At 46.6% G+C, this 72,089-nt stretch overlaps 3 protein-coding genes across 3 annotated transcripts; 1 reads left to right on the forward strand and 2 right to left on the reverse strand.

The window, feature by feature from the left end:
• The first annotated feature begins 17,409 nt into the window (after positions 1-17,409).
• On the forward strand, positions 17,410-18,853 carry LOC127321245 (uncharacterized). The gene is made up of 4 exons (XM_051350283.2): positions 17,410-17,982; positions 18,104-18,220; positions 18,352-18,432; positions 18,531-18,853. Exons 1-4 carry the CDS (start codon positions 17,479-17,481, stop codon positions 18,687-18,689), a joined length of 861 nt encoding a protein of 286 aa, XP_051206243.1. The 5' UTR covers positions 17,410-17,478; the 3' UTR covers positions 18,690-18,853.
• A 178-nt stretch (positions 18,854-19,031) lies between these two features.
• On the reverse strand, positions 19,032-29,633 carry LOC127321235 (alkaline ceramidase TOD1). The gene is made up of 4 exons (XM_051350274.1): positions 29,335-29,633; positions 28,707-28,922; positions 19,629-20,210; positions 19,032-19,522 (listed from the first exon to the last, which is right to left on the reverse strand). Exons 1-4 carry the CDS (start codon positions 29,600-29,602, stop codon positions 19,179-19,181), a joined length of 1,410 nt encoding a protein of 469 aa, XP_051206234.1. The 5' UTR covers positions 29,603-29,633; the 3' UTR covers positions 19,032-19,178.
• Positions 29,634-67,212: 37,579 nt separating this feature from the next.
• On the reverse strand, positions 67,213-68,274 carry LOC127321253 (uncharacterized). The gene is made up of 2 exons (XM_051350290.2): positions 67,975-68,274; positions 67,213-67,823 (listed from the first exon to the last, which is right to left on the reverse strand). The coding sequence occupies exons 1-2, from the start codon at positions 68,202-68,204 to the stop codon at positions 67,385-67,387; spliced, it is 669 nt and encodes a 222-aa protein (XP_051206250.1). The 5' UTR covers positions 68,205-68,274; the 3' UTR covers positions 67,213-67,384.
• Positions 68,275-72,089: the final 3,815 nt, after the last annotated feature.

Raw genomic sequence — 72,089 nt, forward strand, 5'->3', positions numbered from 1 at the left:
CATCACGTGATGATCGGGTGTTATAGATTCTACGTGTGCATACAACGGGTGCAAGCCAGATTTGCACATACGAATACTAAGGTTAAACTTTATGAGCCTAGCAAGTACAGACATGGTCTCAGAAAGACGTCATGAATTGATGGATAAAATTATGAGTGAAATTGTTCATCATATTACAAAGTTACTAATAGTGAAATCTAGAACACTTATCATATGATGATCAACTTCAAAGTAAGAACCTCAAGATTATTGGTATTTGACCAACAAACTTAGAAGTTATTAAAGATGAAGTGTTTTTTCTGAATAATGAGGAAAGCTAACAGAGAAACTACAAAAGATTATTGGCAGAAAGAAAGAAAAGACTAGAAAGTCTAGCTCAGGTGTATATAAATGATATACATGTTATGGTTTTATTCCTAGTTAGGTCACACAATGAAATTCTTGGGTATTAGTACCATATTGGTTGGTATGAAGTGTCATACAAAACAACGCAATACAAGAATACAATGGCCTAAGTGACTGACAAGGAATATGATAGGAATGCACGTTTGGAACAAAAATAAAGTGTTATTATGTTCGTCGTTGGCATTCTATCTAGCCCTTAGAATTTATAATAAAGAACTTAATAATTGTTATTTTGCTCTGGTCAAATGAAAACAATGAGTTGTTCAAATTATGACCTTACTCCATGTACGATGGATAAGTTATTATAAATCTTAATGGTGAAACACACATACATAACACTGACGCTAATATGCCGTAAGGCAAATGATTTGAATTCCACTTATTTGTGGAACCGCCATTTAGGTCATGTTGGAAAGGAACGCATGAAGAAACTCCATGAAAATGGATTATTGGAGTCATTTGATTTTTGAATCATTTGGCGCTTGCAAATCTCTTCTAAAAGGAATGACTGAGATACCGTTCATAGGCAAAGATTTGAACGGGCAACTAACTTAGTGGAAACATACATGATGATGTATATGGTTCACTGGGCATAATTGTGTGCGGGAGATTCTTCCACTACATGAAAACTTCCAACAATGAATTGAGTATATATATGTGGATATATTCGATAAGGAAGTAGTTTGAAACATTTGAATAGATTCAAATAAATTTCAGCATGAAGTGGAAATCATCGTAATAGAAAAGTCAAATATCTATGATTGGATCATAGTGGAAATATTTGAATTACTAGTTTTAGCGAACATCTAAGAGAGTTATGAAATTGTTCTACAACTTACGTTTCTTGGAGTATCATAGTGATGATGAAGTATCCAAGAGATGTATCCAAACCTTGTTGGGTCAATGATGAGATAAAATATTAAATGTCATTATATTTTTGTGGATTATGCTTTAGAGACTACCTCTTTTACACTAAATAGAGTATCATCATGATCCGTTGAAATGACACCATACAAGTTATGGCATGGGTATAAACCCTAATAGTCCTTTCTTTAAATTTTGGTCTAAAAATTTATAACCAAAATCGGATGATTGTCTTTGTTGGTTATCCCAAAGAATTGATAGGGAATTCTTTCCACTATGAAGTAAAAGACAAAAGTGTTTGTTAAATGTTACTTGCTTATTTCCAATAAAAAAAATTCTAGCGAAGTATTTGAGTGGGAGGACAATAGAACTTGATAAGGTTTATGAACCTGAGCATAATGATCAGAGTAGCGCAGCATCGGAAATTGGTTCCGGAAGCGGTCACGACGATCATGGCTTCCATGACTACAAAGTGTTTTAGCCATGAAGATCGAAGTACATATTGAACCTTGTAGGTATGGTTTACTTTGTAATCAAATAAATGATTTATGGACAAAGGATTGATTTTGAACAATGATAAAACCAACTACAAACAAAGAAGTTATGATGGGCCCTGACTCCGTTAAAATGGCTATACGTGCCTTCTCCTGTCCGCGCCGCCCCAAACCCTAGCCGCCGCCTTCCCACGTGCCCGCGACGGCGCCGCCTCTCTTCCTCTCGCTCGCAGCACTTCCACCCCTACAATCAACGCCCCCGTCCTGGTAGAACCCTAGATTCTACCAATTTGGTATCAGAGACCTCAGTTACGATCATGTCTTCGAGCCAGCCCACCGCCACCACCGCCGCCGCCTCCGAGACGCCGCCGGCCTCCTCCGCCGCTGCGCACCTGCCGCCGCCCTCCACGGGCGACACGGCGCCACGGCGGATGCCGCCGGCGCCGCCCCCTCCTCTCGCAGCAAGGCCATCCGCGACCTCGCCACCGCCGTCCAGGGCATCCGCATGTACCTCATTGGTACGCAGGGGATGACCACGCCGCCCCTGCCGCTGCCCCTCGCCGCCTACCCGGCCGCGCCGGCAGCCCTAACCGGCCAGGGCGCGCCTGTTTCGCCCCCGGCCTCGCCGCCGCCGCCGTGGGCATCATGGCAGCCGGCCCCCAGCGCGGGCCCCGCCTCGCTGCCCCAGGGCGTGCCCATCCAGCGGGTACAGATTCCGCCGTCACCCTCCCGACTTCCGGCGTGGGTGACCGCGACGGAGCCCCCGCCCGTCTACTCGGCCGCACCGGCGCCTTCCCCCCGTCTACACCGCCGCCGGGGACCCTCCGCGCCCGTCCTTTCCGGACCCGCCGCACGCACGCTTCGCCGAGCCCTCCGCTGGTCGCGCGGAGTACCCCGCCCAGGGCGCCACCGGCCTCGCTCCCCCACGCTACGCCAAGCTGGAATTCGCCACGTATGATGGCGTCGAGGACCCCCTCAACTGGCTCAACCAGTGCGAGCAGTTCTTTCGGGGACATCGTACCCTGGCTTCGGACCGGACGTGGCTCGCCTCGTACCACCTCCGCGGCGCCGCCCAGACGTGGTACTATTCCCTGGAGCAGGACGAGGGTGGCATGCCTCCATGGGACCGGTTCCGTGAGCTCTGCCTTCTCCGCTTCGGCCTTCCGATCCGCGGCAGCCGCTTGGCGGAACTTGGGCGTTTGGCGTTCACAACCACGGTGCAGGACTTCGCCGACCGCTTCCAGGCCCTCGCATGCCATGCGCCCGGCGTGATGGGCCAACAGCGCGCCGAGCTCTTCATTGGCGGCCTCCCGGACCACATCCGCGTGGATGTCGAGCTACAGGCCCCGCAGGACCTCCAGACGGCGATGCACTACGCGCGCACTTATGAGCGTCGCGCCCAGGCGGTTCAGCAGGCGCCCCTGCCCCGCGGCACCCACGCTGCCCGGCCTCCTCCTACGGCCGCGGCTGCCACCCGCCCCGCCCCACCTGGACCGACCGGGCCCACCCCCGCGGCTACGCGCACGTTCCGCCACCTCACCCCGGCGGAGCAGCTCGAACGCCGCCGCCTGGGACTCTGCTTCAACTGCGACGACCCATATACGCCCGGTCACGTGTGCCCTCGCCTCTTCTACCTGGAGACAGTCGACGTGGAGGAGGGCGACCCGATGACCGGGCCGGTTGCCGCGGCGTCCGAGACGACCGGGCCAACCGACGCGGCTGCCACGGCCTTCGTCGTTTCTCTACACGCGCTCGCCGGCATCCACCACGAGCGGAAGATGCTGCTTGCGGTCACTATCCAGGGCGAGCCTTTGGTGGCGCTACTGGACACGGGGTCTACGCATAACTTTCTCCCCGCCGCCACTATGCGCCGCCTCGCACTACAGCCGACGGGTGGGGATACCCTCCGCGTGACCGTGGCCAACGGTGACCGCCTTCACTGCCATGGGGTGGTCCAGCACGTCCCCCTCACCATCGGGGACGAGCACTTTGTCATCACGTGCGCCGGCATCGACTTGGGCTGCTTCGACTTCATCCTTGGCGTCGACTTTCTGCGGACGCTCGGTCCCATCCTTTGGGACTTCGACGCCCTGACGATGACCTTCTGGCGCCAGGGACGCCACATTCACTGGGAGGGCCTCGGGGGTACCTCCCCCGCACCGCAGCTGCAGCTCGTCTCCGGGGCCGACGACGCCGAGCACCCCCTCCTGACGCACCTCCTGCAGCAGCACGGCGACATCTTCGAGGAGCTGCAGGGCCTGCCGCCCCCACGAGCGTGTGACCATCGCATCCACCTGCTCCCGGGGTCGGCGCCAGTGGCGGTACGCCCATACCGCTACCCCCAGCTGCAGAAGGACGAGCTGGAGCGCCAGTGCGCACTCATGTTGGCGGCGGGCATCATCAGGATCTCCACGTCCCCGTTCTCCGCGCCGGTGCTGTTGGTGCGCAAGTCGGATGGCACGTGGCGCTTCTGCATCGACTACCGCGCCCTCAACGCCCTCACGCTCAAGGACAAGTTCCCGATTCCGGTGATCGACGAGCTGTTTGACGAGCTCCACGGCGCGCGGTTCTTCACCAAGCTCGACCTCCGCTCACGCTATCATCAGGTGCGCATGCACCCGGAGGACATCGCCAAGACGTCATTCCGGACACACCATGGCCACTTCGAGTTCGTGGTGATGCCTTTCGGCCTCACCAACGCGCCCGCGACCTTCCAGGCCCTGATGAATGATGTCCTTCGCCCATACTTACGCTGTTTTGTGCTGGTTTTTTTCGATGATATATTGATCTACAACGCATCATGGGCGGAGCACCTGCAGCATGTCGCCATCGTCTTCAACGAGCTTCGAGCGCATCGACTTCACCTCAAGCGCTCGAAGTGCTCGTTTGCGACGACCTCGGTGGCCTATCTCGGTCACGTCATCTCCACCGATGGGGTGGCGATGGATGCGGACAAGGTGGCGGCTGTCGCCGCCTGGCCGACGCCGCGTTCACCACGCGCCCTCCGCGGGTTCCTGGGCCTCGTCGGCTACTACCGGAAGTTCATCCGGGATTTTGGCCTCATCGCGTCGCCACTCACGCGCCTGCTGCGGCACGAGGCCTTCGCTTGGGATGATGAGGCTACCGCTGCTTTCGAGGCCCTCAAGGGGGCCCTGACGACGGGCCCCGTCCTCCAGATGCCGGACTTCGACAAGCCGTTCATCGTCGACTGCGACGCCTCCGGGGCGGGGTTCGGCGCCGTCCTTCACCAGGGTGACGGGCCGCTCGCCTACTTCAGCCGGCCGTTTGCTGCACGCCACCTCAAGCTTGCGGCGTACGAGCAGGAACTCATTGGCTTGGTTCAGGCCGTCCGCCACTGGCGTCCCTACCTATGGGGGCGCTCGTTCCGCGTACGTACGGACCACTACAACCTTAAGTTCCTCTTGGACCAGCGGCTGTCGACGGTGCCCCAGCACCAGTGGATCAGCAAGCTGTTTGGCTTCGACTTCACGGTGGAGTACCGTCCGGGGCGCCTCAACACTGTGGCCGACGCCTTGTCTCGCCGCGACGCCTATCCCGACGCTACTGAGGGAGTCTCGGACGGACGCCTGCTATGCATCCGCTCGGGGCCCTCCTTCGCCCTCTTCGACCGCATCCGCCAGGCAACTGTGTCCGCCCCGGACGCCCAGCGTCTGCAGCAGCAGCTCGACGCGGGCGAGCTGGACGACCCCTGGCGCGGCATCGACGGTCTTCTCCTCCACGGGCGCTGCGTGTTCGTTCCCGACCACGATGACCTACGCCACCAGGTGCTGCTCTTGGCGCATTCCGCGGGTCATGAGGGTGTCCAGAAGACCCTCCACCGTCTGCGCGCGGACTTCTACATCCCTGGCGATCGAGCCATGGTCCATGATTGGGTGCGTTCGTGTGAGACGTGCCAGCGCAACAAGACGGAGACTTTGCGCCCAGCTGGCGTCTTGCAGCCGCTTGACGTTCCTTCGCAGGTGTGGGCCGACATCTCCATGGACTTCATCGAGGGACTTCCGAAGGTGGGCGGCAAGTCTGTCATCCTCACGGTGGTTGACCGCTTCTCCAAGTACGCCCACTTCATCGCGCTTGGCCATCCCTACACGGCATCGTCCGTGGCCCGCGCCTTCTTCGACGGTACCGTCCGCCTACACGGGTTTCCCTCGTCCATCGTATGTGACCGGGATCCGGTGTTCACGGGGCACGTGTGGCGGGACCTCTTCCGCATGGCCGGGGTCCAACTCCGGTTCAGCACGGTGTTCCACCCTCAGAAGGACGGCCAGTCCGAGGTGGTCAATAAGGTGATCGCCATGTATTTGCGCTGTGTTACAGGCGATCGTCCTCGCGCTTGGGTGGATTGGCTTGCATGTGCGGAGTACTGCTACAACACCTCCTACCACTCCGCCCTGCGCGCTACGCCATTCGAGGTGGTCTACGGTCGACCACCACCACCTATTCTACCGGTGGATCCAGCGACGGCGCGGACGGAGGCAGCTGGCGAGCTCATCCGCGCCCGCGACGAGATGTTGGCCGAGGTGCGGCAGCGTCTTGTCCAAGCTCAGCAGGTCGCCAAGCACTACTATGACGGGCGTCACCGCGAGGTTGAGTACGCAGTGGGTGACTGGGTGTGGCTTCGCCTGTTGCACCGCTCTCACCAGTCCCTTGACCCGCGTGCCAAGCGCAAACTTGGTCCGCGCTATGCGGGACCCTTCGTCATCGTCGAGCGGATTGGGACCATGGCGTACAGACTTCAATTGCCTGAGGGGGCCCGCATTCACGCATCTTCCACGTGGGACTTCTGAAGCCCTATCGCGGTGCTCAGCCGGTGGCCACTCCACCACTTCCGCCGATGGCCGAGGGTCGTCTGCTGCCCAGCCCGGCCAAGGTGCTCCGCGCTCAGCAACGTCGTGATGTTTGGCACTTGTTGGTGCAGTGGGAGGGCCTGTCCGAGGAAGAGGCGACATGGGAACCGCGCGAGGCGTTCCAGCAGCATTATCCAGACTACCAGCTCGAGGACGAGCTGTTTGCGCAGGCGGGGAGAGATGTTATGACCGGCCTGGTCTACCGCCGGAGGGGGCCCACTGGACCAACCGGCCAGGCTTAGTTAGGGGCTTATCCCAGTTAGCAGATTAGGGTTTTGTAGTTCTCTTATAAATACAAGTTGTAATAGACTATATCGATCAAGCAATAATCAATATCATTATTGCCGACTCCCAGAGGAGTCGGCCTTCTCCTGTCCGCGCCGCCCCAAACCCTAGCTGCCGCCTTCCCACGCGCCCGCGACGGCGCCCTGCCGCCGACGCCGCCTCTCTTCCTCTCGCTCGCAGCACTTCCACCCCTACAATCTACGCCCCCGTCCTGGTAGAACCCTAGATTCTACCACTTGCATTTGCAAGAAACTAAGTGGGAGCGCTGAGACATATTTATAATACTTTATGTAGATGACATATAGTTGGTTATAAATAATGTAATTATATACTTGATTATAAAAAGTTTCATTGAGAAATTAACTTCAATGAAAGAATATGGACTTAAACATATTTAGTGTCAAGATCTATGAAGATAGATTGGAATACATAATAAGTTTAAGTCAAAGTACATAGAATGGATATTGAAGTAGTTCAATATAGAAATATTAAGAAGGTGTTCTTTTCATGTGAAGGTTTAACAAGACTTGAGTGTATTTGACACTCTATGAGTAAAAACACATGAGTGATTATGGATCACGGATAATATGTACACAATCAGATGTCCTGTGCCCTAAAAAATTAGGAGCATATACCAGAATGATTCATGTGATGATCATTGGACAAACAGTAAGAATATCCCTGTGTGCTTTAGAAGAACCAAGGATACATATATAGTTTTATATGGGGTAATGACAAACAAATCGCTGTAAGGTGTTGCACCAATATTTGTTTGGTCACATATAAAAATGAAACTCAAATTTTAATTAGACTAAGTGTTGTTTAAAAGGTAGCACAATGAGCTAGAAGTTGTCTATGCTAGATTTAGAAGAGTTCTAAATATTGTGACGGATTCTACAGAAGAAGGCAGAGTATGTCATTGTTTTGACAATGATTAAGAATGTTAAGTCGAGAAGTTCTTTGAGAACTTGGTGTAGTTCCGATAGTGTCAGAACTTTGAAGCTATATTGTGTGTGACAATATTAGTGACATATTTCAGACCGCGGAATTAAGGTTCCACCAGAAGATCAAACATATTTAATGCCGACTCATTTGGAAATGAGTAATGCGTTGAGACGCAAATGAATTACAAAATACATACGTTTCTGAGCACGTCAGATCCGTTGACTAAAACCTTTCCCGTGAGCAAAACATGATAAAGCACCAGAAGGCCAAGGTGTTATATCTTTACAAATGTAAACTAGATTATTAACTCTAGTGCAAGTGGAAGACTGTTGGAGATATGCCCAAGAGGCAATAATAAAAGTGGTTATTATATATCTTTATGTTTATGATAAATGTTTATATACCATGCTATAATTGTATTAACCGAAACATTGATACATGTGTGATATCTTCTATCTCTAAATAGGAGACCCCCACTACATTATTTCTCTCTACATGCAGGCTATACACATCAGCAAGCCTCTAATTGGTCCATGTCATTTATACACATCAGCAGCTCAAGTGTTTGTCTATGGACCGTGGTCTCCAGCGCTTCTTCACTTCACTCTTCATCTTCTCCACTTACACTAAGCATTGATGTATTGGAAACTGAAACACTCCCACCATTGATTTTAAAAACTGAACAATTAATAGTCTCGTCCATTCTTCTACCCGGTGTCCTATTCTCTGCTAATCTCTTTGCGCTCGAATTCTTCTACCCCTCTCTATATATATGACTGCTCAATCTCCATTAGCCAGTGTGCTGCCATCGTTTCTTGCTCCAAGATATACCATGATGCATGTCCAGCCATGAGCAATCCTCTCTACATTCTAGACAGTGCTGCCTTCAGCAAATAGGCATTTCATTTGCATATGTACTACCAACACAAGTATGACTGGATTGCATTGATGTGCCGGTTTGTCTTTGCCTCTTGGGAAGGTCAGAGGAAATGGTTTGCTCCCGGAGGATTATTCAATCAGTTGATAGGATTCAGCACAAATTGCCAAGGTGTGAGTTTGGTTATGCAAATGGCATTCTTTACAATTTTGTAGACTCAGCACTAATTGTCATTTTTAAGCATATTCCTCTAAAGATTCATTTATTATAATATTCACGTGCAAATCAAAAAACTTTCTTCACTCGTAGTTACTTCTCATTGTGTTTTACATGGTGGTAACTCTTCTGTTAACTTTTTCCAGGAAAGGGCAAAATAGATGTGTATCTTGCTACGATTTCCCTCGAACTCACATCGTATCGCAAGAAAAGAAACCACCCCCAAGGAAAATACCACACGTTCTGGTATTGTTAATTAATGTCCTTATATCCATCTTAGACTATGGATGCATGGAATTTGTATCCGTCAAGAAGCGTACAGTGTAATCATGTATAGCAGATTACGTATGTGTTCTGCAAAGGAGATGTATACCTATACAAATTATCGCTTTTGGCATTCACATTTATAAATTACACTCAGTTCTGCTACATGTAATGGTTTGATATGAATTATTGCTCAAGCAAAAACGTGTCGAAACAAATGAGTATGGCGATTTCATTGTCCAGGAATAAAGCATACTACAACGACACAAATCATTCTGTAGTAAATATCAGATGTTCTTTCAATTTTGTGCAAGCTGACTGGAAATTACGGTTCAGAGAGAACTAAAAAACGCATTTTTACGTTGATATATTATAAGTTATGTATAGTTGAAATAGTTGTTTCGCTAAACTTCCCGCAGCAACGCGCGGGGTATCATCTAGTGTAAACAACAAAGAGTCCCTAGTAAGCCTCTTAACTAGCTTGTTGATAATAGATGATTAGTTTCATAATCATGAATATTGGATGTTATTAATAACAAGGTTATATCATTATATGAATGATATGATGGACACACCCAATTAAGCGTAGCATATGATCACGTCATTAAGTTATTTGCTATAAGCTTTCGATACATAGTTACCTAGTCCTTATGACCATGAGATCATGTAAATCACTTATATCGGAAAGGTACTTTGATTACATCAAACGCCACAGCGTAAATGGGTGGTTATAAAGGTGAGATTAAGTATCCGGAAAGTATGAGTTGAGGCATATGGATCAACGGTGGGATTTGTCCATCCCGATGACGGATAGATATACACTGGGCCCTCTCGGTGGAATGTCGTCTAATGTCTTGCAAGCATATGAATAAGTTCATAAGAGACCACATACCACGGTACGAGTAAAGAGTACTTGTCAGGAGACGAGGTTGAACAAGGTATAGAGTCATACCGATGATCAAACCTCGGACAAGTAAAATATCGCGTGACAAAGGGAATTGGTATCGTATGTGAATGGTTCATTCGATCACTAAGTCATCGTTGAATATGTGGGAGCCATTATGGATCTCCAGATCCCGCTATTGGTTATTGGTCGGAGAGAGTACTCAACCATGTCCACATAGTTCGCGAACCGTAGGGTGACACACTTAAGGTTTGATGTTGAAATGGTAGAACTTGAATATGGAATGGAGTTCGAAGTATTGTTCGAAGTCTCGGATGGGATCCTGGACATCACGAGGAGTTCCGGAATGGTCCGGAGAATAAGATTCATATATAGGAAGTCATTTTATAAGTTTGAAAATGATCCGGTAATTTTACGGAAGGTTCTAGAAGGTTCTAGAAAAGTCCGGAAGGAATCACTAAGGAAGGAGGAGTCCCGGAGGGACTCCACCTCCCCATGGCCAGCCAACCCTAGAGGGGGGAGTCCAAGGTGGACTCCACCTAAGGAGGCCGGCCACCCTCCCACATGTAAGGGGGAATCCCACTTGAGGTGGGAGTCCCACCTTGGGTAGGTTTCCCTACTACATGGAAGGTTCTTGTGTTGGGGTCTTATCGAAGACTTGTAGTCCAACACTTGGGGATCCACCTATATAATGAGGGGCATAGGGGAGGGGGCCGGCCACCACAAGCCATAGCTTGGCCGCACCCCCTTAGTGGCCGGCCACCCCTCTCCCAAACCCTAGCCGCCCCCCTCTCCTCCACCTCTCCCGCACGCTTAGCGAAGCTCCGCCGGAGTTCTCCATCGCCACCGCCACCACGCCGTCGTGCTGCCGGATTCAAGGAGAAGCTACTACTTCCGCTGCACGCTGGAACGGGGATAAGGACGTTGTCTTCATCAACACCGAACGTGTGACCGAGTACGGAGGTGCTGCCCGATCGTGGCACCGTGATCAAGATCTTCTACGCGCTTTTGCAAGCGGCAAGTGATCGTCTACCGCAGCAATAAGAGCCTACTCTTATAGGCTTTGGAAATCTTCAAGGGTGAGTCTCGATCATCCCCTCGTTGCTCCCGTCTTTTAGATTGCATCTTGGCTTGGATTGCGTTCTCGCGGTAGGAAAGTTTTTGTTTTCTATGCAACGAATCCCTACAGAAACTGTCAATGGGCCTGGCCCATTAGTTCGATATTTACAAAATTTCCAGATTCGAAAATTTGCTTAGATTTCAAATTTGTCCAGATTCGAAATTTGCTTAGATTTAAAAATTGCCTAGATTCGAAATTTGCTCAGATTTGAAATTTGCTAAGATTAAAAATTTACTTACTTTGAAATTGTTCAAATTTGAAATCTGCTTAACTTTAAATTTTGCTCCACTTTAGAATTTGTTAAAAAAGAAAAAACAAAAGAAAAAAATTCAAAAAAAAACCGAACAAATACCGAAAGAAAACCGAACCCCAAGAAAAACCAAGAAAAAAACTCGAGGAAAACCGGAAAAAATCGAGGCCTACAGGGTCCTGCATGTTAATGGGCCGCGGCCCAAACACTCCCGCGGATCAAACCACGTGAGTGATGAATAGGAAAAGCCGCTGGCTTTGACGTCGCGCGCCGCTCGCTTTGCTCCCTCCAGCGCTGCTGCTGGGCCGCCGCCGCTCCCCACGTCTGGCCCATCTCCATCTCCCTCAGCCCAAGTCCCTCCAGGCTTGTTTCCTGTTCTGATTTACTGTTGATTTTACATGGGCGGTAGTACCGGCCCATAGGACGGTAGTAACGGCCCAAAAGTTGTTTTTCGCATATTTTCTATCTGTCTTTTCCGTGCAAACGGTAGTAGCGGTTCAACAAGCGGAAGTACAGGTTTTGCGCGTTTCTGGCCGCTTTTCCAGCCCCCAACAGCTATATTTCTGGGCCCCTATTTATACCTCTCTTCCACCTTCGTCCAAGCTAGTTCTTTCCATCTATTCTCTCTCCTCCATTCCTGACCTTGAAGAGCTTGATCCCCCTCCTGATCCCCCCACTATTTGTTGCATCTTTTGGGGGGAAAGGAGAATGGAGATCTAGATCTAGTGCTCCACCAAGTGAATCCCTCTCCAAGTGAGGGGATCTTGCTAGATCTAGATCTTGGAATAATTTGATGTTCCTCCTCCTATTTGTTATTCCTCCCTTATTCCCACAATAACTTTTATAGCTTTATTGGAATTTGGGAGAGAAGAACTTGGGCATCTTAGTGGTGTTCTTAGCCATTGCATTAGGTTCATTGGTTTGAGTTCTCTCTGGGGTTTCAGTCTCGTGTGAGTTCACGTGAGTTCCCTAGAGGGCTTATTGACCTTAGAGAATCTCTAGCAGAGACTGAAAAAACGCAAACTGAAGAGTGCGAGTTCAGTTCACCGAAAACGCAAGTTCTGTCCAATTTCGCTGTGCCGCAGAATAGAACTCGTAAAACGAAACTGAAAACTGGAATTCGAATTGGCGCGGGTAAGTTGAAGGCGATGATCATAGTTCATACATGAAATAGATGCGTCAATTGCGCATCGATACATACATACTGCGGGGAATTGACATTATACTAGTACACCGGCAACCTAAACCTAGCTAAAATGAGAAAAATGCGGCCTACTAGCTATGGCGCGCGCGGCGGTGCCGGTGCTGGCGGAGATGGTCGGCGGCGTGAAGTCTTCACGCCTCGTCCCTGTCAAGCTCGACTATTTCGAGCTTGACCTTGCGGACGCAGGCCTCCCGGCGGGCCGCCTCGTACGCCCGTACCTGGCGGACGGTGTCGGCTTCTTCACAGCGGAAGCGGGCCCTCGCCTCCGCCTCGCTGATGGCGATCGTCTGCGCCATCACCACGTCCTCCTCGTCGCTACCGTGGACGTAGTCCCCGGCCGACAAGGTTGGAGAGCGCGCCGGGACGAGGCCGTCCTCCTCGTCGCTCGGCGCCACGGGCAGCCGCGGAGCGCGGCTGGACTGCCCGGAGGAGGAGCTCTCCGCCTGGTTGCCGTAGCGGGCGAGCTTCCCTGGGGGCGTGAGCCCCCAGTTGGTCCACCGGCGAGCGCTACGCTTGCACGCGCCCTCGCTGCGGTTCCACTTCCGCCGCTCCGCCTCGCTGCGGAAGAACGGCGGACGCGGCGGCGAATCGCCGCCACCCAAACCTGCGGCTCCTCCACAGGAGGCCATCGCGCGGTGGTGGGTGGGTGATTGGTGGCTGTTCCGCCGTTGATTGCTCGTCGGAGCGGAGGTCTGGCGGCGACGGAGGGAGAGGAGACGGCGGAGGGGAGTAGGGTTTGCGAACCGAACCCCCCTCCGCGACCCCTTTTAATAGGGGCCGTGCGGGGAAAAGTTCGGGCCCCTGAACTCCGTATTCGGGCCGGCCCACTTTTTCGGGCGCTGTTCTGCGCCAGTTTCGGCCCGAACCCGTAAATCCGCCGGAAAAGTTCGGTTCCGGCGGGATTTACGGGCTCTGTTAGAGTTGCTCTTAGTGGTGTTGTTCCTTCGTGGTCTTATCGCCTTTGTGGCGTGGTAGCCTTTTGTGGCCTTGTTGCAATTGTGGCCTTATCGTCTTTGTGGCGTAGTAACCTTTGTAGCCTTGTTGCCTTTGTGGCGTGTTGTACCCTTTGTGGCGTGTTGTACCCTTTGTGGTTTTCAAATACAAATCTATTCAAATTTCAAATTTGTTTGATTTTAAAATTCTTTATTTTAAATTGAACATTTTTTTGAAAACCTACCAAATTTTAAATTTGAACATTTTAAGATCTGCACTATTTTAAAAATAAAACAATTTTTCTATTTGAAAATTTTGAAGATTTAAACGTTTTTTTAATTCGGAACAATTTTTAGTTTGAACATTTTTTGAAGTTGAACATTTTTTAAAATCTGAACATTTTGTCGTTTGAATATTTTTCAAATCTGAACAGTTTCTACTTTGAACTTTTTTTTGGATTTGAACTTTTTTTCAAAACTTAAACAGTTTTCAAATTCAAATATTTATTCAAAACGTGAATATTTTTCTAAATAAAAAACCACCAGAACTAGCGATGGTTCCATCCGAACGACGGAACGAGGTAGCTCGTACAAGCATGGGAGATACATGAGCCCGGCCGAGGTGGTGTGTCCTTAAGCGATGTTGTGCAGAACAATCGCTTAAAGCGATGTATAGGACCTCCCTGTGGTGGGTGCATTGATTGGTGTGTGTGGGCGGCAATGGGTGCAACGGCGGGTGGCTTGGGCGCATGGCAGTGCCTAGATCTGGAGTTGGATGTCTGCTCCTGTGCCCTTTGGCTCTCTTGGTGACACAGGGAGTTACCGAGTGAAAGCTTTGTGCTTCGGCACCGACGCGGCGACACTCGCGGGTGGCGCCTTCCGACGTCGTCGTGGTGCTCCTTTCTGTGTTAGGGTTACATGTGAAAACCAATGTCCTTTTGGACACAGCGGCGGCGACGCTTTCCGTCATTACCCTGATAAGGGCGTTGTCGTGGAGCTTACGTGCTCTAACGCTTCGGAGTTCAGACTTTCTTGTTTTTTTTTTTCTTCTTGGCATTTTCGGTGTGATTTCTATTGTCTGACTATCTCGAGATCTTCTTTGTAAGAGGGTTACTTCAACCTTTGTATCGTTCAGACGTGTTGGCTTTATTTATAAAGCGAAAGGCTGTTTCGAGGAGCAACAAAAACATGCAATGCGGCGGAAACTATGAAGTAGAAACAGTTGAGATCTGATTGAAAGTGGCAGAATGTATTAGGAAATGCGTTTTTTTTTTTTTTTTGAGAAACACAGTACAAACGCAGGCGCTCACATACACGCGCATACACTCACCCAAGAACGCACACACGCACACCCTACCCCTATGAGCACCTCCGGAAGACTGAACCCGCAGATTGGATCTTGAAATTGACGAAGTCACCACAGGCGCCTCGCTGTCGACGGGAACGTCGCCTCCCACTGAATGAATATTCCGCCTTTATGAGACACACAGATGTCAAACCTGGGATTTGAACTCTGGTGGGCTGGGGGTACAACCACCCTCCTAACCAACCAATCAGGTTGGGTTGGTTCTCAGGAAATGCGAATTGATATACTTGAGCGCTAGTTTAAGTCTTCCTCTAGGTTGAGAAGATATGTGCTAGAGCAGTTCCAGAGAGGGCTGAGCTTCTAACCTTGGCTGATGATCACTTTTGTAAGAGCATCTCTAACAGAGGCGCGAAACGGATGCGTCATTGCGTTTCAACCGTCTTTTGCCGTGCGCACCCTCCCGCGTGCCTCCAGTGGACGCGCCAAACCCGCGCGCGAAACAAAATTTATCCCGCTCGCTATCGCGGCATCCCGAGCGGCAAACTTGGCGCGTCGCTTCGCGTGCGCGCTATAACGCGCGCACCAACCGCCACAGAACGTTCCGCCTCGCCCCGCCGCTTCCCCGCGCCACGCGTCACCGCTGCTCTTCCTCGCCGCCGCCTCCGCTCGTCTGTCGCCAAGATGCCGCCGCGCCGCTGCGGATCGTTGGGCTTCCGCGGCGTCCGAGCGCGTCCTAATGGGACGTTCTAGGCGAAGATTTGCGGCGGCGGCTTCCGCGTCACCCTCGGCACCTTCACCACGCCGGAGCTGGCGGGGCGCGCAGGCCGCGTGGCGATTCCGGCGGCAGCGGCGCGACCTCAACATCCAGGACGTCGAGTCGCTGGTGGAGGCCAAGTTTCTGGCGCTCGCGCCGCGCCTCGTCAGCGAAGAGGATCGCCGCCGCCACCGCCAAGCGCAGCGCTGCATCGCCATCGCCGAGCGCGACGAGGAGCTGATGCGCCAGTGGAGGGAGCATTTCCCCAGCGACGTCGAGAACACGGAGGCGTTCTTCGCGGACCACAGGGCGCAGCGTAGGTCCGCCAGGCTCCGCCACCGCGCCATCGCCGAGTTCGAGCTCGAGAACCCGAACACGACCTGGGGCGAAAATAACCCGCGCTGGGACAACATTTGGACTGCGACGACGTCTGACCACGACGATGAGTAGACTGTTTTTATTTATCTATGTATTTTCAATGTTTTTCCGGCGCTGTAGATCTTCTATTTGTACTAGTTTGAATCAAAATGTGTTTCTAGCGCTGTATTTTCAGCGGACCACCCGCGCTGCGAAATAGCGCGTCCGGTGGAGGGGTTTTCGGTGCAGCGCGCGCTAAATGTTTACAGCGCGCGTGAAATTGGTTTTACAGCGCCCACATTATTGCGCCTCTATTGGAGATGCTCTGAGATCTCTCACGAATCCAAACTGGAACACAGGAACCGTCTCACGAATTCGGATACATGTTCTGAGAAGAGAGATGACATACAGAGAGAAAGGGGTTCAGAAGCAGAGTCATTCGATGATCGAACCGGATGTCGTGTCTCTCGTGTTGATAGCTTAAGTAGTACTTCCTCCATCGGGAGCGGGTGCCTGGGGTTTTGTCGTGCGATCAGATGCTGGGGAGTTTGTCGCAGCAGTCGCTAGACAATTAAAGATCCTACGAGATTCGCTACAAGCTGAAGCTGAAGCTTGTGTTGCGGCATCGGAAGGAGCGGCTGCTCTAGGTCTGAACCGTGTGATTTTTTAGTCTGATTCACAGACTTTGGTTTCAGCCCTGAAGAAGAAGACCTATGATCTATCACCCATCGGTGTTCTTTTGAAGGAAGTACAGAGTATATACATAAACTCTTTTGAGTCTTTTGAATTCAGTTTTGCTCCATGTAGTTGTAATACTGTTGCTCACTCTCTTGCCCAGTACGGCCTGCAAGCCGAGATTGATTGTATTGGATGGGAGGGTGTGGCACCAGACTTTGTCTCTGTTTTAGTTGCCAGCGATATTGCTGAGCAATCTGGTTAATGGGAATGCTATTTTCAAAAAACGAAAAAGATGTTTCAGTTTTTTTAGATACGGATATATCTGTAACTAAATATGTAGATACATTTGTATCTAGATAAAACTAAAACACCTATTTTTAAACAGAGGTAAATCATTTTCCCTACTGCGGGCCAACGAAACGTGGGTTGGGTTGCGCTGGATGGGCCTCCAGGGCTGGGCCGTCTTCCGCCCAGGTTGGTTCTCCCGCGCTGCTTCTTGTGCGAGTGTCAATCAGCTTCACGGTCAGGTACAGCAGGAGACCTGACACCTTCCGATTGTCAAAAGGAAGAGCGCACTGGATGCCTTGCTTGCGGTAGCAAAAGAGGTAAAGCGCCATGCATGCATGCAGAGACGATGGTGCTACAAACATTCGAATATAATCAAAAGAGAGACATGGACCGAACGGAACAAAGCCTAGATCACAATTCACAAGGCGACTGCAGAGAGTTCAGAGCGAGCAGAGAGATCCAACAACCGCATGGAATCCTCTCTCTTCACACCATCGCACGCCACGGTGAGCGGAGCGCATGCCGCCCTGCGCCGCCTCGTCATGGTCCGTGCCAGCACGTCGGCGTTGACGCAGGCGGCACGCTGGAGGGCTCTCGCCGTGCGCGCCCAGGCGAGCGCGCCGGAGCCGGAGCGCCTGTCACCGGCCAAAGGAGGAGTAGGGCAAGCGATGCTGCCCAGGGCCGCACTGAAGGTTGGTGCCGGCGTGGCGCTCGCCCTGGCACTGGGTCTGGGTGGCGCCTCCTGGTCAGCTCGCAGCGGTGGCGCCGGCGCCATCCTCGTGCAGCCGGTCATGGTGTGTACGCTCAACGCCGTCACGGACGGCGCGGAGCGTGGCAGCAGCACCCCGGCGGCGGCGGCAACGGTCATGAAGACCAGTGTGGACGCGCTCTCGGACTCGCTGTTCCGGCGCGAGGACGCGCCCAGGGACCGCGGCACACTCATGGACCTCGTCTTCGAGCAAGTCACCAAGGAGGTTCTCTTTCATCTTGTGCAATGTCATTGCTTTGTTCCACACCCTGATCCTTCAGTACATGAGCCATGAGTGCATGGCATGCCCATGATCGAGTTCGAGCTTGTGTTTATGACACGCGCAGCACATCGGCGACAGGGGAAAGCTGACGAGCCTGCTGCAGAAGGAGTGGTCGGCGTCCCGCGACTCAGAAAGAAAGCTAAACCTCGGCTTGCTGCTCACTGATGTGCTCATCAATCAGGTGAATTTTCATCGCACATTTTCCTTCTGTGCTTCACGCTTAACTACCAATTTCATATCGCAATGTTAAGCCAATACGCCGTGGTCTATTGGGACGAATTGACCATGCTGCCACGCTGTTTAATCATGTAGAGAGAATGGCAGAGGGCCAAAGAAGTTTGCCAGCAACTTACTGGCCGCTATCAGCGTGACTCGAGACCATACTTACACTTGGTAATGTTTTCTCACAATTATTAACTGCATGTGATGTGATAGATTTCCCAACTCATTGTGCTCACTTCTGATACATTCCTCAACTCTGTTTTGTCCAGGCTGTCATCAACATGATGATGGCAGTGGAGACCATGCTCTCTCCGGAGACAGCCACCGCGGACGACATAGAGAAGATGTCCAAGAACGCCATGGAGGCCTGGAAGGATTTCAAGAACAAGTACGAGCTTGCCAAGGGATCAACAGAGTCCAGCACCTGACGGACCTGATACAGCACTGACAATTCTTGGGAAGAATCTGTGTGCCTTGCCTAAGCCCTAAAGGCAGCACCTTGTGTTTGAGTGCTGACCACTCTTGTGGATTGTGATTGATCATTGGGCCTTCACAGCCTAGTTGCGTGTATCTCTGACAAAAAAGTTCTAATTGTGTATTTGTGCTTACAAAATTTCCCTCGCATTGGGCCTTGACAGCATAGTTGTGTGTATCTCTGACAAAAAAAAGTTCTATTTGTGTTTAACAAATTTCCTAGAGTGCAATCTTCAAATCCAATCTTCAGTATGAAAGTATATTTGCATAGACTTTCTATCACTAGTCTACCCACATTCTGTTTTGAAATTTATTTACCAACAAATAACTGGTTTGTGTACTAATGTTAACAAAAGTTTCTCTACTAGTCTACTGTATATTTTTTACAGTAATGAAATCTTCAGACCAAAAACCAAGAATGAGATGCTGCATTTTCATGGACCTTATTCAGAAGGCTCCCCCCACATCTTCATGAGGTACTTCTCACAGCTGCTCCCGGCGATGTCTCGCGAGGACGCCATCCTGGTGACCCCCTGCTTCGTCCCTCCTCCCCTGCCGCTGCCGGCGTTGTCGCGCTTCAGGTTGTGCCGGTACTCCACGGCGATGTGCTCCAACACCTCCACCTCGAACATGTTGATGCTCAGCTTGGGGCTCATCTGGTCCCGGACGTAGGCGAAGGCGAGCTGATCCCGTGGGTTGAACGCCTCCAGCTCGTTGAACAGCAGGCAGGAGAAGAGGTCGCTGGCCGAGCCGTGCCTCCGGATGATGATCGCCGTGTCCGGCACATCTGCACACCATGCCAAGATGTACAACATATTGTCAATATGTATTATGAAACTATACATAAATATGAAAGGAAATCAATTCTGTCTCTGGATCCACCACATACAAACCTGAAGGATATGGGAGCTTGCTGGAGGACCATGGCTGGAGCCCGTTGCTGCAGTACGTCTCCATCTGCGCCCTGACGCCGTCCACGTCGCCCCACTTGTGCCACCGCGCCGTCGCGATCGCCTCCTCCATGGCGTGGAGGTTGAACGGGTGCCTGGCGACGGCCATGTCCGCGCCCTCGCCGATGAGGAGCGAGTGCACCAGCAGCAGCGGGTCCACCGTGAGCTGCATCTTCCCGTCCACCCACACGCTGAACCGGGCGTTCGGGAACAGCCTGTGCAGCAGGTGCTTCGCCACCACGCCGTTCATGGCGGGGCTCTCGTAGGGAAGCTGCTGCTGACGAAGCCTCACCACGCGCCACGCGCCCACGGCCGTGCTGGCCGTCGCACCGTGCCCGTCGTCGTCTTTGAGGATTCCATGGCTTGCGAGGACACTGTGGGTACGGTCATCGACGAACATGAAGAAGCACGCCGCCGTCTTGAGCGTCTGTGATCCGAGCCCCTTGGGCTGCCGGATCTTGTCGTGGTCATTCAATATCGCCGAGGCGACCACCACGCCTCTGCAGCTCTCCATGGCCAATCTGTCTGAAACCATCCACGTTAGATAAGCCACAACTCCCTCTTGGAGGATCAAAGAATGGCGATATACTACTCTCTCTAATCAATAATAACTATCGTCATTAAAATCATGACACTGAGGCCTGTTTGGTAAGACAGTTGAAAAACTGAAGTATTACAAAACTATAGTATTGAAGCGTATGAGCAAGTAATAGTTCAATTTCTGAAAAAGAGATCCAGAGCTATTTTTTAATATAAAATTAGCACATTTTGGGAGATACTGAAGTATTAATACCACTAGACTTTTTGCCAGAATTCCTATGATATGTGAAAAAATAATAGCACTCGAATATTCAGGTTCATTCTTAAAAAGGTTATGATTCGGAGATTTGACTCGATTCTACGACTCAGAATCATGGGGGCTATTGACATGGGTATGCCTAATTGGATTTAAAGTTTGTGTCACCCTGATGCATATTGAAAAGAAACCCATGATGATGGAAGACGAAGCCCACAAGATGAAGCTTGTCGAATAAGGAAAGACCCAATACGGAGCCGACATATTTCTAGTTAGGCAAGTCATATATGTAAATCGACCCGAGCTGGACTCTGAGACATAGCATCTTATATAAAGGCTAGGAGGAGGCAGCGGGAGATCATATAATCTTTGTTGTAAACCCTAACTTGTTCTAGTTTATGATGCTTTAGCCTCATAATTAATGTGTCGGATAAGCCTTGTTTGTCTTACCAATCGACGAAACCGTCAACACACCACTTTTCCCCTAAAACCCTAAGTCCATGGACATTGTCGAGGAGACCCCTCGTCAAGCGGTGCAACACATTGATGTCATTGTTAGAACCCGCCATGCCAAAGAATAAATTCTAAATCCATAAATCTTACGATATCACTGCTTCAAGAATGAAAGTGCAACCATCTGCATGGCCGCTGTAATGACCCTGCCATCCAAATAGATGGTTCTTCCACTCCCAGTGCATGCAATCTATGCTGCCAATCATGCATGAGAATCCTCTATACTTATTGATAGACAAAAGCTATATTGTGTTCTCAACAGTTGACTCCCTAAAGTATTGTTCTCCGAAGACGACAATCACGGCTTGGGGAAGCCCGTTTATGTCGTCAAGGTAGGTGCTCTCACCCATTCACAGATACTCATCGAATATATGAGCAGTCATTCCATACGGTAGCATGTGAATAGCTGCAGAACATTTTTGGTAGGAGGTGAAATCTAGCGTGGCATCAGACTGCATTTGAAGTACGGGTCGTAGTCGCTGACGCCCCATAGAATAACCATGAATAGGTCCCTTGACATCATGTACCGCCACCAGAACAATTTTTCCGGCTACACCGGATGGGTGCGATCGAAGTAGTCCTTGTAAGAGCCGGATTGCCCACCCACTCTGTTGTGCGGATGGTTTTTTGAGCGGCCCTTCATCGAGCCCCGGTGCACCGGCATCTGGCTGACATTTTGTTTGTGGAGGATAGTGGCCGCAACAGAAGCCATGGTCAGTGTCGTGTGCTCGGACTCGTCGTCAGAAGAGAAGAGGAGTCAATGACCTCATTGCGGAACTTCTCGAGCGAATTCCACATGTCCATCCGCGTAGGTAGCAACTGTGGATCAATGGTGGCTCACAATAGCGCCCGAAAATGAATTAGGAAACCTACCGACGCAATAGACCGAACAGGTCCTGGGCGGCGAGGCCGGCTGGCGCAACCGGCAGATGTGTGTCCACCAAAGACGCGACAGATGGTTTCAAGAATCTACCCTACGATCATGTTCTCCGGTGACGAGGCCCGAACAATCGTTTCGTACTACGGCGGTGCGGCATGGTGGGGTTTGGGGTGGCGGCGTCACCCTAGGGCAGCAAAGAAGGGGAGGAGGAAGCTAATCTGCACGGTCGATTTCTCTGTCCCTGGCGTACGGGACCAGTTAGAATACGAGGACACATATAAGCTTATCACGTCCGCGCGGCATCCACCGTGACTCATCCGAGGCGCATATTTAGGTCGTATTTGCGTCTAGGCGGACAACCCACTCACTATGCATCGGGCCGTTGGGCCTGGGTAAAAGCGTATTTTTCGACCGTGTGGTCACAAACGGATGCTCCGCATCCCCCGTTGGAGATGCCCTAACATGAAATGAAAATTGCGTCTAGATTTTCCCTCGGTAGTACTAATTAATTAATTTGAACCCATACCTAATTAATTAATTTGATAGATTTAACTTCGCCTCTAATAACTTTTTGTTGCATACCTGTGATTAGTTAGGAAAACATAATTAATTTCCAATTACCGTGTATCAAATTCCTGATTTCTAGGGTTTGTGCCGTGATTTTTTTCGCACTTACCTTTTTGGTGGGTGGAACTTGTATTGACAAAAAGGGGCTCGGGGGCCTCTATCTGCGGTGGCACTAAGAAGTACTAATTGTTTCAAGTGGAGATTTTGTATCAGATCCACCCATGGAGAAATAAACAGCGAAGATGCCTCCAATGTTTGATGTCAAACATTTTTAAGGACGTACGGACTCTCATTTAATAGTAAGATAGTTTTTAGTCACAACCAAACATATCAAAGTATTTAAAACTGTGGTGTTCTGAAAAATTATAGTATTGCTGAAATACATCAAAGATACTTAGCTACCAAACAGACCCTTATTGTAGATCAGGTGGAGTAGGTAAAATGTTCATATTTGCATTTCCAACTATTGACCACATCTAATTTTATTCTTAAATTTTAGGTTATTTAATGATAACTGTTATGAACTAAATATATTTTGTCCATGTGCCCATTTCTGGGCCTTTTTGGATGAAGTGTAGTGGTTTCCCGCACATGACATTTTCTTTTAGATGGAACACTCCATTCCATTAACCTTCACCGGTAGAATTGTCTTAATAACACGAGTTATAGCATGGGGATGGTTATGAAGCAGTTCGATATGTAAGAAGCAATGTGATTAAGAATTGGTACTGTACCTTTTTCGTTGCTTAAGAGGCACAATTCATACGAGAACAAGATCGAGTATTGGCCGCTACAAGCTGGGCTATGAAGTAGGCCAAGAACATGACATGGATTTTTTATGAACAGTTGCGTTTGCCTCAGACAAACATCGTCTGTATGGTGGTCATGATGACATAAAGTAGCATGAGGACCTGAAGCTGGGTTGGGATGTTATTCTCGCTGCACAACCAGGAGGAAAGGTTTCCTGGTGGTTGTCTCGGGACGAAGCTGACATCAAGGGGGCCAGCGCCCCCGAGGAGGAGGGCTTGGGTGGAACAAAAATTGACTTTTCACCCGTAAGACACGATATTTTGTCGTTTGCAATTAAGCCATAAAGCTTATTTTAAACGAACGTAAAAGTTTTGTCTCATCCATTAATCAAGAGAGTACCCACTTTTTGAGAGAAAATTGGGGGAAAACCTATAACAACAGAGCGAAGCCCACGCCCACATCCATGTACACGCCACCGCGAGGGACACAACTAGCCATCCTAGATACCCACAAAAGCTGGATATGGCCAAAGCATATGATCGTGTCGAGTGGTGTTATTTACGGGCAATTATGACCAAGATGGGTTTTGCATCTGAATGGATAGAAAAAGTGATGGAGTGTGTTGAGACAGTGAGTTTCTCTGTGAGAGTCAATGGAAATCTGTCAGAAGTATTTAAACCAACAAGAGGGATTCGACAAGGTGACCCCATATCACCTTATCTTTTCTTGATATGTGCAGAAGGATTCTCATGTATGCTCAAATATTATGGCGCTGGTCACCTTTCGCGTGGAGTACGAGTAGGAATTCATTGCCCATGGATATCGCATTTTTTATTCGCGGATGATTGTCTCGTGTTTACTCAGGCAACTGCCGAGGGTGCCAACAGATTAAAGGAGATCCTGGAGAGGTATCGCAGGGTTCTGGACAAATGGTTAATAAACAGAAATTGGCAATTTTCTTTAGTGCAAATTCGGTTGATGATATGAAACTAGCTGTCACAGAAATTCCTACGGAGACACTGGTGGAGAAATACTTAGGGCTTCCTACAGCCTTAGGTAGATCAACGGATGATCAGTTCGAGCATATAGTGGCTTCGGTCAAGAAACTTGTGGCAGGATGGGCTCCAAGGCTATTAAATAGCGCTGGTAGAGAGGTTTTAATCAAGTCGATATTGTAGAACGATAGAGAGGGAGAGAGATTGGCGGAATATGTTGGGTGTATTATTGAGCCTCATGGGCGAGTATATATAGGCGTACAGGGATCATCTTGGAGTGCAAGGCAAGACACGAGAGTCCTATCTCTATCCTAGACTATCCGTGCGTACACGGAATATATCTCTAACACTCCCCATGTAGAACGATAGAGAGGGAGAGAGATTGGCGGAATATGTTGGGTGTATTATTGAGCCTCATGGGCGAGTATATATAGGCGTACAAGGATCATCTTGGAGTGCAAGGCAAGACACGAGATTCCTATCTCTATCCTAGACTATCCGTGAATACACGGAATATATCTCTAACAGATATGTCGAGCGATACCGACTTACTCGATGAGCTGCTTTAAGCTATCAAAGAAACTTTGTAAAAAGATTGCAGCTGTGGTGGCTAGGTTCTTTTGGGGCGGCGATGAAAAGAAGAGGAAAATGCATTGGGTTAAATGGCCCGACCTTGCTATTCCTAAATCTTGTGAAGGTATGGGTTTTAAGGATTTCATACTCTTCAATAAAGCTATGTTAGCGAAACAAGGGTGGCGACTGATATCTAACCCATAATCTCTTTGTGTGAGAGTATTGAAAGGGAAATATTATAATGATGGACAGTTCTTAACAGCCACAAACAAAAGGAATTCGTCTCATACATGGAGGGCGATCCTATATGGACGTGAGGCCTTGAATTTGGGCCTTGTTAGACGAATTGGTGATGGTTCGAATACGAGAATCTGGGAGGATCCTTGGATTCCTTCAAATCCAGGGAGGAGACCAATAGTGGTTAAACCCATGTCAGATGTTACAATGGTTCAACAGCTCATTGATCCTAATTCGGGTGAATGAATGGAGGAAGTTTTGAAAGCAAAATTAGAATCAATTGATGTACATGCAATCATGAAAGTCCAGACTGGTCGTCTTGAGGAGGATATATGGGCTTGGCACCTGGAGAAGCACGGTAATTTTACCGTACGGTTAGCATACAGGGCATTAATACAAGAAAGTGGGTGAATTAATCAGACTATGAGTTCGGGTGGGGGTGAACATGATTTCTGGAAGAAGCTCTGGAAATTCAAGGTGCCACCCAAGGTTCGCAACTTTTGGTGGCGTGTTATAAAAGGATATATTCCGTGCCGTGCAGTGTTGAAAGCCAGACATATTGAGAGGCTAGATCGATGTCTTGCTTGTGGAGAGATTGAATCCATTCATCATGCCTTATTTGAATGTACTTGGGCAAAACTGTTCTGGCAGGAAATTAGAGATGTGTTGTCTGTAAAGGTTCCGGCACTTCATCCTTCCAGTTGGGCCATCGATATTATAGACAGTAAGAAGGTGGATCCAAAGGTGGCGGCTGTCATTTTATGTGGAGGTTGGGCAGTTTGGGCAGAAAGGAATGCTAGGGATCATGGTGAAAGTACAAGATTAATTGCACAATCTGTGAAGTGGACGGCAGATATTACTAGAGATCTGGCAGAATCAAAATCAGTGCGAGTGAAAACTATTGTTCATCTTAAGAGGAGGCCTAAGTGGACGCTACCAGCGGAAGGAGTTATTAGAATTAATGTCGATGCTAGTTTTGATCTCAACAACGGTGAAGGCTCGTCTGGTTTGGTTGCTCGTAACCATGAAGGGGTTCTGTTAAGGGGTCATGCTAATTGGTACAGCCATGGGGCTAATAGCTTGACTATAGAAGCTCTGGCGGTTAAAGATGGTGTAAAGTTGGCAAATGATCTCGGTTTAACTCGTATCAATGTTGAAACTGATGCTAGTGAAGTTGCTAAACTTTGGAACGAGCGCCGATAGGGGAGATCGAAAATTTGTTCGATTCTGCGAGAAATTGAAGAGCTGAGTAGTAACATGGAGTTTTTCTAGCTTGGCTACATTGGGCGTGAAGCAAATGAAGGAGCACATGTTTGTGCTAAGAAGGCATCGGCTAGTCGTCGTAGGTGTCTTTGGATTAATTATATTCCTACTTTTCTAGTGCAATGTCAGCAGAACGATTGTAAGCCTGATGATTGATGAATGAAAGTTGTTAAATCGCAAAAAAAAAAATACCCACAAAAGCTACACAAATGCGAAGCTCAAGTCGGCTTATGCCAAACAGATGGCTCCTCGAGAAGGGGCCGTTAGCTCTGATTCTAAAGACGAGCCCCTAGAGAGGAGATGCGCAAGAGCCGTGCCGAAGAAGACCTTCACCACCAGACCGCTCCTCGCAGGTCATTGTACACCGCCAAAAGGAATCTTCAACTTCACAACAAGAGGATACAAACACGAATACACTCGGACATGCCGCAACGGAGCTGACTAACACGATCTTGCCGCTACCAAACCTTGATCAAAGCCATAAAGTGATTTGCAAGCTTGAACTCTTGTGCTTCAAGTCTCACTTTGTGTATGATCACTTGATTATTGTTTTCTTTTCTCTTACGAACAAAACACAAGTTTGCTCCCACAAGGAAGTTATTGGAGGAGTAAGTATATCTTCTCAAAATTTGCAAAATACTCGAAAGGGATCCAGAGTCTAAGTCGATCACGTAGTGTCTTAAGATTTCTGAATAGAAGGCTACAAACAGAGGATAAACTACACTAGCTCACAAAAACAATTGTATTTGGTTCAATAATACCTACTTATCAAGATATCTACCTCCTGGAGCCAAATTGTTTTTCATACTTCAAATTAAAAAAAAATAATGAGGTGATGTTGTAAACTCGACTCATGTAGCACTAGAGATCCGACATTGATTGTGATGAAACATACTCTCTTTTTGTAAGTATAGTAACATTCTGATATCTAATACTCTCTTTGTTCTTAAAAGAGCTGCTCAACTTTATCTAGATATGGAGGTATATAGACATGTTTTAGTTATATATACATCCTTATCTACGAAAAAGTTGAGCCATTTTTTTGTGGAGCGGAGGCAGTAATATTAGTAGTTAAAATAAATTTATCATCCCAATTGGTCGATGTAGTGAGAACATACTTATATGGGTCACTAAATTTGGATATCCATATGAATGTTCTTGAGGGAAAAATGTTTCAAATCCACAAGAAAATACACATCATTTATAAGGTAAATCTTCAGAAGTCACTTTATAGCTTAAACAATCGAAGAGAATGTGGTATAACTGACTTAGTGAGTTATGTAATCCGAAAAGTTACTTAAATAATGATTGATTGTCTAGATGCATTCATAAAAAATCCACAAATTTATTGAATCATGCTTGTGCATGCTTATGATCTTAACATCATTACAACTTTACAAAATTCATCATTAACTATACACGCAACCGTGAAGTACATAAAACTGAGGGAGTATTGTTATTAGCAGTGCTTAATCAAAATGTTCATTACAGATTCTGAGTACTCATAACATGTAATTCACATACACTTATAGAAGAACTTATTAATGACCTAGTTATGCTTGTATTAGCATCAAGTTTGGCGTTTGACAGGTTCTAAACTATCATCTTACAATTTTTCTAGTTTGGTTAATCAACTTTTCACTGCTTTGGTGCTAGTTTTCAGAATAGATGACAAATTAAGTTCCCAATCACATACCGAGACTAAATGAAGCTAAGAGTCCAAATTGAGGGCCTCCTCCAAATGGGAAAAGTGGAATGGATCAGGTGCGCTCTGCGCACCTGCACATTTCTTGACTTTGTCTTTTTTGCATCTTCTAAATTATGTAATTTTTTGATTTGATTTTTTTGCAGGTCTCTCAAAAATAACAAATAGAATGGAGGAAAAATAGATCCGAATTTTTTTGTGAAAATTTAAAATTTAAAATATTTAAATTTCAAAATAAATTCTTGAAATACATATATAGATAATGACATAAAAAATCTAAAATATTTTTCCCACATTCCAATTGTTATGTTTAAGTGATCTGCAAATTTTCGAGTTCAAATAATGTGTGGTGTGAGAGATACAAAAATGAGAAATTATTTGAGAGAGGAAAAAAAGAACTTGCACGAATCTTGATGCAACATAGACGGTGTGGATACGGGTGCTCACCAAGCACCTGCTCTAAAAGTCCACTCTCCAAACCTCCAAATTCGGAATTGGTGTACGGGGAGAAGAAAATGAACGTAGTTGACGGGATTTTAAGATTTCTGATTTTCATTCATGGTTTTTCTAAACTGCAACATGGGCAAAATCACCTTGTGATATGTTCGATTTTTTTACAATTAATACAGTATATCTCATGATTGGTGAAGATCTTAAAAAATATTTGCAGCGTGAACACACTGACAATAAATAATACTAACTCGTATGTGCAAAGTATGAATTATTAGCACAAAGAACTTACCGGCTTGTGCGATGGGAAAGTCCTTGAAGAATCCACAGGGGATTTCTACGGCACTGTCAGCTGTTGGAGTGAAGAACGATCTCCTTTCCTCGGTGGACAAGTTCCCAGCAAACGTGTCCCTCCTGCCGTTCTGGTACCGCAACGGAGGGAATGCACGGGCTGTCGCCGAGAGGTTGCGGCAGAGGCCATTGATCTCTTCCAAAACAGTCTTGTAGTCTGCTCCAAGAAGGAAATTTGCGGGTCACTTGTCGGGTGGAAAGAGTGATTGGAAAGCAACGATGGTATGATATATCCGTGTTTGTTGCACACGGCAGATGAAAATAAAAGCCAAGGCAGAAACTATTCGCAAGAAGAAGCTGGAATCGATGACAAGCAAATCAAGGTGATTCATGATCAACGCGAAAGAAAATCCAGCGCAATCGAACTAGTCGCAAAAAAACCAGCGGAAGATACGGATCAGCGCGACGACTTTGGGATGATCCATGCAAAGACGTACGCGCGCCGATCATCTCGGAGGAACGAATCAGAAGGAAAGAAAGAACAGGAAGAGGAAAAGGCCGAGCTGCGCCATGAAAATAGCTTCTCGGCGGTACGTGCAGTTCTGTGCGGCGGGGGCTGAGGTGGAGACCTGAGAAGACGGCAGGGTCGGAGCAGAGCCTGCGCGAGGTGGGGAGGGCGTGCTTGTGCTCGCCGTAGTCGCGCGGGTAGTGGAAGAGCGTCGTCGCGGCGGAGGAGGATCGGGTGGAAGGCAGGAGGAGGAGGGGGAGGCAGCGGGAGGAGGGGTCGGAGAAGGAGACGTAGAGCGCGAGCGGGAGGGTGGTGAGGAGGTAGAGGAGGGAGACGCAGAGCAGCTTCGACTGCAGCAGCGGCGGCCTCCGCACGCGCACCCACCCCATGCCATGCCACAGCCCGCAGCTACGTTGTGGTGTAGTTTGTTTTGACTTTTTGAGTGAGTGACCGGGTCACATGGAAGAGAAGATCGGGGATCATGCATGCCCGCACGTAACGGATGAAATCCTGGTGCTGAGATCCTTGCATCGTGGAAGGAACTGGTTGGGTTAAAGGTTTTTTTTTGGGAATTATTGGGTTAAAGGTTAAATTTCGCAAATATACACATATGTTATATATTCTTTTTTGCAGCGGACCAAGGCATATATACGTCACGCAGAAAACACAACCCCATACTGTAAGAAGTTCCTAATTACACTTTACTAGGCGTCCTCGGAGCCAACGAAGGTTCCACTTGATGATTATGAGGTCTGAACCAAGATTCTCGAAAGAAAAAGGAGCTCCGAATCAAATGGACAAACAGATAATGAGAATTGTGGCACATACTATTGGCGCGATTTAAATTGTCCTTGGTGTTAGCTTGCAACGATAACTACTCCCTCCGTTACAAAATATATGGCTGAAGTTTTAGGTGAGTCCAACTACTTACAGTTTGACAAAGTTTGTAAATAATAATAACTAAAACACCAAATTAGACTTATTACGTTTATCATACAATAAATTTTTATATTATACAAATTTAACGTATTTTCTATAAGTTTGGTCAAACTTTGAAAAAGGTTGACTTACAGCAAACCTAAACTTAAATGACATTAGGAGTTTGCAGCATGACCGGTCTCTGACTCTCTCAACAACTCTGTCTTAGAAAGAACAAAGGCACCACAAGTCCAGAATGACAACTGCTATTCCGCTCTTCAAATCCGCCCTGATTATAATTTATACCACTATTTTGCGATAATATAATAGGGAAATGCAGAGTTTGCGATTTCTCGCCGCATAGTTCCTGTTTGACAGTCCATATCATGGACTGTTCGACAGTATGTCCTCCATGAAGGATTCACCATCTTTCAATGCTCGAAGAAATGGACAGATAGTGGAGTACAGGCAATGTGAAATCATCAATTGTGTTTGAGCTGACAGAAGAAAGTTGGATTCCCACGCCTCTGTTTGATTCTTCTAGTACCAAAAGAAACTATGGGTTCAGTTGCAAAAGTGTAGCAGCAACGGCAATGTCATGGCCGGAGAGATTGACATACATAGGAAACGTATCATCGGAATGATCTTCTCAAATGTGGAAAGAAATCAACAGGCTCACAAAATTGCAAACATTTTCTAGCCTTGCCAAAAAGGCACTTTATTACAGACCTATCTCAGTGAGAGGTAAATGCAGATTCCCGTGGGTTTCGGACTTCCTCCAACCAGATGGCACATGGAACGTGCCCAGACTACAACATTATTTCCTCCCTGAAGATGTGTCACTGCTGATTTCCTTGCATGGGAGCCAGATAAACGGGGATCATTCTCTGTCCGGAGTGCATACAGAGTAACTCTGGAGAACCAAATGTTACAACAAGGACTTGAAGCGACCAGCTCTAAGAGCATCTCCACTCGTTGGTGCTCCTCACGCCTAAATCCGGCGATTGTTTCGTCCGAATTGGACGTAAATCTGGCGTGGGGAGCGCCGAAGTTCCAGCTGTCCCCCCGGCAGGACACCCCCAACTTGGGGCATTTGACATATTTCAAACAAATTCGACATAAAATTTAACAAGTTCGGCAAACAAGATTCAGAAAATTGCTGAAACAATTTCGGCGAAAAGCAGTACAATGTTTAACAAGTGTTAAAACAAATGAAGCACACAATTTCACAAGTTTTGAAACAAATATCACAGACTAGTTGGCGTCGGCGTTGGCGTTGCCTCGGAGCGTCCATATGTGCTCCACCAGATCATCTTGCAGCTGTTGATGCATTGTACAGTCTCGGATCTCCTGGCGCATAGCAATGAAGGCGGCCCATGATGTCGGCACATGGTGATTAGGCTGTGCAAGAGGTCTCTCTCTCTCATATGGTGCTTGTTTGAAAGGACACGGATGTCGCCTAGAGGGGGGGGTGAATAGGCGATTTAAAACTTTTACGAGATGGGCTTAACAAATGCGGAATAAAACTAGCGTTTACTTTGTCAAGCCCAAAGCCTATATACTATTGTTCACCTATGTGCACCAACAACTTATTCTAAGCAATGGTTCACCTATGTGCACCAACAACTTATGCTAAGCAATACAAGCAAGTATGTGATAGCAAGATATATATAACTTCAAGCACGATGGCTATCACAAGGTAAAGTGCATAAGTAAAGAGCTCGGGTATAGAGATAACCGAGGCACGCGGGAGACGATGATTTATCCCGGAGTTCACACTCTTGCGAGTGCTAATCTCCGGTGGAGAGGTGCGGTTGCTTAGTGCTCCCGAACGCCACAAGAGGCTCACCTTGAGGTGTGGTTGCTCGATGCACACCAACGCCACAAAGGCCTCACCCCAAGATGTGGTACTCACACCACACACCGAACGTCACGAAGGCGCCTCACCTAAATCTCTGGTGACCCTCGCCACAAAGGCCTAGGTCACGGTTCCACTAAGGGATTTCCTTCAAGGCGGAAACCGGGCCTTACACAAAGGTTGGGGCACACATCCACAACTTAATTGGAGGCTCCCAATAAATCAGCACAAAGGTCTAGAATCCGTCTAGGGTTCCAAGAATCCAAGAGTAACAACTTTCTTGCTTTCAACTCCACGAATCACCGTGGAGAACTCAAACCGATGCACCAAATGCAATGGCAAGAACACCAAAAAGATGCTCAAGTCCTTCTCTATCAAATTCCAACAAAGCTACAAAAGCTATTGGGGGAATAAGAGAGGAAGAACAAAAGAATTCACAAAGAACACCAAGATCAAGATCTAGAGAGTTCCACTCACAAAGAGATGGATTTGATTGGTAGAAATATAGGTCTAGATCTCCTCTTCCTTTTCCCTCAAATGGATTCAAGAATCATTGGAGGAGTAGAGGGATGTGGGAAGCTCTCAAGATCAACAATGGTGGAGAGCAAAAGGATGAAGAAGAAGTGGGGAGAAAGAGGAGGAAGAAGGCCTTAAATAGGGGTCTCAGATTTCTTCCCGTTGGAGCCAAAATCGCGACATGCCGGCAGTGCCGGCCTAGTTTCACCGGCAGTGCCGGGGTGGCCGGCAGTGCCGGGGTGCTCCCGGCGGCAGTTCCGGCGGCAGTTCCGGCCCCCCGTTTTTTTCCAAACACCCGATACGAAAACCTCATGAACTTTTGCATCCGGACTCCGATTTTGATGATCTTGAGCTCGTTTCGAAGCTAGTAACAAGCTCTACAAGATCATGCAGGGAACCATCATAGTCCAGTAAGGTAGGATAGAAATAAAAGACGAAAGGTTTGACCTATCTAAAAAGGACATACCGGTAAAACCTCCAACCTCGAAAATGCAACAAGTTGAGTTAGGAAACTCGGATTTAGGTGAAACCAATTTTGTTGTAAAGGGGATGACAAGAGCTACCCCACAAAGAGTGAAAAGCTAAATAACAAATGGGGTAGGTTTTTCTATGTATTTTAGAGTGAAACCTCTCAATACGAGAAACCGAGAAAAACTCCAATATCGAAAACGCAACAAGTGATTCATGCGGAATCCGTTTTCGATGAACTAGAGATTGATATGGAAGTAAGCACAAGCTCTAAATATCACATGGATAAGATCAAAATAACAACCAAGAAATATGATGATGAACCAAACTCGAAAACGCAACAAGTGATCTATGCGAAATCCGTTTTCGATGAACTAGAGCTTGTCATGAGAATAAGCACAAGCTCTAAAACATCGCATGGATAAGATCCAAATAACAACCAAGAAAGATGATGCAAGGATGCAAAGGTTTGAGCTCGCTCCGAACGATACGATCGAGTTACTCACTCGAGAGCCCTCTTGATAGTACGACAACTAAACTATAAACCGGTCTCCAACTACACTATGAGACCTGTGAGAAAGAAACCCTATCAAGAGCAAACCTTATACTTGCGCATTCCACTTGAGCTCGATGACGACGATCTTGACCTCAACAAGATGGAACGCCTTTCTTGCTTGTGCTTGCTTGACGAAGTCTTGTGGATTGCTCCCCCATAATCCACCATGGGAGAGCTTCTTCTTTGGCGCATCTTCACATAACCATGACCACCATGTGGATTGCTCCCCCATAATCCACCATGGGAGAGCTTCTTCTTCGGCGCATCTTCACATATCTATGATCACCATATGGATGGCAAGACTCAAGCAAAGGATCTCTTCGAGATGGCTCATCTTGAACTTGCACTTCATTTCTCCATTATTCATCATGTTGATGTCTTGAAGTAACTTGAGGGCTCACTTCATCTTCATCTTCAAGATATACTTGACACTTGATATCCTTCATCAAATTCTTCTTATTGCAACCTTGAAGCCAACATATGGTTCAAGAATTGCCTATGGACAACTCCTACAAATATAACTCAATGCAACATTAGTCCATAGGGATTGTCATTAATTACCAAAACCACACTTGGGGGCTCCATGCACTTTCAATCTCCCCCATTTTGGTAATTGATGACAATCTCTTTGAGAGGGTTTATATAAGGAATTGAAGTAGCAAGCAAGTTGAATATATAGAGCAAACTCCCCCATAATATATGTGTGTGTGAATGATCTTGACTTTAATTGCATATATTGGCATTCAAAGCCTAGTGGAGTTTTCTCTAACTATTCAACTATGCAAAGCAACAAGATGCAATGCAATAAAGGCACATGCTTAAGCACAAAGCAAATACATAACCAGATTCCCTTAAACCCTCCAAACTTCTCCCCCATTGGCACCAATTGCCGAAATGGGTGAAAATTTTAGAAGGTCAATATAGTGAGAGTTCCTCCATAGCGTGTGCATTTCTCATAATTTGAGTGGAATCAAATGCACGTATCCAATGACGAATATTCGGAAGGAATCACACTATAGATAGGATCAAAGATTGCAAAAAGAAAACAAAGTCTAGAAGCTTCAACAAATGAAGCAAGCAACCAAATGAACCACAAAGAAGATTCCAAAAGAAAGATAGATATTATGATAAGATCAAGAAGATTACTCTAAATAATATGAGGAAGCTCCCCAAGGTTTGTGCACAAAACTAGACAACTTGCATTCGAGTATAAAGTGCACAAACATGGAATCATCACTCCCATAATATCATTAAAAAAACAAAAGATACCAAGTGAATCAAACTCTAATGATCACCAAAAGATAGTGCTCTAAATCAAATGAGGAAGCTCCCCAAGGTACATGCATAAATTAAAATGTTGTATTTGAATACAATATGCATAACATGGAATCCTCACTCCCTCATTACCATTTAAAACACAAACATTTGCAATAGATCATAGATAGAAAAATAAGCTTAACACTTGCAACAAACAAATAGTTGAGCAACAAGTAAGAGGCACCATAATAAAAAAGCTCAACCAAGAGGATATGTGAAAGGCATGATAAAGCATATTATAAGACTATTACAAGGATGAGCAAAAAGCACCATCATAGTCTTCAATGAATTATATGCTTAGCATGACCAATCAACACGCAATAAATAAATAAGATATCAAAAGGAGATGTATCATATCTTATGTGTATAAGTTTCTCTAAGTGGGCAATATCACAAAGATATTTATCCACAAAGAAACATGCACACACAAAATAGATACGCAAGAAATATAGTATGGTATCCAAGACAAAGTCATGCAATATACCAATAAGAATTTTTTCTTAATAGCATGGCCAAAGGCTCAATTTTATCTTATTGTACATTCATGAACTTCAACCACAAACAAAAAAATACATCACAAATATCAACAAGGGATAGAAGATACTTGGGATGCATTTGAGAAAGGCAACAAGTATCACAAACAAGGATACCAAAAGAAGTAACTAAATTTGCACTTTCATCTATATTGCACATGTGAGAGCCTTGAGGAATTGATATGCAATAAAATTTCTAGATAGGCATAGTTGGGATGGATGAATCATGAGCATGATTTAAAATACTTCCCAACAAATGCACTCATCTCAAATTACTCACATTCACAATAAAGAGGTTTCATTAAGACTTTTGCAAGAAGCACAACATTTGCAAATCAAGAGATTCATGCCAAGATGCAACCATAAGGTTGGATACAAGAAAAGTATGCATGAGAAGATACTTGTGACCAAGATAGCATTGGTGTGGATGTAGTAGATATGTGTTCGTTGACCATCCTAGCTTGCCTTAAGTTACCATTGAGTCACCACTTCTTTCCAAGAGTGAGACAAGCATCCAATGCATATCCATTGTACCTAACACAAAGGTAAGTACAAAATGGTCCCCAAACTAATTGGGTCCGAAGTAGTTAGACATACTACAACATATAGGAAAAACTCCACAATTCTATGTGCATATAGATATGAAATTGAATTTCATGCACATCTTAGCCAAATTAGGATTTGATGGAGTTTACCCTATATATTGGATCAATGAAAGTGACACATGCCATAAGATATATATATATTAAATATGCATGCACAATACTTTCAAGGACCAAAGGAAGATACAATTTGGACAAAATACCAAATAAATCAAGAGACAATGGTTGCCCAAATTATATCAAAGAATCAAATCAACACAAGATTGACTCCAAAGACTTATCTCATTATAAGAAGCTAATTAAGCCTAAGCACAAAGGAATGAGATAACCAACTCCCAAGAGAGCAAGGTTCTAACAAATAAACCAAACCCTCGACACTTTTTATGATGGCACAAAGTACCAAAAAGAAAATTTATGTCTCCCAAAACCAAATTTTTGATAATGGTCAAGAGATGTTAAGCATTCTAACAAATATAAAAGAGCTCCCCCAAGATTAGTGAATTATCTAGGATTTTTCATATGAATATAAAATGCACAAAACTAGGATCATCACGCTACCTATATCTACTAAAATGCTAAGAAAGTTTGAATAGTCAAATTAGACCCATAAGATGCAAGGAAGACACATGGGAGTCAAAGCAAAACAAATTCATGGCAATAAATAAGGCACTTCGAACACAAGAGCCAATGTAAATATGATCAATAAAAATCTACCTCATAAAGATTACCAATTGTCCTAGGACAAGAGGTATTAGGAAATATTTCCCGGTGGTAGTTTGTAAGAATTCATGAGATCATATTTACAACGAATAAAGCATATGGTAAAAGATAAGAGTTAACCATCATGCAAAGATAGTTTCTTGAAAGCTTCATTTAGTCATACCAACATGCAAGGCAATTAATAGTATTCATACCAACATGCAAAGAAATTAATAGTATTCATACCAACATGCAAAGCAATTAATAGTATGACTTGAAGCACATGGTTTTCCAAAAATGTATTGAGGGACACGTTGTGAAAAACCATGCCAAGAAAAACTTTCACAAATAAGATCCACAAACATATTAACAATGAAGCCATTTAAGCAAATTGGAGCTTGTTTGAGCAAACATGCCGCATAGGAGAGAGATAAATTACGGTATCAATTCTATGTGACACAACCTCAAATGTTCACATTTTCTAGGCTTGTAATATGCACAAAGCTTATTACTCCCCCATAATGTGATAAGGAATTTATTTTCACAAGAGGCAAATAAGATTCAAGTAGAGATATTAGTGGATATTAGAATTTGAATTTCTCATGAAGATGACATACCACATAGCGACTAATCTCGCAATATCAATTCTAAGTGATATTCCTCATGTACAAACATTGTTTAGGATCATGAAATTCCCAAAGGAATATCACTCCCCCAAAATGGGATTGTCCATTAATCGCTCATAAGAGCCATATAAGATACAACAAGATGCAAAGAGGCTCCAACACAAACACAAATACATGGTGTGCAACCCAACATGCATAGACTTGATTTCTCAAGCAAAAACAATTAGGAAGCACAACATATACAAACACATGTTAGGAACAAAACTAACACATGCAAAGGGGCGAGTAACTTTCAATATAAATGAGTTGAGAACATGTTACCGCAAGGAGTAACATTGGATATATGATAGTAGCAACATAATCAAAAGACTTGGCTTGATATAATATAAATGATGAAGATCCCTTAATTCTTCATGATGTAGCCAAGTCTCCAATGCCCTCCAACAAGCACCTATTGATCAAGTTTTGGATTGTTGGTCCCCAACAAGGTTGGGTCCTAAGAGGTTAGTCACAATAGGCTTGGCAACCCAAATGGTTCTTTTCTTGACACCACTTTGAGCACCAACAAATTTGGAAAACACATTGTCACCCTCATCCTTACGAAGAGAATAAACATCATCAATGGTGATAGAGTTGGATGAGGTACCAATAGTGCAAAAGGAGGAGATGTGGCCCTTCTCACGACATATGTAGCAAGTTCTTTTCTTCTCCTTCTTCTCACTAGATTTCTCCACAATGGGAGCATTGGCTTGATTCTTCTTGGCAAGTGGCATTTCTTCAACTTGAGGTTGAATATGAGTTTGAGCTTGAGGCCGCTTCCCTTTTTGCTTCTTATTCAAAGGGCAAGATCTAACATGATGCCCTTCAATTTTGCACTTGAAGCAAACAATCTTGGCCGGGTCTTTGCCTTGTAATTGGCCCTTCTTAATATTGTTGTTCTTGGACTTGTTCTTGTTGTTGGAGTTGAATCCAAGTCCACTCTTGTCATTGGGGGATTGTTGCACACTTAACATCTTGTCAAGTTTGCATTTCCCTTCATGACCCTTTACCAAGTCGTTCTTCAAAGAAGAGACTTGGGCCTTGAGCTCTTTGATTTCCTCTACATGGTTAGCAACAACACAAGTCCTAGAGGAAGTAGAACCTTCATTGTTAGAGCAACAAGGCAAGGAAGACAATTCATCACAAGATTTAGCAATATTATGAGTGGATGAATTACTAGGACTAGCACATGGCAATATAACATTTTGAGTAGTAGTGCTAGTACCCACATGAGGCTCACAAGGTGTTGCCTTAGATATTATAGCCTCATGAGCTAACTTTAGCCAATCATGAGAGGCTAGAAGATCCTCATAGGAGCTAGAAAGCTTTCCATGATTTTCTTTCAATTTCCCATAATTGCTAGTTAGCAATTTAAGTTGAGCCCTTAGCTCAACATTCTCCTTCAAGATAGATGCTTCACAAGAAGTAGAGTTAGTAGCACAAGCATCATTATTAATAGCAATGGGAGAAGGCAAGTTGTCATGCTCTTTTAGATAAGAAGCTTTAAGTTGCTCATGCGACTCGGTGAGTTTGGTGAGCGCACTCTCAATAACCCTTGAGCCCTTTTTGAGTTGCTCAAAATCCTCAAGGAGTTTAGCATTAACAAACACAAGCTTATCATTTTTTAGGTTTAGTTCATTTGCCACCTCAAGAGCTCTATCATGGTTTTCCTTTTCTCTAGACAATTCTAGAGCAAAGGTTTCCTCAAGAGCTTCCTTGGTGGTTTGTTCTTCTTCAAGTTCATCCTTTAGAGATGCCACATCATTGGCGTACTCACGTTCAAGAGCACCCTTTTTATCAATGGTGTTCTCATGCATCCAAATAAGTTTTTGGCTCTCAATAGCGGTAGTCAAGATTTCAAAGAAGTGAGAGCAAGCAATTTTATCTTTGCAAATAACCTTGAAAACACTCTTACCCTTATCGCGTAGAGAGACAACCCAATCCTCTTCTTCATATTCATCATCATCCTTATCAGCACGAGACATATTAGGTTACATGGTAGGAGGTACCGTGGAACCCTTGGCCATAAGGCATATATGAGGACCGTGAGATAAAGATGAGGAGTTACTTGAGGCTCCTTTCAAGATCTTGTCTTGACCAATAGAATCTTTGGTTTCCTCTACATTGTTAGACACACAACAACTAGAGTAAATAGAAGCATTTTTATCATGGCCACAAGATAATGCAAGCATATCATCATTAGATTTATTCAAGCAACTTACACATGATATGCAAGGACTATCAACACAAGCATGTAAATCATTTCTAGTGCTAGATGTGTTTGAGTCCGTAGATGAAGCATTGCAATGAGATAGAGATGAAGAATCATCAATAGTAAGCTCAATACCAACATTGCAATTTCCATCACCACTCACCATATCATTACTTTGTGTCTTGCCACACATTGGTGAAGTGGATGAAGATGAGAACTCATCACGGCCGGAAGTGGAAGCAATATAATCATCCTTAATAATATTGGACACATCATATTTGTCTTGAAGCTTTGTCCATAATTCATGAGAGCTCCCAAAAGGCATGATTGACGAAGTAACTACATTGCTCACAACAATGGAAAACACATGAGAAGCAAGAGCATCGAGGCAAGAGTTTTTCTCCTCCTCAAGAGATAAATTTTGAGGATCCTTAGGAGAAGAAAAACCCATGCCAAGATATCGCTCCATGTCCGGGGACATACCCCGTAAGATTTTAAGCACATGAATTTTCCATAGATCATAATTTGTGCCATAAAATATAAACAAGTTATTGTGCGCTAATCCCCTAACCGACATCTTTACTCTCAAGGCGGTGAAGCCTAAGAATGAGAGACCTTGCTCTGATACCAATTGAAAGGACACAGATGTCGCCTAGAGGGGGGGGGTGAATAAGCCTATTAAAACTTTTACGAGATGGGCTTAACAAATGCGGAATAAAACTAGCGTTTACTTTGTCAAGCCCAAATCCTATATACTATTGTTCACCTATGTGCACCAACAACTTATGCTAAGCAATACGAGCAAGTATGTGATAGCAAGATATATATAACTTCAAGCACTATGGCTATCACAAGGTAAAGTGCATAAGTAAAGAGCTCGGGTATAGAGATAACCGAGGCACGCGGGAGACGATGATTTATCCTGGAGTTCACACTCTTGCGAGTGCTAATATCCGTTGGAGAGGTGCGGTTGCTTAGTGCTCCCGAACGCCACAAGAGGCTCACCTTGAGGTGTGGTTGCTCTATGCACACCAACGCCACAAAGGCCTCACCCCAAGATGTGGTACTCACACCACACACCGAACGCCACGAAGGCGCCTCACCTAAATCTCCGGTGACCCTTGATACGTCTCCGACGTATCGATAATTTCTTATGTTCCATGCCACATTATTGATGTTATCTACATGTTTTATGCACACTTTATGTCATATTCGTGCATTTTCTGGAACTAACCTATTAACAAGATGCCGAAGTGCCAGTTGCTGTTTTCTGCTGTTTTTGGTTTCAGAAATCCTAGTAAGGAAATATTCTCGGAATTGGACGAAATCAAAGCCCAGGGGCCTATTTTTCCACGGAGCTTCCAGAAGACCGAAGAACACACGAAGTGGGGCCACGAGGTGGCGACACCACGTGGCGGCGCGGCCCAGGGGGGCCCGCGCCGCCCTATGGTGTGGCTCCCTGCCCCGGCCCCCGACTCTGCCCTTCCGCCTACAAATAGCCTCCGTGACGAAACCCCGCACCGAGAACCACGATACGGAAAACCTTCCGAGACGCCGCCGCCGCCGATCCCATCTCGGGGATCCAGAGATCGCCTCCGGCACCCTGCCGGAGAGGGGAATCATCTCCCGGAGGACTCTACGCCGCCATGGTCGCCTCCGGTGTGATGTGTGAGTAGTCTACCCCTGGACTATGGGTCCATAGCAGTAGCTAGATGGTTGTCTTCTCCCCATTGTGCTATCATTGTCGGATCTTGTGAGCTGCCTAACATGATCAAGATCATCTATCTGTAATTCTATATGTTGCGTTTGTTGGGATCCGATGAATAGAGAATACTTGTTATGTTGATTATCAAAGTTATGCTTATGTGTTGTTTATGATCTTGCATGCTCTCCGTTACTAGTAGATGCTCTGGCCAAGTAGATGCTTGTAACTCCAAGAGGGAGTACTTATGCTCGATAGTGGGTTCATGCCTGCATTGACACCTGGGACGATGTGATGAAAGTTCTAAGGTTGTGTTGTGTTGTTGCCACTAGGGATAAAACATTGATGCTATGTCTAAGGATGTAGTTGTTGATTACATTACGCACCATACTTAATGCAATTGTCTGTTGCTTGCAACTTAATACTGGAGGGGGTTCGGATGATAACCTGAAGGTGGACTTTTTAGGCATAGATGCAGTTGGATGGCGGTCTATGTACTTTGTCGTAATGCCCAATTAAATCTCACTATACTCATCATGATATGTATGTGCATTGTCATGCTCTCTTTATTTGTCAATTGCCCAACTGTAATTTGTTCACCCAACATGCTGTTCGTCTTATGGGAGAGACACCTCTAGTGAGCTGTGGACCCCGGTCCAATTCTCTTTATCAAATACAATCTACTGCAATACTTGTTCTACTGTTTTCTGCAAACAATCATCTTCCACACAATACGGTTAACTCTTTGTTACAGCAAGCCGGTGAGATTGACAACCTCACTGTTTCGTTGGGGCAAAGTACTTTGGTTGTGTTGTGCAGGTTCCACGTTGGCGCCGGAATCCCTGGTGTTGCGCCGCACTACATCTCGCCGCCATCAACCTTCAACGTGCTTCTTGGCTCCTCCTGGTTCGATAAACCTTGGTTTCTTTCTGAGGGAAAACTTGCTGCTGTGCGCATCATACCTTCCTCTTGGGGTTGCCCAACGAATGTGTGAAATACACGCCATCAAGCTCTTTTTCTGGCGCCGTTGCCGGGGAGATCAAGACACGCTGCAAGGGGAGTCTCCACTTCTCAATCTCTTTACTTTGTTTTTGTCTTGCTTTATTTTATTTACTACTTTGTTTGCTGCACTAAATCAAAATACAAAAAAATTAGTTGCTAGTTTTACTTTATTTGCTATCTTGTTTGCTATATCAAAAACACAAAAAAATTAGTTTACTTGCATTTACTTTATCTAGTTTGCTTTATTTACTACTACTAAAATGAGTAATCCTGAAGTTGAAGTTCGTACGTTTAAGCAACGAGGGGGAGAATGTTTGAGAGATGCTTGGTATAGAATTAGCGATGCTCATAATAGATGCACTAAGAAGCACTCCACTATTATTTTACTCAGGAATTTTTATGTTGGTATCTCTAGTTGGAATAGATATGTTCTTGATAGTCTCGCAAAAGGTGACTTCTTAAGTACCCCTGCATTAGAAGCTAGTTGCATTATTGAGAGTTTATTTGGAATACCCTCTGTTGATAAAGTTAAAACTGAAATCTCTCTTGAAGATGTTATGAAAAAATTGGAAACCATAGAGAAAAATTTTCCAAGTATTGAAGCTAAATTGGAAATATTACTTGATAAAACTGATGAACTTGATAAATCCTTAGGAGGAATTGATGAAAGAATTAGTGTCCTAGGAACTAATGCTGTCCATGATGATCAAATCAATAGGATTGACGAACTTGAAAAAGCTATGGGAACCTTGGGTTCAACATTTTCTTCTCTTAAATATAAGGAGAAAGCTTATGTGGGTAAGGAGCAAAAGTTTATGTATGTCTCTAAAGTGCCTAGACCAAAGAAGTATTATTATAGGCCTAAAATTGACAAAGCCCTTAGTACCACTATGGATGGGGGAGCTCATGATAACGATGCACCACCCTTTGATAATACTTGATGCACACTTTCTGCGCCTAGCTGAAAGGCGTTAAAGAAAAGCGCTTATGGGAGACAACCCATGTTTTTACCTACAGTACTTTGTTTTTATTTTGTGTCTTGGAAGTTGTTTACTACTGTAGCAACCTCTCCTTATCTTAGTTTTGTGTTTTGTTGTGCCAAGTTAAGCCGTTGATAGAAAAGTAAGTACTAGATTTGGATTACTGCACAGTTCCAGATTTCTTTGCTGTCACGAATCTGGGTCCACCTCCCTGTAGGTAACTCAGAAATTTAAGCCAATTTACGTGCATGATCCTCAGATATGTACGCAACTTTCATTCAATTTGAGCATTTTCATTTGAGCAAGTCTGGTGCCATTTTAAAATTCGTCAATACGAACTGTTCTGTTTTGACAGATTCTGCCTTTTATTTCGCATTGCCTCTTTCGCTATGTTGGATGAATTTCTTTGATCCACTAATGTCCAGTAGCATTATGCAATGTCCAGAAGTGTTAAGAATGATTGTGTCACCTCTGAATATGTCAATTTATAATGTGCACTAACCCTCTAATGAGTTGTTTCGAGTTTGGTGTGGAGGAAGTTTTCAAGGATCAAGAGAGGAGTATGATGCAACATGATCAAGGAGAGTGAAAGCTCTAAGCTTGGGGATGCACCCGGTGGTTCACCCCTGCATATATCAAGAAGACTCAAGCGTCTAAGCTTGGGGATGCCCAAGGCATCCCCTTCTTCATCGACAACATTATCAGGTTCCTCCCCTGAAACTATATTTTTATTCCATCACATCTTATGTGCTTTTTCTTGGAGCGTCGGTTTGTTTTTGTTTTTTGTTTTGTTTGAATAAAATGGATCCTAGCATTCACTTTATGGGAGAGAGACACGCTCCGCTGTAGCATATGGACAAGTATGTCCTTGGTTTCTACTCATAGTATTCATGGCGAAGTTTCTCCTTCGTTAAATTGTTATATGGTTGGAATTGGAAAATGATACATGTAGTAATTGCTATAAATGTCTTGGGTAATGTGATACTTGGCAATTGTTGTGCTCATGATTAAGCTCTTGCATCATATGCTTTGCACCCATTAATGAAGAAATACATAGAGCATGCTAAAATTTGGTTTGCATATTTGGTTTCTCTAAGGTCTAGATAATTTCTAGTATTGAGTTTGAACAACAAGGAAGACGGTGTAGAGTCTTATAATGTTTTCAATATGTCTTTTATGTGAGTTTTGCTGCACCGGTTCATCCTTGTGTTTGTTTCAAATAAGCCTTGCTAGCCTAAACCTTGTATCGAGAGGGAATACTTCTCATGCATCCAAAATACTTGAGCCAACCACTATGCCATTTGTGTCCACTATACCTACCTATACTACATGGTATTTTCCAGCCATTCCAAAGTAAATTGCTTGAGTGCTACCTTTAAAATTCCATCATTCACCTTTGCAATATATAGCTCATGGGACAAATAGCTTAAAAACTATTGTGGTATTGAATATGTAATTATGCACTTTATCTCTTATTAAGTTGCTTGTTGTGCGATAACCATGTTTCTTTGGGGAACGCCATCAACTCATTGTTGAATTTCATGTGAGTTGCTATGCATGTTCGTCTTGTCTGAAGTAAGGGCGATCTACTCTGAGTTGAATGGTTTGAGCATGCATATTGTGAGAGAAGAACATTGGGCCGCTAACCGAAGCCATGTTCCATGGTGGAAGTTTCAGTTTTGGACAAACATCCTCAAATCTCTAATGAGAAAAGAATTAATTGTTGTTGAATGCTTAAAGCATTAAAAGAGGAGTCCATTATCTGTTGTCTATGTTGTCCCGGTATGGATGTCTAAGTTGAGAATAATCAATAGCGAGAAATCCAGATCCGAGCTTTCTCCTTAGACCTTTGTACAGGCGGCATAGAGGTACCCCTTTGTGATACTTGGTTAAAGCATATGTATTGCGGTGATAATCCAGGTAGTCCAAGCTAATTAGGACAAGGTGCGGGCACTATTAGTACACTATGCATGAGGCTTGCAACTTATAAGATATAATTTACATGATGCATATGCTTTATTACTACCGTTGACAAAATTGTTTCATGTTTTCAAAATCAAAGCTCTAGCACAAATATAGCAATCGATGCTTTTCCTCTATGAGGACCATTCTTTTACTTTCAATGTTGAGTCAGTTCACCTATTTCTCTCCACCTCAAGAAGCAAACACTTGTGTGAACTATGCATTGATTCCTACATACTTGCTTATTGCACTTATTATATTACTCTATGTTGACAATATCCATGAGATATACATGTTACAAGTTGAAAGCAACCGCTGAAACTTAATCTTCTTTTGTGTTGCTTCAATACCTTTACTTTGAATTATTGCTTTATGAGTTAACTCTTATGCAAGACTTATTGATGCTTGTCTTGAAGTGCTATTCATGAAAAGTCTTTGCTATATGATTCACTTGTTTACTCATGTCATACACATTGTTTTGATCGCTGCATTCACTACATATGCTTTACAAATAGTATGATCAAGATTATGATGGCATGTCACTCCAGAAATTATACGTGTTATCGTTTTACCTGCTCGGGACGAAGCGTAACTAAGCTTGGGGATGCTGATACGTCTCCGACGTATCGATAATTTCTTATGTTCCATGCCACATTATTGATGTTATCTACATGTTTTATGCACACTTTATGTCATATTCGTGCATTTTCTGGAACTAACCTATTAACAAGATGCCGAAGTGCCAGTTCCTGTTTTCTGCTGTTTTTGGTTTCAGAAATCCTAGTAAGGAAATATTCTCGGAATTGGACGAAATCAAAGCCCAGGGGCCTATTTTTCCACGGAGCTTCCAGAAGACCGAAGAACACACGAAGTGGGGCCACGAGGTGGCGACACCACGTGGCGGCGCGGCCCAGGGGGGGCCCGCGCCGCCCTATGGTGTGGCCCCCTCGTCTGGCCCCCGACTCTGCCCTTCCGCCTACAAATAGCCTCCGTGACGAAAACCCCGATGCGAGAACCACGATACGGAAAACCTTCCCGGAGACGCCGCCGCCGCCGATCCCATCTCGGGGATCCAGAGATCGCCTCCGGCACCCTGCCGGAGAGGGAATCATCTCCCGGAGGACTCTACGCCGCCATGGTCGCCTCCGGTGTGATGTGTGAGTAGTCTACCCCTGGACTATGGGTCCATAGCAGTAGCTAGATGGTTGTCTTCTCCCCATTGTGCTATCATTGTCGGATCTTGTGAGCTGCCTAACATGATCAAGATCATCTATATGTAATTCTATATGTTGCGTTTGTTGGGATCCGATGAATAGAGAATACTTGTTATGTTGATTATCAAAGTTATGCTTATGTGTTGTTTATGATCTTGCATGCTCTCCGTTACTAGTAGATGCTCTGGCCAAGTAGATGCTTGTAACTCCAAGAGGGAGTACTTATGCTCGATAGTGGGTTCATGCTCGCATTGACACTGGACGGATGTGAGAAAGTTCTAAGGTTGTGTTGTGCTGTTGCCACTAGGGATAAAACATTGATGCTATGTCTAAGGATGTAGTTGTTGATTACATTACGCACCATACTTAATGCAATTGTCTGTTGCTTGCAACTTAATACTGGAGGGGGTTCGGATGATAACCTGAAGGTGGACTTTTTAGGCATAGATGCAGTTGGATGGCGGTCTATGTACTTTGTCGTAATGCCCAATTAAATCTCACTATACTCATCATGATATGTATGTGCATTGTCATGCTCTCTTTATTTGTCAATTGCCCAACTGTAATTTGTTCACCCAACATGCTGTTCGTCTTATGGGAGAGACACCTCTAGTGAACTGTGGACCCCGGTCCAATTCTCTTTACTGAAATACAATCTACTGCAATACTTGTTCTACTGTTTTCTGCAAACAATCATCTTCCACACAATACGGTTAACTCTTTGTTACAGCAAGCCGGTGAGATTGACAACCTCACTGTTTCGTTGGGGCAAAGTACTTTGGTTGTGTTGTGCAGGTTCCACGTTGGCGCCGGAATCCCTGGTGTTGCGCCGCACTACATCTCGCCGCCATCAACCTTCAACGTGCTTCTTGGCTCCTCCTGGTTCGATAAACCTTGGTTTCTTTCTGAGGGAAAACTTGCTGCTGTGCGCATCATACCTTCCTCTTGGGGTTGCCCAACGAACGTGTGAAATACACGCCATCAACCCTCGCCACAAAGGCCTAGGTCACGGTTCCACTAAGGGATTTCCTTCGAGGCGAAAACCGGGCCTTACACAAAGGTTGGGGCACACATCCACAACTTAATTGGAGGCTCCCAACAAATCAGCACAAAGGTCTAGAATCCGTCTAGGGTTCCAAGAACCCAAGAGTAACAACTTTCTTGCTTTCAACTCCACGAATCACCGTGGAGAACTCAAACCGATGCACCAAATGCAATGGCAAGAACACCACAAAGATGATCAAGTCCTTCTGTCTCAAATTCCAACAAAGCTACAAAAGCTATTGGGGGAATAAGAGAGGAAGAACAAAGGAATTCATAAAGAACACCAAGATCAAGATCTAGAGAGTTCCACTCACAAAGAGATGGATTGGATTGGTAGAAATATAGATCTAGATCTCCTCTTCAATTTCCCTCAAATGGATTCAAGAATCATTGGAGGAGTAGAGGGATGTGGGAAGCTCTCAAGATCAACAATGGTGGTGTCATTGCCTAATCGACGGTACCTCGGAGGAGGGATCCTCACGAGGGGGAGAAGAAGTAGGGGCCATAGGGCGGAGTGCACACGGGACGGTGGTACGCGTTTTACCCAGCTTCGGAACACCTGCACGATGACAGGGCCTACTGCTGCTTGTCTGGAATTATCTGGGCGCTTTCGCGTTGTTACAATGAGTTGTAGTTGTCCCTCTAGGGCTCCCGGGATCCGGCTTATAAAGGCGCACGGATCTAGGGTTTACACGGAGAGTCCTAGCCGGATACAGGTTTGCCTAACTACGGTACAATGTCTTGCCGTGTACGTCAAGGATCCACCTTCCCTCATATGTCGTGCCGGATCCGGGTTCCTAATGGGCCTCCATGGATCCGGGTTCCTCCAAAGGTCGGTCGGATCCGGCTTCCCTCTCCTAGGCCAGACTTCATCCTTCAGGATCAACAGCAACTGGGCCGCCCGATGGGCCACATGCCACATCACCAACTATGGGCCACCCGAGCTTGTCGGATCTAGGCACTGTCGATGGTACACCCATGAAGTATACCCACAACAGTAGCCCCCAGAGTTCTCTGAGTTTCACCTCCTGTTTCCGCCTTGCTAACACTTCATGGTCTCCGGCAATGTGGGTAACGCGGAGGAACTTGAAGAACTCCAACTTCACATTTTCTTCTTTCCCAACCTTTAGTCGGAAAATTCCCTCATCCTGCGGGACTTCATCCATCGACAATACATAACATGTCTCCGGGTTACTCCCCTGCTTGCGGACAAGAGTTTGCTTATTTTCACACTGTTACCCGGAATCTTAATAGACTCAAACGGTTCCGCCAATTCTGGCGCCATTTTCGCGTGATTTGAGCGGTAAATTATCCTTAGCCATTTTTAATGTTTAGGGTTTCGACACGTGTCATGCATCCAACGGTGCGACGCTTGCGTTCCGACCACAGGATGCGGAACACGAATCTCCTCTCACAGCCTATAAATATCCACCGTCGACCCCTAACTCACCATTCACCCCCCTTCTCACCTCTCTGCAAAGCGCCACCCTCGAGCTCCTTCTTCCGCCGTGCCGGAGTCCACCGGAGTTTCACCGGAGTTTCGCCGGAGCTGCTCACCGCCGCGCAGTGTTCTTCCTTTTCTTAACTCCGACGAGCCACCGCGCAAAAATCTCGTCGCCGGCGACTCCGACCACCGCGGAATCCATTACGGTAAGCTCCCGAACTTCGTCCTCGCGCCGCAGTTGGTAGGGATGAACCTTAGGATGACGACGTGGATCCAACTAAGATATATTTTCCGCCATCATTTTTTTTCTTTTCTTCAGATGTCTTCTTCGACTCCGCCTCCAACTTCCGAGCCAATCGCGGCAACGCCAATCTCCTCCGCCCCTCCACCTTTTGTCCCCGTCCAGCTGGATCCTTCCAAGGATGCCGGCAAGGATGCTGAAGGGATCTCCGCTATCCCGGAGAAAACCTCCAGGGCGGATCAAGCGGAGCAAAAAGCGGAAGAAATGGCCGCTAAAAAGTCTAAGGCTCGTCAGCGAGACTCCGAAGCTAAAGGGAAATGGTGGCCATGCACCACCACCGAGATGGAGCTACAAAACTTGGAGGCGGAAGGCTTCCTGCAGCCCGGTTCCTGGCGAACGGTTCCGGGTTCTCTCGCGCCAGCTCCCCAAGATGGCGAAATGGTGATCACCAAGGCGTTGGTGGAACGCGGATTTTCCTTTCCGCCATCAGATTTCTTCTCGGAAATCATGAAGGCATACGGGCTCCAGCCCCACAACATATCGCCAAACAGCGTCTTGGCGATCAGCAAGCATGTCACTCTCTGCGAGGGCCACCTCCGGGTATCTCCCGAACTTTCTCTATTTCAATATTATTTCTCCGTCAAGAAGGAGAAGATACCGCAGTCCTCCGAGTTAGCCACTTGCTCGTCCATCACCTTCATGCTCCGCCCTGGCCGCGTCTACCCTCCCACCGACCGCCACGAATCTGCGCGGTACTGGTCCGGAGGCTTCTTCTACCTGAAGGACGTCTCCGACCCGGCGAGCGAAAGGATGCTGCCGCCCTTCAAGAACTGCCCCGCCAGCGAGACTCCGGCCTGGACGCATTGCCCTCATCTCTCCGAGTCGCCCCAACTGTCTCGAGCAGTTAGGCCGATCCACAAGCTGACGAAAGAGGGTCTGACGGGGAAGGACCTCACCGTGTCCTGGTTCACCAAGCAGATCCAACCGCTTCAACATCGGGATCGCTTGATGTTCCAGTACACGGGGCGCGACGACTTGATGCGCGCTTCAAAGGACAATCTTTCTGCCGACGCCATCGACAAGAGGATCCGGCACCTCATCAAGATTCCGCGTGAACTGCATGTTCACGTGTGTAACAAGGACATCCACATGAACGGCTCTGGGACCGCGGTATATTACCTTGACTATACCATTGATTGCTTTTGCTAGATAAATTGTCTAAGTGTTGGCTGGGTTACTTTAGCTTGAAGCCCTCGAGGACAGTGAACTCAGAAACCTCGTCCGGGTCCCGCACGCGGGCAACACCGACCCGGAGGTCGCGTCCGAGGCGGAAGCCCCTGAAGCTCCGCGTCCCGCAAAGAGGAAGAAGGTAGCTCCCTCCAGCCCCGTAGCCAAACGTGCCCGCGAAGTGGCCAGCACTGCGGCTACCCGCAAGGTGGAGGCGGAAAAGAAGCGCCTCAAGCTTATCGACACCAGCAACAGAACTCAACCTGACATGCGTCATTTTTTCAAGCCTTCCGGGTAAATGCTTGATTTCCGAATCCTTCTGTCGTCATGAATCAGTACATACTTAAACGCTATACTTTTTCCTTTTGCGCAACAGAGGTTCCGGAAGCCAGCCCCCCAAGCCAGCACCGAAGAAAAGAACCAAGCCGTCTCCGGCTTCGATCCCCATCACACCTGAAGTCGAGGTTCCGCCCAAAGCCTCCTCCACCGCCAAACCGGATCCCAAGGACGTCATCAACGTTGATGACCTTCCCGAGGACCATGGCGATTCCGGGAAGGGCGCTTCCTCGTCCGAGCCTCCGCCTGAACGGCCAGCCGCCACCTCAGCTGAACCTACAGCTGAGCAATAGGAGCAAAAGGCGCAGCTTATTCATGCCACTGGCATGCTCCAAGCTCACCCTCAGCCCATTCCGTTACTGCAGAAGCTCCCCCTCTCTCAACGCCACGCGGAAGTCTCCGCCATGATGGAGAAGGTATGGGGACCTGCGAACATGGAGATGAAGGAGCTCTCCGACCTCGAGAGCGATCTCAAGATCTTCTTTGCTAAGCATAAGGAAGTGCGCCAGGTAACACTAGCCCCCAAGCATTGGGTTAGACATTTTTTCCGTGTAGTATGTGTTAGCCGATGCTTTAATATGTACCTTAGGCGGAAAATTAAAATTTTCTCGATCCAAGACTTTAAACTCCTTGCCAGCCCCCAGAATTTTGAATTTCCGGCTAACTCCTGCCTGCCTCTCAGAACACACGGAAGCTGCACGAGGATCTGCGCGTCCATGTGCTTGAACAGATGACGGAGATAGAGGGGTTGCGCCAAAATGCTGAGAATAGCCAGAAGGCTATAAAGCACTTGGAGACCCGCCTGAACGGTAAGAACTCCGGGTTGGATGTGTATCTTGTGATAATCTTTTATGATGCATAACATACATGTCTTTCCGCCTTCAGAAGAAATTGCCAAGCAATCCTCCTTCAACGAACTGTCCGCCAAAGTCCAAGTGCTCGAGGCGGAAAACGAATCCCTCAAAGCCTTCATGAATGAATCCTCCGAGAAGGAAAATCTGGCGAGGAAAGAGCTCTCGGAAAAACACGCCCGCGACTTGGCGGAGCTCACTGACAAGCTTAAGAAGAGCCAACAAAGGGTAACCTCTTTAGTGGCCAAAAATAAAGTTCAGGAAGCGGAGGTGGAGGCTATTGACAAGATGATCTTCCGTAAGCATCCTTTATGTTGTAGTTTCGGCTTCATCATATGTTGTTTTGTCCGCGGAGGAACTGATCTCCAATTTTCACAGCGAGCCTTGCCTTTGAGTGGACCAAGGAGTCAGCCCTCAAGAGGACAGAGGCGTACGATGAAGCGCGGAATTCTATTGATGAGCTGTTCGCAGCCTGTCGCGGAATCGCCAAGTCCCTATCTTTGAAGAGGGCCAAGACCACAGTGATTGACACTATGTCAACACTGATGAAGCAAGTGCCGGAGTTCATCAAAGACTGGCAGGAAACATCTGCTCGCGGAGTCGCTTCCCTTGTACTAGCCACCTGCAAAGCGCACTTCCCCACCATGAAGTTCGCGGACATTGCGCGTAGCACTCCAAAGGGTGCCAACATGAGGTCCATTCTCGCGGAAACCCAAGGATTTGATCAACTCTTTGTTGGGCGAGTTAACCACTCGTTCTGGTACCACAAATACGATCTCCCCAAGGGTTTCACAGACGCGGAAATCAAAGAAGAAGGTGCTGAGGAGGAGTACTACGTGGAGGGTTCCGGGTCGAGCGCAGGTCAGGCCGATGAAGGCTCCGAGGACATCTCTGAAGCTGGCTCCGATGATGCCTCCGACGAGGGCTCCGACGGCGACTCCGCTTATGTGGCATCTGACGAGGATCCGTCATTCAAATAGAGATCTGCTGAAACAATGAAACACTGATGTATCATTTTGGCCCCGGAGTGGGTTTGTAATATAACTTAAATTCTTAAGTAGCTAGGAACGAAACAATTATGCACGAGCGGAAACAACTTATCCTGCTATCCTTTAATATTATTTGCATGTTTCGTTTTGTCGGAAAGCAAGCGCTGACATCGTTGTTTTTCCGGCTTGCTCACTTGACCTTCCACGAGCCGGAAGACCTTTAGCCGGAAACACTCGCCGGCGGCGATGAAGCCCAATGGCAGTCCGTCAATAACCACGGAAACAAGCCCCCAGTTCTGGTGCCGGAAATCGTTACTAGGAATCCATGAGTTCGCAGCAGAAAACATTTTCCGTCAGAAAACTTAAGCTTACGTCCTAAAGGACGATTTTTGTAAATCACAACTTTCATACACGCCTAGGCGGAAATATCCAGCTCTGCGGTTTTAGTCGGAAAACATACACGATCTAAAAATGAACAAGTAAAGGAGGTAAAAGACTCAAAGAGTGAACCAGAAGCTTTATTTCATTTGATCATGTATAACTATTACAGAGTATGATACTTGGAAAATTATGCTAAGTGTAGAAAGGACGTAGCTGTGAAATGTTCCAGGGTCGATCTGTTTCGTCGTATATGTCACCCGGATCCTCCCGCTTGCGTTTCCGGTACCAATTAGCAGGTCTGTCTTTTAACTCCCGGAAATCGATGAGGCAGTATGATCCATTGTGAAGCACTTTGCTAACGACAAAAGGTCCTTCCCATGGAGATTGTAGCTTATGGTCTTTCACCTGACGAAGGCGGAGGACCAAGTCTCCGGTCATAAACGAGCGATTCCGGACTCGACGGCTATGATAGCGTCGGAGCTTCTGCTGGTATATGGTGGAGCGTTGGTCAGCTAAGTTCTGAGCTTCTTCGATCAGGTCCACAGATAGCTGTCTGGCCTCGTCAGCAGTTTTTTCATCGTAGGCGGAAACTCGCGGTGAGTCGTGAATGATGTCGGAGGGGAGTACGGCCTCGGATCCGTATACCAGGAAGAAGGGAGTAAATCCAGTTGACCTGTTAGGGGTAGTTCGTAAACTCCACAGAACAGAGTCTAACTCATCAGCCCAAGCTCCGGCTGCACGTTGCAGCGGTTCTTCAAGGCGTGGTTTAATTCCTGATAGTATGAGACCATTGGCCCTTTCAACCTGTCCATTGGACTGTGGATGAGCCATAGAAGCAAGGTCCAGCCGTATTCCTACGTCCTCACAGTAATCCTTCAGCTCTCCCTGTGCGAAGTTAGTGCCGTTATCTGTGATTATGCTGTGCGGGATGCCGAATCTCATTACGAGGCTGCAGACAAATTTTAGTGCCGTGGCACCATCGGCTTTTCTCACTGGCTTTGCCTCGATCCACTTACTGAACTTGTCAACAGCGACCAAGAGGTACTCAAAACCGCCAGGAGATGATTTCTTTAATTTACCAACCATGTCAAGCCCCCAGACCGCAAATGGCCAGGTGATAGGTATGGTCTTCAGCTCTTAGGCTGGAGCGCTTGGTTGAGTAGCGTAGTACTGGCAACCTCGGCAAGTCTTCACCAACTTATCAGCATCTTCTTTAGCCGTGAGCCAGTAAAAACCAAGCCGAAAGGCTTTTGCAACGAGTGACCTGGGAGCGGCATGGTGCCCGCAGTCCCCTGCGTGGATCTCTCTGAGGATTTCAATGCCGTCTTGATTAGAGACGCATTTGAGAAATACCCCTGTTGCACTTCGTTTGTAGAGCTGTCCGTTAACGACTGTGTAGGACGTTGCTCGTCTGATGATCTGTCGTGCGAGGACCTCGTCCTCTGGCAACTTCTGATCGATGAGGTAGTCCAGGAAAGGCTGTGTCCAAGCCGGAATGATAGCCATCACTTCTCTAGCCGGAGATACTGCCACTTCTGGGTTTTCCGGGTTAGCGCCCTTTACCGAGGGTATCCGGAGATGCTCCAGGAAAATTCCAGGCGGAATTGGCTTCCTGCCGGATCCGAGCTTGGATAGCATGTCTGCCGATGCGTTGTCGTCTCTCCTGACGTACTTGACTTCGTATCCGAGGAAGTATTTGGCGATCTCGTCAACTTCGTCTCTGTAAGCCGCCATGACGGAGTTTCTGGCGTTCCAGGTTCCGGCTACCTGCTGTGCAACCAAGTCAGAATCTCCGCAGCAAATGATGTGCTTGATCCCTATCTCCTTAGCGATGCGCAGTCCGTGTAGTAGAGCCTCATATTCCGCCATATTGTTTGTAGCCTGGAAGTGGATCTGCAGAACGTACTGCAGTTCTTCTCCGGTAGGGGACTTCAGGGTGACTCCGGCTCCTGAGCCTTGATGCTGCTTGGATCCTTCGAAGTGCATAACCCATGTCTCTGGTTCGGGCTCCAGGCTTATGTCCGGAGCTTCTGTCCAATCTGCGACAAAATCCGCCAAGATCTGGGACTTGATCGCAGTCCTGGCTTTGTAGTTGATGTCGAAGGCGGATAACTCAATGCCCCATTTTGCTGTGCGTCCTGTTGCGTCAGCGTTGTTGAGAATCGTTGACAGCGGAGCTTTGCTCACAACTGTTATTGGATGCTCCTGGAAGTAGTGTCTCAGCTTCCTGCTGCCTAGGAAGACTCCATAGGCTAGCTTTTGAAAGTGAGGGTAGCGTTGTTTGGACTCCATAAGCACTTCGCTAATATAGTAGACTGGCCTTTGGACTCCATATTCTTGTCCTTCTTCATGTCGCTCCACCACGATGACGAGGCTGATGACTCTGTTGGTAGCTGCTAGGTAAAGGAGCATAGGCTCTGACTCTCCTGGCGCTGCTAAAATAGGTGGGGAGGTGAGTATCTCCTTCAACCCTTGAAGTGCTGCATCTGCTGCCTCGTCCCAGACAAATTTGTCTGTCTTCTTCAATAGCTTGTACAGGGGTAACGCCTTCTCACCAAGACGACTGACAAACCTGCTGATTGCTGCAACACAACCAGTTAGTCGCTGCACGTCTTTGAGACAAGTTGGCCTTTTGATGCACAGGATCGCCTTGATTTTCTCCGGGTTTACTTCAATGCCCCTGTTAGAGACAATGAAGCCAAGGAGTTTTCCAGCTGGAACGCCAAAGACGCACTTCAGCGGATTCAACATCATCTTGTACCGACGGAGATTCTCAAAGGTTTCTGTGAGATCGCTGATCAAGTCGGATCCTTTCCTGGTCATGACCGCGATGTCGTCGACGTAAGCGTGTACATTCCGTCGATTTAGTCCTTCAGGCACCGCTGCATCGTACGTTGGTAGGTGGCACCTGCGTTTTTTCAAGCCAAAAGGCATAGTAACATAGCAGTAAGTGCCAAATGGGGTGATGAACAAGGTCGCCTTTTGGTCGGACTTCTTCATCCGGATTTGATGATACCCGGAATATGCGTCAAGAAAACACAGAAGTTCTACCCCCGCCGTCGAATCAATGACTTGGTCAATCCGCGGCAGGGGAAACGGATCCTTCGGACAATGCTTGTTCAAGCCGGAGTAATCGATGCACATTCTTAGTATTTCAGAGTTCTTTTTGGGTACAAGTACGGGGTTTGCGACCCAATCGGTATGGATAACTTCTATTACAAAACCTGCCTCTAGTAACTTAGCTAGTTCCATTCCTATGGCGCGGCGCTTCTTATCTCCAAAGCGTCGCATAGCTTGCTTCACCGGCTTAACCCCGGGTTTATGTTGAGGTAGTGCTCGGCGAGTTCCCTTGGTACTCCGGACATGTCAGAAGGCTGCCATGCGAAGATATCCATGTTAGCACGGAGGAACTCGACGAGCGGGTCTTCCTATTTGGGGTCCATGTTGGCTCCGACTGAGACCTGCTTGGTGGAGTCTCCTTCCTTGAAGTTGACTTTCTTGGTCTCTATCGCGGCCTTAAAGGAGTTTTTCTGTTCGGAGATCTGTTTCTTGGTGGTCTGCATTTCAGTCGGATCCACCGCGGCTCTGTAGCCTTTCAGCTCCTCTCCAGATATCATATTCTCTGCGAAGGCGGCTTCGCCCAACTCACATTCATGAGCCTTTTTGTAGTCTCCGGATACGGTAATCATACCATTGGGACCCGGAATCTTGAGCTTATTGTAGATGTAGCACGCTCTTGCGTGGAACTTGTGGTAGGTGGGCCTGCCGGAGATGACGTGGTAGGAGCTCTTGAAGGGCACGACCTCAAACGTGATCATCTCTTCGCGGAAATTCTTAACATCGCCGAAGGCCACGGGAAGTCTGATGCTGCCAAGGGAGTTTGCCTTTTTACCCGGAACTACACCATGGAATTCAGTGGTACTGTGTTTGAGCTGTTCCTTGGTAAGGTTCATCTGCTCTAGAGTCTCCAGGTACATGATGTTCAAGCTGGCCCCGCCGTCCATGAGGCATTTGGAGAAGTCATAGCCGTCAATGCGGGGACTTACCACCAATGCATAGCACTCTTTCGGAACGACAGTAGGGTGATCCTTCCTGTCGAACCAATGCATCACACTCGTTTCCGCATGCCAACCATCGGGTGAGGAAGTTCCTTGATGTTTCACCCTTCTTCTGGATACACGCCTGTAAGTCGCTTGTTGTGGCAGGTCTTTTGTAGGTGCCCCTGAAGTGCTTTTCAAAGGCGGTCTTCAGGTCGAACCAGCAAAAGATGGAATTCTTCTCGAGGTCGCTGAGCCAGATCCGGGCTGGACCTACAAGGTACAACTGAAGCATGCGGCAGGCGATATTAGGGGTTCCTCCGGCAAAGGTTACTGCATTATAGTAATCCTCAATCCATGTATCCGGCCTTTCGGTGCCATCATAGGTCTTCAGGTTTCCGGGTAGCTTGAGGTTCATCCTTGGCGTTGGTTCCTCTCGAATCATCCTGCCGAAGCATTTTGGGCCTATGTAATCAGTTCTGTATTCGTTGAGGCGTTCCCGCGCGTCACGCTAACCATGGCGAGGGGATTTTGAGCGTGAGCGAGATTTCCGGCCACCGCCTCTGCCTCCACCTCCGCCTCCACCGCTAGGTGGTGGTGAGGGAGACCTGCGAGGGGGCCGATCCGACCTTTTGCTTCCGCCGTCAGACTCTCCTCGCCTTTCGCGATGCTGGCTCCGGCTTCGATGGCTGCTTTCACCTTGATGCTGGCTGCCATGGCCGTTCCGGCTTCTGCGGGGCTTCGGGTCGCGTTCTTCGTTCCGACTCCTCCTGGGCTCAGGCTCGCGATCATTGATCTGGCTCCGGCGAGGTTCCGGCGTTCGCTCCCTGTTCCTGTTTCTTGAGGGCAGCACATTATCGCGGATGTTGATTCCGCTAGGCCCATGGGGCCTGGTGTTTCCGGCTGGACTACGGCGGCGAGGGGGGCGCGGATATCCATCAGGTGGAGGTGAGGGATTGCGGTACTTGTACTTACCAGTGTACATTGCATCCTTTCCCCTTCTCGGATCTGACGGAGGTGTCTTTGACTGTATGGGGATTGGATTTGGGTGTTCTCTGGTTTTCCTTCTGCGTTCTGAGGATCCGGTTCGCGATTCGTCGTCGCGATGGCGATTGTCGTAGGCGTCCTTCTGCGCAGTGGAGACGCAGTGCTCCGGGTTGGATTCCAACCTGCGCGAAGTATCTGCCTTGCTCTGCTGCTTCATTGCTGAAGCAACGAGCGTACGGACGTAGTCGATGTCGATTTCCTCGTCATTTTTGTTGAAGATCTCCGCCGCCTTCTTCATATTATCCTTTGGAGTGGCGAGCGGCTGCTGCTCGGTTGGAGTTGCGAAGGTGATTTTACGGGGAGCTATAGTTTCTCGCCGGATTTTATCGACCTCCTGTTGAGCTTCAGCGATCTTGTCCTCCCAATGTTTCCGGAGTTGCTTGACTTTCACCAGTGATTCATCCACCTCCTGCTCGCGCTGGATAAAGCCTTCCACGAAAATCGCGGCGTCTTTTCTTTCATCCAGCATTGCGGCTGCGGTGTCGGCAAATTTTGTGGCTGTGGCCAACATCTCCAATCTCTTAGCTTCTAGCCTTTCTGCATTTAATGCATCCTCGGGGGTGATAGGCTTGTTGAGGATATCCGAACGCGCAACTGCATCCATGCCAGCTTGCTCAACCAGTTCTTCTTCTGGGGACAAGATTTCCCTACGCGGTCGTTCCCGCGAGAGCGGAGATCCCGCGTGGGATGGCTGTGGATCGGAGTGGTTGTTTTCATCCTCTGATTCCCGTTGTTCCAGCGCCGCCAAGGTTGCGAGAACCTGTTTAGGCTGGGCGGATTCAACCTCAGGCTGATCACCATAACCGTACTCCTTCACTTTGCGATCGAATTTTTCAGTGTCCATGGAGGAGGAATCCCCAGAAATTGGGCTCAGATTGCCCAAAATTGACTCTTCGCCCGGAGCGTTGCTTTCTCCGACAGCCTCCTGCTGATCCGGAGCGGCGTTATTTTCCGGTGCCACGACCTGCTCGGGACCAGCTCCGGCTTCTTGAGGGGCGGTTCCGGCGGTATGGGCCAAGAAGTGTACGAAGTGACACCTTTGCTTCTCTAACACCTGGGAGACCCAGGCGGATCTGCATTGGTCTTCCACCTTTGTTTCCTGCTCAGGGGCGGATTGGGTGGGTTTTGATTTTTCCAGATCTAAGGCGGAATCTTCCTGGGGAAGTTCCTGCGTCTCAGATCGGATCTTCGTGACTGCGTTCCGCTCAGTGGCGGTCGCGTCAGCGTTACTTACCAGGACGTTTCCGTCAGAATCGACGGTTTCGCCGATGAAGATGTGTATGCCGCCGACTGGGACGATGGAGAGCTTGACGGGGTTTGTCTTGACCGGAAGCCAGCACTCGTCCGGAGGGACGATCGGAAGGTTTCCGGCGTAAAGGACGCGCCCCACAGCGATGGTGTCGTCGTAGCTTCCCATGGCGGAACCCTCCCGGTTCCGGCCTCCAGACGCCGCAGGCCCCACGGTGGGTGCCAACTGTCGTTGCCTAATCAACGGTACCTCGGAGGAGGGATCCTCACGAGGGGGAGAAGAAGTAGGGGCCATAGGGCGGAGTGCACACGGGACGGTGGTACGCGTTTTACCCAGCTTCGGAACACCTACACGATGACAGGGCCTACTGCTGCTTGTCTGGAATTATCTGTGCGCTTTCACGTTGTTACAATGAGTTGTAGTTGTCCCTCTAGGGCTCCCGGGATCCGGCTTATAAAGGCGCACGGATCTAGGGTTTACATGGAGAGTCCTAGCCGGATACAGGTTTGCCTAACTACGGTACAATGTCTTGCCGTGTACGTCAAGGATCCACCTTCCCTCATATGTCGTGCCGGATCCGGGTTCCTAATGGGCCTCCATGGATCCGGGTTCCTCCAAAGGTCGGTCGGATCCGGCTTCCCTCTCCTGGGCCAGACTTCATCCTTCAGGATCAACAGCAACTGGGCCACCCGATGGGCCACATGCCACATCACCAACTATGGGCCATCCGGGCTTGCCGGATCTAGGCACTGTCAATGGTACACCCATGAAGTATACCCACAACAGGTGGAGAGCAAAATGAGGAAGAAGAAGTGGGGAGAAAGAGGAGGAAGAAGGCCTTAAATAGGGGTCTCAGATTTCTTCCCGTTGGGGCCAAAATCGCGACAGGCCGGCAGTGCCGGCCTAGTTTCACCGGCAATGCCGGGGTGGCCGGAAGTGCCGGCCTTGTGACACCGGCAGTGCCGGGGTGCTCCCGGCGGCAGTTCCGGCGGCAGTTCCGGCCCCCCATTTTTTTCCAAACACCCGATACGAAAACCTCAAGAACTTTTCATCCGGACTCCGATTTTGATGATCTTGGGCTCGTTTCGAAGTTAGTAACAAGCTCTACAAGATCATGCAGGGAACCATCATAGTCCAGTAAGGTAGGATAGAAATAAAAGACGAAAGGTTTGGCCTATCTAAAAAGGACATACCGGTAAAACCTCCAACCTCGAAAATGCAACAAGTTGAGTCAGGAAACTCGGATTTAGATGAAACCAATTTTGTTGTAAAGGGGATGACAAGAGCTACCCCACAAAGAGTGAAAAGCTTAAGAACAAGTGGGGTAGGTTTTTCTATGTATTTTAGAGTGAAACTTCTCAATACGAAAACGCAACAAGTGATTCATGCGGAATCCGTTTTCGATGAACTAGAGATTGATATGGAAGTAAGCACAAGCTCTAAATATCACATGGATAAGATCCAAATAAAAACCAAGAAATATGATGATGAACCAAACTCGAAAACGCTACAAGTGATCTATGCGAAATCCGTTTTCGATGAACTAGAGTTTGTCATGAGAATAAGCACAAGCTCTCTAAAACATCGAATGGATAAGATCCAAATAACAACCAAGAAATATGATGCAAGGATGCAAAGGTTTGAGCTCCCTCTGAACGATACGATCGAGTTACTCACTCGAGAGCCCTCTTGATAGTACGGCAACTAAACTATAAACCGGTCTCCAACTACACTATGAGACCTGTGAGAAAGAAATCCTATCAAGAGCAAACCTTATACTTGCGCATTCCACTTGAGCTCGATGACGACGATCTTGACCTCAACAAGATGGAACGCCTTTCTTGCTTGTGCTTGCTTGACGAAGTCTTGTGGATTGCTCCCCCATAATCCACCATGGGAGAGCTTCTTCTTTGGCGCATCTTCACATAACCATGACCACCATGTGGATTGCTCCCCCATAATCCACCATGGGAGAGCTTCTTCTTCGGCGCATCTTCACATATCCATGATCACCATATGGATGGCAAGACTCAAGCAAAGGATCTCTTCGAGATGGCTCATCTTGAACTTGCACTTCATTTCTCCATTCTTCATCATGTTGATGTCTTGAAGTAACTTGAGGGCTCACTTCATCTTCATCCTCAAGACATACTTGACACTTGATATCCTTCATCAAATTCTTCTTATTGCAACCTTGAAGCCAACATATGGTTCAAGAATTGCCTATGGACAACTCCTACAAATATAACTCAATGCAAACATTAGTCCATAGGGATTATCATTAATTACCAAAACCACACTTGGGGGCTCCATGCACTTTCATTGTTGCTCAGCCAGAGGAACCGGATGTTTTCGCTCATTTTCAATAATCATATTGTGTAGGCACACACAGCAGTTCATCACCTCCCACATCTGATCTTTGGACCAAGTCATAGCGGGGAACCGGACGACAGCAAATCTCTCCTGGAGGACACCAAATGCACGCTCGACGTCTTTTCGGCAAGCTTCTTGTTTCTTCACAAACTCGCAAAGTTTGGGGGTGCTAGGTTTCGAGATAGTCTTCACAAATGTTGCCCACTTTGGATAGATACCATCTGCAAGGTAGTATCCTTTGTTGTAGTGCCGACCATTGATCACATAGTTCACCGGGGGAGCATGACCCTCAACAAGCTTGGAAAAGATCGGGGAGCAGTTTAGGACATTGATGTCATTGTTGGATCCAGGCATACCAAAGAAAGAGTGCCAAATCCAGAGATCATGGGTAGCCACTGCTTCAAGTATCACAGTGCAGCCGTTTTTGTGACCCTTGTACATTCCCTGCCACGCAAACGGACAGTTCTTCCATTTCCAATGCATGCAGTCAATGCTTCCAAGCATCCCTGGAAAACCCCTAGCTTCATTTGTTGCAAGGATCCTTTAAGTGTCTTCGACAGTGGGTGTTCTCAAGTAATAGTCCCCGAACACTGCTATGACGGCCCTGCAGAATCGGTAGAAACAATCAAGGGCGGTGGACTCCGCCATCCGAAGATAGTCATCTGCACCATCACCGGGAGCTCCATACGCCAGCATCCTCATAGCCACTGTGCACTTCTGCAGTGACGAAAATCCAACCAAACCAGTGCAATCCGCCTTGCATCTGAAGTAGGGATCAAAGTCTCGGATGTCATACACAATTTGCAGAAATAGCTTTCTACTCATCCTGAAATGACGCCGGAAAACACTCTCACCGTGCAATGGATTGTCGGCGAAGTAGTCGGCGTACAACATGCAGTAGCCCTCCATTCGTTGTCTCGGCTTGCACTTCCGGCGACCTGGTGCCGACCCACCACGTCGACCTCGCCTGCCGCCTCGGCGTACATGCTTGACAAGCAGCCGAGGATCATCATGTGCTCCTCGTCTTGGGCGGCGGCTGCCATCTCTTCTCGCATAAGCTCGACGAACATCTGGTCCTCCTCTTCGTCCGAGTCCATGGCCGACGAGGCAAATGGACGAACACCTGACGGGCGTGGCCGAGGCAACCCGAGCCGCGAGCGACGAGGAGTAGGCCAAAGTCGGAAAACAGGCCAGCGGAGGAGCAGCCAGATAGGCCTTCGTCGAAAGACGACGGAATATAGGCAGGTGGAGAAGGAGGGACGGCGGAATCTGGGCAACAAGACGGCGGGGTGGTGCCGGCGGCGAGAGAGATACGAGGGGTGGGGGAGATTTTGACCGAGGTGGCGGTGGGGTTCGTGTGTCGAGCCGCCGACAGATCGGGCCCTTCCCCACTTTTCACTCGTCCGAAGTCCCCGAACGCTCCCCGCGGGACCGGGGATGGCGTGGGCTCGCCGGATGGATGAAGGGCCAAATCCGGACGAAAACGAGGAACCGGGGGCGCGACTGGGCCGAATTTCGCCGTCCGGATGGAAAAACGTCGCTCGGGGGCCTCGTCGGGGAGACGAGTGGAGATGCTCTAAGCCGGATGGAAGCCGGCCAGACTGGAAGCTCATATGGCAATGCCCAGTGCCGCCGAAGGTACGTCATCTTGGCTGGAGGATTGCAAAGAATGCCTTGGCTACCCAACAAAACAGAGAAAGAGCGATTGATTTCGATTATTGAGAGACTTGACTTGAAAGCAGAAACGGTTAGTCTGAATACTCTTGAACGGGAGGAGTTAAATAGGGCGAATGGTAATTTGAACAAATTAAGAAGAGAAGAAGAATCTAAATGGGCTCAAAGAGCGAAAGTTAAACATATTCAAGAAAGGGGGAATAATACGAGGTATTTTCACCTTATAGCAAATGGTAAACATAGAAAAAAGAAAATATTTCAGTTAGAGCAAGAAGAAGGGACTATTATTGGGGAAGATAATTTAAAAGTCTATATTACTGAATTCTATAAGAAATTGTTTGGAGCACCGGTGCCAAACAATATTTCTCTTATTGAAGAGGAATTTCAGGATATCACTCAGATTTCCCCAATGGAGAATGAGATCTTGTCGGCTCCTTTTACTGAAAAGGAGGTGTTCGAGGCCATTTCTCAAATGGAGTTGAATAAAGCTCCTGGGCCAGATGGTTTTCCAGCTGAGTTTTATCAAACATTTTGGGAAGTTTTAAAGGATGATTTGATGGCATTGTTTTCCCAGTTTAGTGATGGAGACCTGCCCCTTTATAAACTTAATTTTGGGGTTATCACTTTGTTACCCAAGAAGGAAAATGCGGCTCAGATCCAACAATATAGACCTATTTGTTTGCTGAATGTTTGCTTTAAGATTTTCACTAAAGTTGGGACTAATCGTATCTCGGGGATTGCCCCAAGAGTGATTAAACCAACTCAATCAGCTTTTATGCCAGGAAGGAATATTTTGGAAGGGGTAGTTATTCTTCATGAAACAATCCATGAACTACATACTAAGAAAATGGATGGGGTATTATTTAAAATTGATTTTGAAAAGGCATATGATAAGGTGAAATGGCCTTTTTTACAACAAACTTTGAGAATGAAAGGTTTTTCTCCAGAATGGGGTAGAATTGTACAACAGTTTGTTCAAGGAGGTAGTGTTGGTGTCAAGGTAAATGATGATATTGGTCATTATTTTCAGACAAGGAAAGGTTTAAGGCAAGGGGACCCTTTATCTCCAATGCTATTCAATATTGTAGTGGATATGCTTGCTATCTTAATTGAACGTGCAAAAGAAGATGGTCAAGTAGGAGGGTTAATTCCTCATTTAGTTGATGGAGGACTCTCTATATTACAGTATGCTGATGATACAATCCTATTCTTGGAACATGACCTTAGTAAAGCCGTTAATATGAAATTAATCTTATGTCTCTTTGAAGAGCTGTCGGGTCTTAAGATTAATTTCCACAAAAGTGAGATTTTTTGTTTTGGAAAGGCAAAGAAGGAGGAGCTCCAATATAAACAGATCTTTGGATGTGATATTGGACAACTCCCCTTTAGATACTTGGGTATTCCAATCCATTACAAAAAACTAAGGAATTCAGATTGGTATCCGGTGGAGACCCGTTTTGAAGGTAAATTAGGATGCTGGAAAGGGAAGTTATTATCCTATGGTGATAGGTTAGTTCTTATTAATTCAGTGTTGACTAGTCTACCAATGTTTATGTTGTCTTTCCTACAAATACCTGTTGGGGTAAGGAAACATTTAGACTTCTATAGATCTCGATTCTTTTGGCAGTCTGACGAAAACAAAAAGAAATACCGGTTTACAAAATGGAATATTGTATGTAGACCCAAAGATCAAGGAGGGTTAGGTATTGAGGTACTCGAAATCAAGAATAAATGTTTATTGAGTAAATGGCTTTTCAAACTTTTAAATGAGGACGGGGTGTGGCAAGAGTTGCTACATAACAAATATCTAACACATAAGACGTTATCAGAGGTAGAGGCTAAGCCTACTGATTCCCCCTTTTGGAAAGGATTGATGGTGGTCAAACAGGAGTTTTTTTCTAGGGGCTCTTTCAAAGTTGGGAATGGTAGGTCCATCCGCTTTTGGGAAGATGTCTGGTTAGGAAATACCTCTTTGGCCCAGCAATACCCGTCCTTGTATAATATTGTACATCATAAGAATGTTACTGTTGCACATGTGCTTGCCCAATCACCTTTGCATATTACTTTTCGGAGGTTACTAAATGATAATAAGTGGACCTCGTGGGTACAATTATGTAGAAGATTAATGATGGTTAATTTGAACGATGAGGATGATCGTTTTGTTTGGAAGTTGACAGCTAATGGGCTGTTTTCTGTCAAGTCGATGTATGAAGATATTATGTGTGATCATACTCCTTACTTGAGAAAGTATTTGTGGAAGGTGAAAATACCGCTAAAGATTAAGATTTTTATGTGGTTCATGAGTAATATAGTGTTATTAACTAAGGATAATTTAGCGAAACGTCATTGGAATGGATGTACAAAATGTGTCTTCTGTGGGGAGCAGGAGACTATTCAACATCTGTTTATTGAATGTCCATTAGCTAAACTCGTATGGTGTACGGTTACTTTCACTTATGATCTTCCACCTCCAACCAATATTACTAATATGTTTGGTAATTGGTTAAATGGAGTAGATAGACAATCTAAGGCTTTTATCCGGATTGGGGTGTCTGCTTTATGTTGGTCTATTTGGAGGATTAGAAATGATATAATCTTTAATAAAAAATCCTCTTTTAACTTTTTGCAGGTTATTCATATGGTCTCCCATTGGGTCCAACTCTGGGCTCTACTTTTCCCGAAGGGGCAGCGTGATGCCATGGCTTCTGGCTGCATACGGCTCCTGATGGTTGCTCAGGATATCTTGTGCCAGGCTGGTTGGCGTCATACTAGGAGGCTATGTTGATTTATAGTCTTAGTATGCTGGTTTATTTCGATGATTGATTCTTGTATCGATCTTCGTTGATGTGTGCTTGTAAATGTATTGTGTATTGAACTAAGTTTTAATAAAGGGCCGTGTGCATCGTCATGATGCAGAAGCCGGGGTTCACCCCCTTTTGGAAAAAAAAACCCAACAAAACAGACGACGGCGTGGAATGGAGACCTCGGCAACATGCTCGATCTGTGGACTAGAAGTGGAAGACACGTTCCATGTCTTTATCAGTTGCCAACATGCTCGAAACCTCTGCTTAACAATGAGAGAAGTATGGAACTTTCCTGGCGACGACCTTCTGATTCATACAGGAGTGGAGTGGTGGCTGCTTCATCTGCTGCGCCAAATCAGTAAAGAGCAGCGAGCAATGACACCGATGGTGCTTTGGAGAATCTGGTTTGCACATAACGAAGTCACACATGACAAGGCACTTCCCCCCGATAGAGAGATCAAGACGCTTTTTGGTGAGCTACCTGGACTCACTTTTGATGATCAAGCAACACCCAATGGCGGACGTAGAGAAGGGGAAAATGGTGATATCACCAGCAGGGTTCCAACTTAGCAAGGGCACAAGCACAAAAGAAAAGAAGGTTCAGCAGCAGTGGAGTCCGCCGGCTAGGGGCATGCTGAAACTGAACGTCGACGGTTCCTATGCAAATGATAGCTCGGCAGGGGCAAGTATAGTCCTATGGGACCAAAGAGGTGAGGTGGTATTCACAGCTTGCTGGCAGCTTCAACACTACATTAACGCCACGGAGGCAGAGATTGCAGCCTAGAACTTGGTATAGCGCAGACAATGTCTGAGAGTTTAGTTGTTGAGTCACTGTGCGGAAGCACTTTGATAAGAGAGGATACCCCGAACACAACGAAGTACCCCTCAAGAGATCAAGTAATTAAGGAGATGATCCGGGAAAAGGAGATTCAAGTCGCTAAGATTGATCGGACTGCTAATTGTGTCATTTGTTAGCGAATATGTGTAGAATTCAGGGTTTGAGTAATGTCCGGCTCGGCGCTTCCCTCATGAAGTTGTTGCAGGTGCTCTAGAAACTGATTGTAATTCTATCCCAAGTTAATAAAATTCCTTTCCCCCGCAAAAAAAAGGCACTTTATTGCTGGCATTCATACAGCCCAAAACAGTAGTTCTTCGTTTAAGCAGTTTAAGCTAGTACCAGTACTACCATTATTCATCGTCTCAGAAGCATACATATACTCTCGGTTATATACTTATATACGAGTGATTTAACCAACAGCTAGCTTACTCATTACATGTCAGAAGACGTTGCCTTGGCGTCGAAGAGCATCCAAATCTCGTTGATCCTGCCGCTGAACTCGAAGGGCGAGTTGTACTGCGCCACGGTGTAGGACACGGGACCGGCGCCGCTGCCGCCGTCGGACACTGAGGCGGCCCACTTGGTCCCCTGCAGGCTGGCGTCGAGCAGCGCGGCCTGCTGGCCGATGTCGGCGTCGGCGACGAAGCCGCCGAACCGGCGCACGGCAGCGTACCTGGCCCCGGCCCACCTCTGCACGGTCAGGCCGTCGGCGGCCGGCGGGTCCGGCTGGTTCTTGGCCGGCACGTAGAAGCTGACGACGAAGGAGGAGGCGCAGAATGGCCCGTCGCTGGGCGCCACCTTGGTCAGCACCGGCGCCGTCATCTCGATCGTCTCGTTGTAGGCGTTCTTCCCCTGGATGTACTTGAAAAGCCTGGCCCATAGGAAAAAAGCCCATGTGGCGAATCAATGAGCTGGTTTTTGATAGGCACATGTGAAGCCCAAGAAGAAAGCTTCACTGGTACAGCTACTGCGACTGCGAGCAGGTGGACTTGGCAATGGCGAAGGGAGTTGGATATGCTTACTGGAGGAAGCCGGAGCGGGTGGCGTCGACGAAGGAGATGTCCTCGATGGGCGCGGTGGAGACCCACATGGCGTCCGTGTACCGTCGGATCTCGAACCCGTTGGCGCCGTCCACCACATCGTACGCCGGGCACTCGATGCGCTCGCACGACGGCGCCACGGCGGCGGCCGCAACGACCGCGAGTGTGGCGGCCGCGGCGAGTAGCAGGAACATGCCGCTCCGCCGCGCCATGGTTCTTGGAGTGGAGCTGGATGGGGTTTGTGGGGCTCGGGTGCGTGCGTGACTCTGGGAATCGATTGGGTGGTGGCGGGATAAATATGGCTCGGCTGCGGCTCAGGGTGGTCGCGGCGGCGGTGCTTCCACGTCGACGGGGTTCGGGCACTTGGCCATCATCGTTCGAGCTTCGAGGATCGTGACTGGGGAGTGGGGAGGAGAGGCACACGTTGACGGAAGCATCGTTTGGTGGTTTCTGAGATGATGATTTTCCCTGCACGACTGAATTTTTTTTACATTGTCTTACATGATTGAACAATACAGTCTTGACGCCGTGATACAAATTCGTTTCTTCTTTGCTATTTGCGCTCTTTCTTATCTGAAAATTGGGAATGCTCGAGACTTTTCAAGATAGATCTATGTAGTATATATGAAACATCGTTTGGCGGTTTCTCATATGATCTTCCCTGGACGACTGAATATCTTTTTAAACTAGATGATACCCCGCGCGTTGCTGCAGAATTCTTAGGTGTGCAATTTTAATTAATGAAATTGAAAATAATACTAATCCTTCTAAAATAAGGAGTGGTTGCACATAGCCGTAAACATGACTACCAATCTTCCATGTAGTGTTAGAAATACATGTGTACATTCTGTCGATAGCTATTACATTGATCCACTAAACTTCATTTTTATTTATATCATAGATAGATAAATCACATATGTTAGAAAATGCTCAGTTGATACATCTACTTAAAGAATAAAGGCAACAAAGCATTTCAATCTTGTTTTTCTTCAGTAGCTTCGGCCCTTCGGTGTCACCTAAAAAATTGTGATTGCTGGAAGTACTCCAGGAAGATGATTGAATCATACAAACTAAAATACATTAATATTTTAACCAAGAAATGAATGGCACCAGTTGGGGAGGGAACATGAATACATGAAACAACAATAGAATAGTGACGCTTTATCACTATCTATATTTACACACTCCATCTGACCACGACACCACATGACTGTAAGTTGATTCAGTTGTATTGGTTGCATTAATACCCAGTAAGCATTAGGTAAGCGGGTATCAATAAAATACCTGCATCTTAACCAAAAATATATAAATTGCGTCTATTTTACTGCAAAATACCATACCTCTGATAAACTAATCCTACGGAAGAATTTAGTCGCCAAGTGACAGTTCAAACACGTTAACAAATGGCTTATGCAATTCCCTCACGTAGCTAGTATTTGACATCATAAGAGCGACAGAAAACATACTAAAAAGGTTAAGTGTTTCTGATGCGATATAGGAGACATGGGATTGATATTTGGATACAATTGGATATCTGATTATTGTCTTGACCACCTTTTGATGTTGTTATATAAACTGGTATAATATAAAAGAGAGGAGTAGATGTTGTTATATAAAGTGGTTACCTTAATTCTAAGTGTAGATATATCTAGCAATCAAATAGAAGTGTGCAAGGAAGAAATGCACTAAATTGTGGAAGTTTGTCATCACGCAAGGACTCTTAAGTCAGAATAGAAATACATGCATGTATAAGCAATCTATGAATGATTATGGGGAACATAAAAGTTGTTACTGTTAGATCTGAAGTCAAGACCATGTTTTATCTGCAGAAAACAACTGCATTAGAAATTGCAAGGTACGTCACAGTTTGAGTACTGAGAAAGAATGGTTTACCTTGAGTATTGAGTACTTATTTTTCTTAGTGCATGATGCTTATTTAGAAACTAATTCAGCCGGGATTCAGAATAGCTTTCTGATTTTGCACGCTTAATTTTCATTTTATAAACATCTACCTGCAACAAATAAAGTGCACATAAATAAGATCTGTAGGCTGTAGCAGCCGTATGCATTGCAGGTGTTTACTCGAATCGGTCAAGATTCAGACTCTTGCACATGTATACTCCAGCCAATAGAAATTCAGATTATTCTAGATGCAGAGAGAATGTAGAAAATTTAGGTGGAGGCTAACCTGATATGGCAAGGAGACTGAAATGGCATGGAGCGACGCCTCGGGAATCCCGCACGATGTGGAGAGAGGCGAGCCTCCGGCACACCTAATATTTGTCCGATGAAGTTTATGCAAATCCTAGACACGTAGCTGCCAGGTCCATAACATGGCGAGATGCATAAGCAGATGAATAGCAGAGAGGGAGCCAAGGAGTAGTAGACCGGACGTACAACAGTACTATACGATTGAACTTGAGGCAAATAGACTTCCATTGACAGTGGCATATATATAGGGAGTGAAGGCCTAGAGATTGAGTGGAAGTACAGTTCATAAGTTGAGACGCTCAATCTTCATCTTCTAAAGGTGGGCTGCAGTTAGAGGCAATGGGAAGATTAACGCGATTATGTTTGGAACCCAAAGGGCACAGCGTGCAGTTTCTTTCTTTTGGATTAGGTGGCAGATTTGCTGAGGTGGCAAGTTAGGATTTGCTTGGAGATGATTGATGAGGTGGACACCTTGCATGTTGAGAGAAATATTCTTAGTGAGGATGAACTTCTTAGTTATATAGGATTGTCCTAACTGACTGAACAGATAGTACATTGCTGATACCGTGATACAAATTCGTTTCTTCTTTGCTATTTGTGCAATTTCTTATTTGAAAATTGGGAACGCTCGAGACCTTTCAAGAGAAGTCCTTAGTCATAGTAATTTCTCTGATTTATTTTAATTATTTTTAATATAGATGTACCTAGATATATTTTAGTTCTATATATATTCATATTAATGACAAGTAAAAATATAAATTGGAGGGAGTACAAAGTACAAACACACAGACTACACACATCTACGGTATGCTCGAACATGTTTTGTATAAATATAAGAACAGAAGCAGTGCATGTAATCTTTCCTGAAATTCTATGTACAAAGAAGTTCAGCAGTCTAACCCCTTCTTGGGACGTGTCACAACAACATGGCTAATTCTTCAAGGACTTTTCATTTCCCCCCTTATCTGTTTGAGAGTTTTTTCTCCTATCACTGGGTTGCAAATTGTTGCTATTCCCAATGGGGTGTGAATTTGGCCCATTGACGCTTTTTTTTGTTAGATATGTTTGTAGATTTATTTTGTACATGACACAACCCTTGCATCCTGCTCTTCCTCGCTAACTCCTTATCTGCCACTTTGAAGGGTACTTTGTCCCAATGTTTGTTTTTGGTAATTGATGATAATTCCTGTGGACTAATATTTATGTTGAGTTTTTGTGTGAAGGAAAACTCCATAGGTTTTGCTTGAAGACCATATGTTGGATTCAAGAGATGTGATGTCAAGAGATAAAGTTTGGCTCGGATTCGGTGTCACAACCCTCCAAGACTCATGAGTTGAGCTATTGGTGACCAAGATCTAGAGCATGCAATCAAATGAAGTGTTCCGGTTTGAATGAAGTATGCGCGTCGTCATTGAAGTCAAGCGGAACACGGATAATTCTCTCGCCCGCTTATGGTGTCGGGTCACGATGTGAAAAAGGAGAGGAAGAGCTCACGGAGTCCGAAAGAGCGCTCGAAGACAAAGCTCGGAAAAGCGCGACAAGGTGTTCTCCTCTTTTCGATTTTTCTTGAGTATAGGACCCTGCACTATTAAGAGGGGGTCGGAGTTGTTATTTGGTTCTTTGGCTCAAATCACCTTTCTCTAATCCTATCCGTTTGGCATATTTCATCCATTCTATCTTCGCCACCATATGCCGCCTTTGATCCCTCTATTCCGCATCTCCAAAGGTGGCTCATATTTTGTTCGGTGTTTTCTATATTCTTTCGACCACTTCTTGATCGCCACAAAAATATTCCACATATTACGTCTATCTTTATCTTTTGATTTTTTAGCTCCCGAGTTTGTACCCAAAAGAGGCTCAAAGTTTGCTCCGCTTTTTGACAAAAG

Source organism: Lolium perenne, chromosome 3, assembly GCF_019359855.2.
Source record: "Lolium perenne isolate Kyuss_39 chromosome 3, Kyuss_2.0, whole genome shotgun sequence".
NCBI lineage: Eukaryota > Viridiplantae > Streptophyta > Magnoliopsida > Poales > Poaceae > Lolium > Lolium perenne.

Bases quoted from the DNA above. Each gene is read 5' to 3' on its own strand.
- LOC127321235 (XM_051350274.1), bottom strand. From the start codon at position 29,602: ATGGGGTGGGTGCGCGTGCGGAGGCCGCCGCTGCTGCAGTCGAAGCTG. The intron at 28,923-29,334 runs GTCTCCACCTCA...TTCTTGGAGCAG, and splicing joins CGACCCTGCCGTCTTCTCAG to ACTACAAGACTGTTTTGGAA. The intron at 20,211-28,706 runs GTAAGTTCTTTG...GGATGGTTTCAG, and splicing joins CTTTCCCATCGCACAAGCCG to ACAGATTGGCCATGGAGAGC.
- LOC127321253 (XM_051350290.2), bottom strand. From the start codon at position 68,204: ATGGCGCGGCGGAGCGGCATGTTCCTGCTACTCGCCGCGGCCGCCACA. The intron at 67,824-67,974 runs GTAAGCATATCC...CCTATGGGCCAG, and splicing joins ACCCGCTCCGGCTTCCTCCA to GCTTTTCAAGTACATCCAGG.
- LOC127321245 (XM_051350283.2), top strand. From the start codon at position 17,479: ATGGAATCCTCTCTCTTCACACCATCGCACGCCACGGTGAGCGGAGCG. The intron at 17,983-18,103 runs GTTCTCTTTCAT...TGACACGCGCAG, and splicing joins TCGAGCAAGTCACCAAGGAG to CACATCGGCGACAGGGGAAA. The intron at 18,221-18,351 runs GTGAATTTTCAT...TTAATCATGTAG, and splicing joins CTGATGTGCTCATCAATCAG to AGAGAATGGCAGAGGGCCAA.